This window comes from Armigeres subalbatus, chromosome 2 (genome assembly GCF_024139115.2).
Source record: "Armigeres subalbatus isolate Guangzhou_Male chromosome 2, GZ_Asu_2, whole genome shotgun sequence".
Taxonomy (NCBI): domain Eukaryota; kingdom Metazoa; phylum Arthropoda; class Insecta; order Diptera; family Culicidae; genus Armigeres; species Armigeres subalbatus.
Genome location: NC_085140.1, coordinates 409,586,308 through 409,658,396, shown reverse-complemented (window position 1 = coordinate 409,658,396; position 72,089 = coordinate 409,586,308). Strand labels below are relative to the sequence as shown.

The 72,089-nt window shown below is 40.2% G+C and overlaps 6 protein-coding genes across 6 annotated transcripts; 3 read left to right on the top strand and 3 right to left on the bottom strand.

The window, feature by feature from the left end:
- Nucleotides 1-6,626: 6,626 nt before the first annotated feature.
- Nucleotides 6,627-8,177, bottom strand: LOC134217630 (trypsin 3A1-like). The gene has a single exon (XM_062696432.1). It carries the CDS (start codon nt 8,117-8,119, stop codon nt 7,268-7,270), a length of 852 nt encoding a protein of 283 aa, XP_062552416.1. The 5' UTR covers nt 8,120-8,177; the 3' UTR covers nt 6,627-7,267.
- A 6,765-nt stretch (nt 8,178-14,942) lies between these two features.
- On the top strand, nt 14,943-16,120 carry LOC134217627 (vitellin-degrading protease-like). Its single transcript, XM_062696428.1, has one exon. It carries the CDS (start codon nt 14,949-14,951, stop codon nt 15,699-15,701), a length of 753 nt encoding a protein of 250 aa, XP_062552412.1. The 5' UTR covers nt 14,943-14,948; the 3' UTR covers nt 15,702-16,120.
- A 14,236-nt stretch (nt 16,121-30,356) lies between these two features.
- On the bottom strand, nt 30,357-31,182 carry LOC134217626 (trypsin-7-like). The gene has a single exon (XM_062696427.1). The coding sequence runs from the start codon at nt 31,173-31,175 to the stop codon at nt 30,426-30,428; it is 750 nt and encodes a 249-aa protein (XP_062552411.1). The 5' UTR covers nt 31,176-31,182; the 3' UTR covers nt 30,357-30,425.
- Nucleotides 31,183-38,610: 7,428 nt separating this feature from the next.
- LOC134213365 (trypsin 3A1-like) lies at nt 38,611-39,459 on the top strand. Its single transcript, XM_062692371.1, has one exon. It carries the CDS (start codon nt 38,644-38,646, stop codon nt 39,424-39,426), a length of 783 nt encoding a protein of 260 aa, XP_062548355.1. The 5' UTR covers nt 38,611-38,643; the 3' UTR covers nt 39,427-39,459.
- LOC134213366 (leucine--tRNA ligase, cytoplasmic) lies at nt 39,442-56,847 on the bottom strand. Its single transcript, XM_062692372.1, has 4 exons — nt 56,689-56,847; nt 54,610-56,596; nt 53,028-54,377; nt 39,442-39,745 (listed from the first exon to the last, which is right to left on the bottom strand). Exons 1-4 carry the CDS (start codon nt 56,689-56,691, stop codon nt 39,537-39,539), a joined length of 3,549 nt encoding a protein of 1,182 aa, XP_062548356.1. The 5' UTR covers nt 56,692-56,847; the 3' UTR covers nt 39,442-39,536.
- Nucleotides 56,848-58,406: 1,559 nt separating this feature from the next.
- LOC134217624 (thioredoxin-like protein 4A) lies at nt 58,407-59,279 on the top strand. Its single transcript, XM_062696425.1, has 2 exons — nt 58,407-58,626; nt 58,683-59,279. Exons 1-2 carry the CDS (start codon nt 58,549-58,551, stop codon nt 59,031-59,033), a joined length of 429 nt encoding a protein of 142 aa, XP_062552409.1. The 5' UTR covers nt 58,407-58,548; the 3' UTR covers nt 59,034-59,279.
- The last annotated feature ends 12,810 nt before the right edge of the window (nt 59,280-72,089 follow it).

The window sequence follows — 72,089 nt, the reverse complement described above, 5'->3', positions numbered from 1 at the left end:
GCTTTAAGGTCTATACGCGTTAAAAATCGATTTTGCTCCACAGTGCTCATCTGATTCTATACCATGTTTTGAGTGTCCTCTGAAAATTTGAGCTCATTTTGGATTAAAACTGATTTAGCACAAGCCATTTCAAGTTTGCATGCAAATTAGTATGGGTAATTTTTTTTTTCATTATACTGTTAATGACACTTTCCCATCAAGCACATGTTAAAAGAAAACCTACATAGCTAAAAGGAATACTCAACAGCTTTCACTCAGTGAAAACCGCATCTCAATTAATCGTTCCAATAATTAGTAATCGAATTTAATCTATACCGTGGTTTTCTGGAGCTAATTGCATAACTCATCAACAGGCAACATTGCTGCTTGTGGCGCGAAAGATAGCACACACAAATTCAGGCTACTATGATGCACTGCACATTTCAGTGATGCCTTCAAAGAAGTTTAACGATCATGACTAAAGATTCACAAACTGTCTTAAAATCGATTACTAATTATTGGGGCGATTAATCAACATGCGATTTTCGTTGGGTGAAAGCTGTTGAGTATTCCTTTTAGCTATGTAGGTTTTTATTTAACCTGCACTTAATGGGGGAACGTTATTAACAGTATAATGAAAAAATAAACTTTCCCATACTAATTTGCATGCAAACTTGAAAAGGCTTGTGCTAAATCAGTTTTAATCCAAATGAGCTCAAATTTTCAGATGACACTCAGAACATGGTAAAGAATCAGATGAGCACTGTGGAGCAAAATCGATTTTTTGAACCACCCTATTGGATACGCCTTTAATAACTTTTCCGTTTCAGATCACTCAAAAATTCCGTGGAGTATAGGCCTTAAGGCAAATCGATCTTTCGTTATGCGTATTGACCTTAAGGCGTAAACTTCAATTCTTAGAATTCTTGGATCGCCTGGAATGGAACATGCCTTCAATTCATATCCAATTTGGTTCAAATGACCACTCGCCCACCTCTAATAGATGGATATTTGAGCTTTCGAAATATTCCTGCAATCTGTCAAAATTCATTCATTTTCATTTCATTTATTTAGTTAACATCTAAACAGATAACACTGAATCAACAATTTGACGCCACAATGCACGGTTCGAGGCCGCATCTCTCCATCCTCGGATACACCCCACGCTCGCCAAGTCGTTTTGCACCTGGTCTGCCCATCTCGCTCGCTGCGCTCCACGCCGTCTCGTACCTGCCGGATCGGAAGCGAACACCATCTTTGCAGGGTTGCTGTCCGACATTCTTGCAACATGTCCTGCCCATCGTACCCTTCCGGCTTTAGCTACCTTCTGGATACTGGGTTCGCCGTAGAGTTGGGCGAGCTCATGGTTCATTCTTCGCCGCCACACACCGTCTTCTTGCACACTGCCAAAGATGGTCCTAAGCACCCGTCTCTCGAATACTCCGAGTGCTTGCAAGTCCTCCTCGAGCATTGTCCATGTTTCATGTCCGTAGAGGACAACCGGTCTTACAAGCGTCTTGTACATGACACATTTGGTGCGGTGGCGAATCTTTTTCGACCGCAGTTTCTGCTGGAGCCCGTAGTAGGCCCGACTTCCACAGATGATGCGCCTTCGTATTTCACGACTAACGTTGTTGTCAGCCGTTAGCAAGGATCCGAGGTAGACGAATTCCTCGACCACCTCGAAGGTATCCCCGTCTATCGTAACACTGCTTCCCAGGCGGGTCCTGTCGCGCTCGGTTCCGCCCACAAGCATGTACTTTGTCTTTGATGCATTCACCACCAGTCCAACTTTTGTTGCTTCACGTTTCAGGCGGATGTACAGTTCTGCCACCTTTGCAAATGTTCGGCCGACAATGTCCATCTCATCCGCGAAGCAAATAAATTGACTGGATCTGTTGAAAATCGTACCCCGGCTGTTACACCCGGCTCTCCGCATGACACCTTCTAGCGCAATGTTGAACAACAGGCACGAAAGTGCATCACCTTGTCTTAGTCCCCGGCGCGATTCGAACGAACTGGAGTGTTCGCCCGAAATCTTCACACAGTTTTGCACACCATCCACCGTTGCTTTGATCAGTCTGGTAAGCTTCCCAGGGAAGCTGTTCTCGCCCATAACTTTCCATAGCTCTACGCGGTCTGTACTGCCGTATGCCGCCTTGAAATCAACGAACAGATGGTGCGTTGGGACCTGGTATTCACGGCATTTTTGAAGGATTTGCCGTACAGTAAAGATCTGGTCCGTTGTCGAGCGGCCGTCAACGAAGCCGGCTTGATAACTTCCCACGAACTCATTCACTAATGGTGATAGACGACGGAAGATGATCTGGGATATCACTTTGTAGGCGGCATTAAGGATGGTGATCGCTCGAAAGTTCTCACACTCCAGTTTGTCGCCTTTCTTGTAGATGGGGCATATAACCCCTTCCTTCCACTCCTCCGGTAGCTGTTCGGTTTCCCAGATTCTGACTATCAGTTTGTGCAGGCAAGTGGCCAGCTTTTCCGGGCCCATCTTGATGAGCTAAGCTCCGATACCATCCATACCAGCTGCTTTATTGGTCTTTAGCTGTTGAATGGCATCCTTAACTTCCCTCAAGGTGGGGGCTGGTTGGCTTCCATCGTCCGCTGAACTGACGTAGTCATCTCCTCCGCTGCCTTGACTTTCACTGCCTGTACTCTCCGCGCCATTCAGATGTTCCTCGTAGTGCTGCTTCCACCTTTCGATCAGCACACGTTCGTCCGTCAAGATGCTCCCATCCCGGCACATTTCGGCTCGCGGCACGATGCCTTTGCGGGATGCGTTGAGCTTCTGGTAGAACTTGCGTGTTTCTTGAGAACGGCACAGCTGTTCCATCTCCTCGCACTCCGCTTCTTCCAGGCGGCGTTTCTTCTCCTGAAAAAGGCGGGTCTGCTGTCTCCGCTTCCGTCTATAACGTTCCACGTTCTGCCGGGTACCTTGCTGCAGCGCGACCGCCTGCGCTGCGTCCTTCTCCTCCAGAATCTGTCTGCACTCTTCGTCGAACCAATCGTTCCGTCGACTTCGACCCATATACCCGACGTTGTTCTCCGCTGCGTCGTTAATGGCTGCTTTGACTGTATTCCAGTAGTCCTCAAGAGGGGCCCCATCGAGCTCACCCTCTTCCGGCAACGCTGCCTCGAGATGCTGCGCGTATGCAGTGGCGACATCAGGTTGCTTCAGTCGCTCTAGGTCGTACCGCGGCGGTCGTCGGTACCGAACATTGTTGATGACGGATAGTTTTGAGCGCAGTTTAACCATCACCAGATAGTGGTCAGAGTCGATGTTAGCGCCACGATATGTCCTGTCCTGTCGATAATGTCGGAGAAGTGCCGTCCATCAATCTGAACGTGGTCGATTTGTGATTCTGTCTGCAGTGGTGATCTCCAGGTGTACCGATACGGAAGGCTGTGTTGGAAGTAGGTGTAGGTTTCGTTCGTCAGCCGGTGAGCGCTGAACTTCACAATAGTCGGTCTAAACTCCTCCTCTTGGCTAACCTGAGCGTTCAAATCTCCTATGATGATTTTGACGTCGTGGCTTGGGCAGCAGTCGTACTCACGTTCCGGAGTGTGGGCTATGGACGTTGATTATGCTGAAGTTGAAGAACCGGCCTTTGATCCTCAACCTGTACACTCTCTCATTGATCAGCCACCAACCGATCACGCGCCTTTGCATATCGCCCATCACTATGAAAGCTGTTCCCATCTCGTGTGTGTTGCCGCAGCTCTGGTAGATGGTATGATTACCTCTAAACGTTCGCACCATTGATCCCTTCCAACAAACCTCCTGCAGCGCTACGATGCCGAATCCACGGTCCTTGAGCACACCGGCGAGTATGCGTGTGCTCCCGATGAAGTTGAGAGATTTGCAGTTCCACGAACCGAGTTTCCAATCGCTAGTCCCTTTTCGTCGCAGTGGTCTTCGCCGATGGTTCCGGTCCGTACTCTCTTTGTTGATTGTTCGTTGCTTATGATTTTTTAAAGGCTGGCAGGGCCTGACACCAAACCCCCTAAATTTCCGGAGGACCATTCCTCCTTATTTCCGGTGGACCATGGTGCACAGTTTCACTTAGAGTCCCTCGCTGGCACTCGGACGATGATCAGCCGCCCCTAACATGGAGAACAGGCGCTGTTGTGAGCCGATCCTGACATAGAGAACAGACGCTCAATAATATTTGCACCTCTGGAGAGGAGCAAACCCCCCCTTCCCTGTCAGCATACGACCATAGTTCCCACCGGGGTTGGTTACCCGATCTTCCCTAAGGTTGCTCGTATCCCGGCCAGCACCGCGGGGAGGTAGGGATAGGAGTTGCTGGGTAAAAGGCTAAGGACCGCGAGATGGGGTCTATTTTATTCTTTCAGGTACGCGAAGTACCAATGGTACGCTTTACCCAGCATTTGCCGTGCCAATCTGTCAAAATGGTGCACGCTAAATACAGGCGGGCCTATGCATAGCATAGAATATTTAGGTGGGTGTGGTCCTCGATTTCAATCTAGGATGAAAATCACAAAAGCATGAGGATTACTACTCCTGGCCACGCCCATCTTCACCGTAACTTGGGAGGGGAAGGATGTGTTCATGTAGTACTTACTTAACGAGAGGCCCCCGACTCAGCGACACCCTCATAAGTACCACGGAGTTGGATATTGGGGATGGTATTCGTTGGGTCAGGATTTGCCTGTAGCTGACAATGTGACCGTGGTAGATCTTAAACCGTAACACACCACGCAAAGGTGTCTACTCAGCGTTACGGGGCGCTAAATACAGGCGGGCCTACGCACAGCAAATACACCGGTGTATTACACGCCGGTGTATTTGCTGTGCGCGCGCCCGCGTGGCTCCGGCGTGTATTATTTTGACAAATCGAAGTGTCATTTAGAAAATCCAAATATCCATCTATTAGTTTCAATCACTGAATGACTTTTTATTGATTGTTAAAAATTGTGAGAAATAAATTAGCAGATTTTTTGCCAACTGTGTAGGACATCTCTGGTGGGCAGATCAGGTGCAAAACGACTTGGAGAGCGTGGGGCTCATTCGAGGATGGAAAGATGCGGCCTCGAGCCGTGTATTGTGGTGTCAAATTGTTGATTCAGTGTTATCTGTTTAGATGTAAACTAAATAAATTGCTGTGTGTGTACAAGCGGCAACCATATGGCGGTAGTGCGCAAGCGTCAAATACAAGCAAATCCGATTGAAGCGCCATCGGTGGCCGATTGATCAACTACAAACAAATTGAATCCACCGTTAAAAATGTGAACGATGGAACAAGTGCTGAGTAAGACGTCTGTTTCTCTGTGGTTCCCTAATAACAAATAGCTTTTACACTTCATTCACATTTAGAGCATGAGCATGATTGACCACCCATCGTTGCTGCTCCGATAGTGCAAGGTCAGCTGTAATTAATAAAATAGACAGAGCTATACGTTAACACGTCATTATTGGACGAAAGATTAGGTAGAAGTAACAGAAATGAAAATTTTAATTATCATGGCATATTGCGTTTCTAACAATCAAGTTGCTATTAGAGCATGTTGATCGGTTGCCAACTCAACACCTCCCCCAATAGTCCCAGTTTGTTCCGCAGATGTTCGAACGGTCCTTCCGCTAAGCCCTTTGTGAAAAGATCAGCCACTTGCTCTGATATTGAATTGTAGAGTATTCTGAAGAAACCATCATGAATTTTCTCTCGAATAAAGTTGTATCGAATGTCGATATGCTTCATTCATTTGTGATCCCTTGGCTCTTCAGCAATCCGGATGCAAGCTTTATTGTCCTCGAGCAGTGGTATTGGATGATTGAATGAGACTTCAAGCTTCTCGAGCAGATTCTTGAGCCAAATGGCATCGCATGCAGCTTGATTCAAAGAAATGTATTCAGCCTCCGTCGATGAAAGCGACACAGTTGCTTGTTTTCTGGTCATCCTATGCTACGGTTCCGGTCTACCTTAATTTAAACTTAAACTCACCCATATCGGACATTTCGAACTGCTTTGAAAGTTTTCGTTTGAATCTATCCACTAGGTCTATTTCGTCGGAGACAAGGATGATATCGTCGATATACAACTAAAGGTAAACAACAGAACCACCTGTCCTCAAGTAGTACAAACAGGTGTCCACTCCGGAGCGCTTGAAACCGAGCTTTGTTACAAAGTGCAGTGCAGTGCTTTTTTCTTTAGACGACAAACGAGGCTTGGACCTTCTGGCTACCGCATATATATGTCTTCCTTCAGCATGCCGTTGAGGAAAGCAGTTCGAACATCCATTTGGTGGACATGGTTTTCTTTTCTTTTGTTCTAGCAATCGCTAGAACAGGATTTAAGGTTGGAGAACAAATGCCATGATTCCATCCATTGGTTCCCTGAAATATTATATAATTCCCTGCAATAATATTTAAAACAAAATTGCACCCGAATATCATTCAAATATTGCAATAGATAAGAACAAACTAATAGCATATGATATTGATCACTTCTTACAAATAGCGCAACATGATCTGCTCCTGAAATTTTAGTGCAAAATATTGATATTGTCGTCTGATATTTCATCTCTTATATCAATCATGTCCATTTCTCATTTTGCTATCTAATTATGATTTTATATTATTGAGCTCTTTTCATCTACTCGGGTAATCGTTCCAATTTAGCGTAATGTCGCCCTATCGATGCCTTGACGAACTCCGTCTCTGCTTTCTTATTAATACATTTTGGGATGTAACATCCCATATTAATCTTATGACTGATGGGCGTCAGTTTTTTCTTTAAGTTCTCCTTTAGGAAGGCCACTTCCTTATTAATACCTGCGATTGCTCTCAACAAATTGAGGGTAAGTAAGGGAAAGTTTTTATGAAATTTGGCCACAATATTCTTTGATATGCAAAGAATGTTTAGGCCAAATTTGAGCTTAATCAGTCATAAAAAAAACCCTGACAATAATAGAACAAAACCTGCCAAAGCCGTCATTCCCCCTATATTTTAACTACCAATGATCTGATATTATTTTTATGAAAAAGGGTGGGAATTCTATGGAAAATGTTTGAGTGAGCCACCTTTGGAGAAATTGTTTTAGAACATCGTAAATCCGCCAATATATAAGCCTTAAATATTTCGCTAGCCTATAGAGTTTAGAATAAAATTCAGTTTCAGATTTTTTTTCTAATTTATATATTTGCAACCAATCAATATTTATGTCTTCCTCTTCTGTCCCGTGTCTACAAGTAACTTCAACGATTACTTCACTGGTTTATGGCAAATAAAACTTATCTATTCGGGTCTCATAAATATCTGCTGCATTGTAATGCACCCGCCCTCGTTTTACTTTTCAAAGTATTATAAATCCAATCTACATATGTTCCTACATTGGTAAATACTCCCGGCTGTCTGGGTTTTGCACAGGATAGACCCCACGACACTACTCCCACCTGGTAATTATTCATAGCCATTGGGCCTCCAGAGTCACCGGTGCAGGCGTCCTTACCACCCGTAACAAAACCTGCGCAGAATTGTAAATCTCCGTCCATAGTGAATTTTTTATAGAACATCCTGCACTGAACGAATGGCATTATCGGCAGTATAACGAAGTTCAAATTGACTGGGTAAGAGTCGGGGTTTTTCTTGTCTGCTTTAGGGTCCGTTTTACCCCATCCTGAAACGAGTGCATTTTCACCCTCCGTCGGAAAATGCCCCTGTGGGGGTAATCTGATACAGACTACATCTTGATTCAACTGAAACGGACCATCCAGGTTAAGCAAAGCGATATCGTTGATCAAGTGTTTTGGATGAAACTGTGCGTGAATTCGCTGCCAACGAATTTTACGCAGTTCTCCACCAATATGTCGGCGGTCCGATCCAGCACGCACTTTCATTTCTTTGTATATTGGTTCATAACCCTGAAGGCAGTGTGCGGCAGTCAAAATCCAAGTGGGAGCTATAATTGAGCCACCACAAACCAGATAACTACGCCAAATTATCGCCACCTGGTAAGGCACCTTTGCGATTTGTATTCTTTGTCCGTTAACGATTCTCCTGTGCCTAAGGTGAGTTTCATTACTCAATGGTTTACTAATCAAAGAATTCGATATTGCGGCAGAAACTATAAGAATTATGAAAAAGTAAAGCAAAGACATTTTTGTACAATGCAATGATATCTACAAACTGAGACTCAATGTAAAATAAAATGGTTTGGTAATACTGTTCGTACAAGTCAGTCAGAATCAATTTTCTTCGTTTATGATTACTTATCCACACAACCGAATAAAATCATGCCAGGCAGTTGTTTCTAATGTGAATTGAATTTGTTTACATGGCATAAATTCGCAAATCCACTGGAAATTGTAAAGCTCTCATATCCCCTCTTCGTCTTCTTTCTCTGACGCCTTGCAGCACAAGGTGATTATACATCAAATCCCGGGATGATTTTAACTCACCACATGTTTGCCAATTCTATTTCCAAAATCCAAAATCTTACATATGATTATATTTGAACAAAAAATAAGCTTAAGCTGATATTCAGCATTAATGATCAAACGTTCTGTTATTTTTTTATGACTAGATGCATATAGTGATTCTCTCCATCCATGATCTTGAAAAAAAATGTAGGTAAGAGCACGTGATTCTAAATAGCCGATTTCTGACTTTGTTGTACAATCGACTTTCTACATCTCGATATTGATTGGACCATAGAGATAGGGAGAAACAAAGAATGAAAGAAGCATTGAAATGGGAACTAAATCGAATATGTTTTAGATGTTATGAGCTTAGGCAGTGGCGCCGGGAGTGGGTGGGACAAGTAGGACATGTTCTACCCATGAAAATACCTGGGTAGGACAGTCGAGGCATTGTCCTACCCATGATTATGGTAAGAACATAGAATATGGATAACTACAACATCTAATATTGTTTCTATTTCTAGATGGAAAAAAGATATCATTTAAAAGTTTCAATGTTTGGTTTGAAAGTTTATCATATGTTAAACTGACAATCGTGGAGGTTTTCGGGATTGTAAAAGAGAAATCTATTGTGAAAGGCTCTTCAGAGTCTGTGAGGATTTTTTTTATTCCAAAAAGTGGTCAATGATGTATTGAGATTTTCCAAGAAGTCTTGAAGTTTCTAATAGTTTTTGCTCTTCCATAAAATTGTAGAAAATTTGCTGGAAGTACGTAATTATTTCTGCTAGTTCAGGGATGCTCAGAGAATTTCTGAGATTTTATTAGAATAGACAAAACAAAGATGAATATCTAAACAAGGATATAGCTTAGCTTAGTTTAGCCTAACTGTGCTAGTCAATGGTTGACTGATCAGAAATGGTGTAAATTGCGCTACGATCCAACAGAATAAAGTTTGGGATTTACGTTAGTCGGTTGCGTTTGAATCACAAACATGTGCTTCTATTTGTCGTATTGAGGCGGGTTTGCATCTGCAACGACAATAGAGGTTCGCATGCCCCCGAGCGTCCGACCAGCTGCGGTGTGTGATACTTTCTCTTTTTTCTTTTTTCTCTCTTACTTTTTCTTTTTTCTCTCTTACTTTCTCCCTTTCTTGAAAGGGTCGATTGACTGAAAGGGTCATTTGGCCAAAGGGTTATTTATCCGAAAAGGTCGTTTGGCCGAAAGGGTCATTTGGCCGAAAGGTTTATTTGGCTGAAAAGGTCATTTGGCAGAAAGGGTCATTTGGCCGAAAGGGTCATTTGGCCGAAAGGGTCATTTGACCGTAAGGGTTATTTGGCCGAATAAGACATTTGGCCGAATAGGTCATTTGAAAAGTGAGAATTTAGGAGTGAGAAGAAATGAGATGTGAGAAATGAGGCGTCTCGCTTCCCACTCCTCATTTCTCACTTTTCACAGTTAGAAGTGAAAAATGAGAATTGAGACTTATCACTCCTAATTTTTCACTTTTCAAATGACCTATTCGGCCAAATGACCCTTTCAGCCAAACGACCCTTTCGGCCAAATGACCCTTTCGGCCAAACGACCCTTTCGGCCAAACGACTCTTTTGACATAATGACCCTTTTGGCCAAACGACCCTTTCGGCCAAACAACCCTTTAGGCCAAATGACTCTTTCGGCCTAATGACCCTTCCGGTCAAATGACCCTTTCGTCCAGACGACCCTTTCGATCAAATGACCCTTTCGGCTAAATGACCCTTTCGGCCTAATGGCCCTTTCGACCAAACGACCCTTTCGGCCAAATGACCCTGGCATGATACCGATGTGCTTTTCTGCATCGGCACCATCGGCACCAAACCGTGCACTACCAACGATGAACGCTTTGGCTACCTATACATCGCCGATCGCGGTTAAAGCGGGTGACCTACACATATAAAATAATGCGTGTATGATGCATGGCAAACCGTTCTCTGCTGAAAGTGCACGTGTTGGACAACGTGTGGCGGTGCGTCGTTTCGGTATCGTGGAGTAAAATATAACGCGCCCCCATCGCAGCATTTCAGTTGCCTCATATCACATGTCGCCTGTAAAAAATCCGTGCATATTTTACGATTATGTATTTATCGTACTAAACATATGACAAATGCACATAATACAAGTATATATTTGTATAAGAATGACAAGAAATCTATTGAGAGTTTAAAAACACACAAAAATGCTGCTGGTGCAGTGCACAGGTTGCACATGCGGACGCGACGCCTCTGCATTATATGACAACAAAAATAGGATATTGGCCCGTATGAATAAAAAGTAGTAAAATCTACAATATGTAGTTACTACTTTGTAGTAAGGTCCACATGTAGTAAAGTTGCTTTGGTATGCATAATAAACTTTTTCGAACATAGTAGTAAATACTAATTTCGAAAATAAAAAAGTAGTATTTACTACAAAATACATCTGTCAAAATTTGATTTGTTTATGTTTTGTTGCTGTAGTTGTTCCCTATATGTACCATTTTTATTGAAAGTTCAAATTCAAATGAAGTAAAAAAGCCTAGCATGATGGATATTTTGATTCTGGGGCCAAGAATCTTGATATTTTTCATCGCATTGCTTGAGTTCGGGAATTGAATCCAACGGTCAGTTTTTCGGCAATTTTCCGACACGCTGACGCTTGCTCTGGTATATGTATTACATTTACGCGTTTTTTAACGTAATTCATTTTTACGCAACTATTTTAAATTTGGGATCTTTGTGGGTTTTCACGCGGTTTTTTTTTAAGTTATTTTACGTGGTTTTTTATTATAGTCAGGGCAAGTAAAAAACGCAAATAATCGATTATAGTTGAAGTCATTTCAACTGTGGTTTTTGGAATCTGCTGTTTTGTGTTACACGGATGTAGAGATCGCATTTGCCGTTCGCCACTTCTCCTCGTGATTCGATTCAGTTTACAAATGTTTCGTCGAACATTTTACGTCCACTTTCAAAAATCGATACACTTAAATCGGTTTTTACGTGGGGGACATTTTAAACAACCGCGTAAAAAAAAACTTCAAGAAAATCCGTATAAAAACCCGCGTATGTCCCAAAATTTCGAAAATAATTCGTCGCATAAAAACGACCGGCGTAAAAAAACTAGTAAAAACCGACCCCATCGTATAAACTTTGATAAATAGCACTAATCGTATCGTTAATTTAATTTGCGGTGGTTATTTCAATTTGTAAACACCTTTTACTATGTAGGTAAATTTAAATCCAGGCGATGGAATAACTTTGTAGCAAGCTTCTGAGCAGACTACAAATAATTTGTAGTATTTACTGCTTTTATTCATACCAACTGTCAGCCAAGTTCCACAAAAGTAGTATGTTCGAAAATTGTAGTAAAGTAAATGTGCTTTTATTCATACCGTTTTGCTACAAAAGTAGTAAATACTACATAATTTGTAGTAAAGTGTGGATTACTACTTTTTATTCATACGGGCCATTGTATTTTCAGGACATTGAATGTCACCATATGTCATATTCACCCATGGAGCCCTCTATAGCCGTGCGGTACGATGCGCGAAATTTTCTCGTCTTCCATGGGCATAAAAGTATCATCGTGTTAGCCTCTCCATATACAAATGGTAACTTGGCTCAGAAACCTCGCGGTTGATAACTGTGGAAGAGCTTAATGAACACTAAGCTGCGAGGCGTCACTATCGCATTGGGGGATGTAATGCCAATGAAGAAGAAGAATGTCACCAAAAAATAAATGGAATAGTAAGGGTATGCGATAACACACTTTTTCCTAACGAAACGAAACGAAACGAAATTTAAAATGTCTATGTTGATTCGGATCGAATCGAAACGAAATATAGATTTATTTTCGAGACTTCGAAACGATACGAAATCAAGGTTCATTTAATTCGAAATTTTACGAAACGAAACGAAATTTTAATTGTTTTCCTCGGAATTTTTAGTTAATTGGTTTAACATTATGTACGCAATTCTGATTTCACTTTTTCGGAGTAGCCATCGGGAAAGTAAGTGCAGTCCCGAGCAATGTCTGAAAACTTAATGATAGCATATAGAAACCATATTTTGATGTTGACATGAAATTGAATTCATAATTTAATTTCAAATATAAATTATCATGATTGATTACATATTTTGATCTCATTTTGCTGTAGATTCCTTAATTGTATGAATCCGACATCAAACTGTGTACTTATTCCCGAGCAAAGCTTGAGAGCAAAACGATAACTCGTTTTGATGTTGTGAAATCGACGAATATGATTACTTAATTTGATATCTTTTTGGTCGCAGAAAAATCTTACTGTGACATCAAATCGAAAACTAATCCTGCTATCGATGCGAGCAAATCGAAAACTAATTTTGATTTTGGTTTCGATAACAAAATAAATACACAGTTTGATGTCAGATCATACAATTTAGAAATCTACAGCAAAATGAGATCAAAATATGTAATCAGTCATGATGATTCATATTTGAAAACAAATTATGATTTCAATTTGATATCAAAATCAAAATATGTTTTCTATATGGTCTCATTATGTTTTCAGACTATGCTCGGGTTTTGTCATCGGAATCAATATCTAAATTAGTTTCGATTTGCTCTCATCGATAGCAGGAATAGTTTTCTATTTGATTTCACAGTAAGATTTTTCTGCTATACGTTTTGTTATTTTAACCGTTAAAATGACCAAAAAGATATCAAATTAAGTAATCATAATCGGCGATTTCACAACATCAAAACCAGTTATCGAGTTGCTATATCACTAGAAGAATCCTGTGCACCTTTCTAAAATGCATACAGATATGTATTTCAAACTAAATTTCACAGACCCATAGTCTTATATACAATTAGCTCGACGAACTGAACTATTGTCTGTGTGTCCTTGGCATATGAGAACAGCTGTTATGGTCAGTATGAGCTGAAAACAACCATATGTAAGAAATGAACTTTCAGCAGTTTTAATGATCTTTCAACCCGTTCTGTTTTTTTTTTTTTTTTTGCTGATTACATGCAAAAATCTAGAAATGCCCACAACACTACAACGTTCCTTACATATTGTGCAACTAGTCAAAGAAAAGCTTAGCTTGATTAACTGTACACATCGTAGTTGCTAATCATGATTGGCCGAGAAGCAGCAAATACGCACACTTATTGTATACTTGCTTCGGAGTATCCAATTCATGACCAATAACAATGATGGTCACGTCCTTACAGTCAATTTAGGATTAGGAGAGGAAAATTAGTTTAACACTCATTGTTACAAGAGGCTGAGAAATGCTCTGTATCTCCGTGAGCGCTACGGGAAAGGAATCGTTGGTTAGTTGAGAAGTTAATTCATGTGAAGCTCCTTGGTAAATATTCATTGAACACGAAGTTATTTAAAAAAAGGACGAAAACTGTGTTTCAAATCAATCCAACGCAAAATCAATGTGCTCCGTTCAATAAGCTTCTACAACACTACAAATAATTTTATGCTCTTCGATGGGGACATTAGTTTTATCACTTTGAGTTTTCCCACACTAGTTGGCGTGATCATCATCAACACGATCGATTGCACACTGGTTTAACAAATTTCTGCTACGCGAGGTAGATTTTTTCACTTCACGTTCTCCTGGACTAGCTGCCGTCCAATGACCAGCAGCAACACGGTCGATTCCGCATTCATATCGTGCAAATAGTAAAAAAAATATCACAAAATTTAAATTTGAATCTTGGAAACACTGAAGACGTTTCATGGAAGAAAACTACATACGTATTTGTCGACTTAGAATGGGGTCATGTAATAAGCGTTAATAGAAAAATTTGGATACCCTAAAGTTTTGAAAACAGTTTTTTGATTTTCTTCAGCGGAGCAGCCACAATTTTTGATAATATAAAGTATGGCTTAGGTTTAAATTTGTTTCGAAATTCCGCGGAATTCCGTTAAATTTCGTCAAAGCAAGTTATTTCTAGCGAATTTTTTGTAATTTTTCGAAACGAAACGAAATCAAGAAATCAGATTTTGCCATGCTCAAATTCCGCGGAATTTCGTTTCGAACCACCTGAAACGAAATTTTTCGAAATACCGCATATGCTTATGGAATAGTTGCTACTATTAGAAAGATTGAGGCGTAACAGTATATGTATCCTCGAATCATGTTCAATAGAAAAAGTTTTTGGGTCTAGTGTATGTCGGACAATTTATTCTAGATTAATACAATCACGGAAGTACTTCTACACTTAAGTAATTCATAAAGAAAACATGCGTATATGCATAAAACACAAGTAACCAAGCAAATAAGAATAAAAAGAAGCATTAAAATAAAAATGAAATTTTAGATTCAATCAATCAAGGTTGTAGTAGATTATAATCAAATATTTTCAATTTCATAATAAATCCTAATTCAAAAATACGATAAAAAAAACTTTCTGGTGTTTTTGGCCTTACTGATTATGCCCAATCTGCGTAATAAAAGCATATCGAAATTAATTCGTTGCGGCTTAGTCATAATCACAATGTATTTCTAACTTATATACGAATCACCTTCCACAAAAACTTCTAGTGAGCTTCAAAATGTTGTCCACCGTTTCATTTCTATTACTAATAGTCATCTTGCTGCTGGAAATCATATCCCCTACTTCAGCAATCGTTGGAGGATATCTAGAGGAAATCGAAACTACGCCATGGATGGTGTCAATTTCAGTGAAGAACGTTGGTCTCGTTTGTGGTGGTGTGATTGTTTCACCTCGTTTGATCCTCACAGCAGCATATTGCGTTTTCCGCCAAAGCCCAATGGATCTCTCCATCAGGGTGGGTTCGAAATTTGCGGACAGAGACGGTTACACATTGTATCCAGAAAGCATTATCATTCATAACTACTTCGATGCATCTAGCAAGGATAATAACTTGGCGTTGTTGTGGATGTCGACAGCGTTTCGGGAAACCAATTCCGTGTCTCCCATTAAGGTAAAAACGAACGCGGATTATGTGCCCGTTGGGACACAGTGTATGATATCCGGCTATGGTCGTACAGATACATCGAATGCAGTATCTTATAGTGGTCTCAGAAGTGCGGTAATTAAAACAATGAACCGTGAAACATGCACTCAGAGATTGTACCCATGGGTTATCACAGACACGATGATTTGTGCCAGCGCAAATGGAGAAGACGGGTGCGATGGAGATGCCGGGGGTCCATTGATTTGTGCTGGTAAACTTAGTGGAATAATGTCCTGGGGCAAAGGATGCGGTCGTGAAGGAGGAATTGGAATTTACGCCGATGTGGGTAGCGCAAGAAGGTGGCTGACTGATCATGGAGTACCATAAGCATGAGCCTGCGGACGCCTATCGACGCCGAAACACGCAGAATAATATCATATGGTTGTATCGGTACATATATTGAAGATAGGGGTTATGAATGAGATTTTGAGAAAGTCTACTTTTCAAGATGTTACTAGAGAATGATTCGTAGTCAACGATATTAAGAAAATTATTTTGAGCTTTTTAGTGGAATGTCTTGAATGTTTGTTTGATAAAAAATTAAGAAAAAGAATCAATTCTGATCATAGAGCTATTTTCCATAAGACAATCTTCTCTATATAAGGTACACTGGGGGAAGTGGAAAAGGAAAAATCGATAGTGCATGTTTGAATTAGTGTAAAACCAGTTTAAATGATCTAAATGGATTCAATCAAAATGACCTATCAAAAACAGTCAATTTTGCACCAACTGTGCGGTAATTCATACCATTTTGGTCGCTTGAAATTTGTGGAAAGAGATTTAAAAATAAGGAGTTGTTTTTCCACTTAACCCAGTGGGATGGGGTAAGTGGAAACCCATTTTACCTTGATCTTCAATCGTGATGAGTAGTTACATATAACTAAAATCAATACAATAATTGCTCTGAGTATCTTTTGTGGAATGATTTCATTACCTTAACGGAATAGATACTCAAGGAATTCTCGTAATAGCTAGGGAGGGCTGGTTTTGCCTTCTCGAACACTAAGTGAACGTAAACTCTATATGTTCGCCCCAAAGATGAACTTTTTATAGGAAAAATGGGACTTACAGGGTTATAAACTAATCAACTTAGTTAAACGAATTGAGATGATGTCTGTATGTGCGTATTTGTATGTATGTGTGTGTGCAAAGCACGTTTAAAATTATCAGCTATTCTTAAGCACTTGTCCTTAACCAATTTGTTCGCATAAAATTGCATTCAACGGCGATAATTGTTATGAATAAAAAATAATGTGAATTATAGAATATATTTACCTATCAGTGCTATTTTTAACTATTTTATACATTTTTTTCATATGTAAAACATGTGAAAGGCATCAATACCGATAGGTGGATTAATCAGGCATTTTCTCATTTATATTAGTCCAATCACCACTGGAATCACAATGATAACAAAGAAGGAACATATTAAGATTCACTGCTATCGAAATAAACCCTGGAGGGAAGAAAAAATTTGAGTTATTAGAGCATTATCCACTTCCCCCGCAGTGTTTGATACCAGGGGTAAGTGTAAAATCTTTGAATTATTTGCTTTCATGATACGAACCACTACAAATTGAATGGGATTAGTTTAATTGTATTGTAATAGTAACCTGTGATATAAATTCACTTGAAAAAGGGACAATTGGTGCAAATAAGAATTGATTTTATGAATGCTAAAATCAACTTTTCGCGAAACCTTAAATTACAGTACAAGCGTTAACCGTGTTAGTGTATGTATTATACAAATTTCAACATAGTATTAGTGTGAGCATCAAAGTATATTCTTGCATAATGTTATGATGTGGTAAAAACTGTAAAGTATGTACAATTCCAATTTTTCGAGTCGATTTTTACACTTACCCCCTTTTTCCACTTCCCCCAGTGTACCTTAATAAAAATGAAATGGTCTGTGTTCGTATCCGCATAACTCGAAAACGACTGAATGGATTTTCTTCATTTCTTCAGCAAATATGTTTCCGACGGGTTTATATGATATTTTCTCATGCGAAAACCACGAGTAAGCTTGAGTAAATCGCGAAAAACTAAAATTAAGAATAGTATGGAAATTTCGCATAGGCAGTCCAAAACGTCCATTTTCGCCTACCTTGCGGGACAACGTCTGCCAGGTCGACTAGTAATCGATAATAATCATTTTATTGTCAGTGGTTTACTACAGAAAAATATTGACTAAAACCTCAAAATGTAATCTCCATAGTTTGTATTCTTATAGTAACTGCATGTACATGGAAAGGGCGGGTAAACGTTCCAATTAATGTGTATTTATTATCAAACCTTATTAGGCCTTAAGTCTCCTTATTAAGTCGTGTCTCCAGTTTGCATTGCGAGCAAAAGTGTAGGATTGCCAATCCGGAGATGGCGAGTTCGATTCTCAGTCCGGTCTAGGATGTTTTCGGGTGGAAAACATTTTCGACCCCATTGTACTTGCCACACAAGATACATACTCATGCAATGGCGGGCAAAGAAAAGCTTTCAATCAATAACTGAGGAAATGAAAATATAATACTAAGTTGAAAAGCTGGCCATGTTCCAGTTGGAATGCAGAGCCACAGAAGAAGAAGAAGAAGAAGAAGAAGAAGAAGAAGAAGAAGAAGAAGAAGAAGAAGAAGAAGCCTATATATATATAGTCTACAGAGGGACCGCAAGTCGTCATACATTCAATAAAATCGATCGACCTTCCCAAGTAACCACAAGTTCCTTTAAGAGTACGTTTTTCGCTTAAGCAGCTCAGTGAAGCTGATTAAGCGAAAAACGTACTCTTAAAAGAACTTTTGGTTACTTGGGTTGCTCATTGCGCTCCTCAACTTCTTTCTCTCGTCTCGAAGCATCCGATCACTATCAAGAACCATTTTTATCGGGCTATTGTCTGACATTCTGGCTACATGCCCGGCTTACCGGTGCACGGTGTGAACAATGGATCGTGCTTTCAACAGCTGATGCAATAAGTTTTCCATTTTTACCCCGCCAAAGATAGTACACAACACATTCTTCCGGAGTCCTTTACGAGCATTGTATAGGTCTCATGCCGGAGAGAAAAAACGGTCCAAAAAAAACGGATCGTATACTTATTACGTAAGCAATTTTTCTTCGTTTTTTCAGCCACCCTCTCCCCATGTAAGTTTTTTTTCATACAAATGATTTTTTACTTATATGGTGCATAAGAAAATGATAGACTCCCCCCTCAGCTTACGTAGCATGTGTACGACCCCCAATGGGTGTTTTGTACATATCCAGTTTGTTACTATATTGTATTCCATTCGATCGAAGTGTCTTGGGAAGTCCACGCAAGATTTTCTGGCACGACGTGTCTCCGAATTTATCTGCTGTTATCGTTTTTGATGGATACCATACGTACACGAACTCTTAAACCATTTCGATTTTGTGACTATCGATATAAACTCGTGGCGAACATTGTCTTCTCTTGAGCTCCTGGCCTCTGGAACTTGCCCTTGCACATCGCATTGCCACCTTGATCAATTGGGTTAATACCCGGAATATAGGCAATTAACTTTGAATGTACTGAACACGAGTGGCGATCTTTCTTCGCTTATGTGGTCGGGTTAGGATCTGACGACCAACTGGTACAACCTCACACAACCCCACTTCAACGACTTCAACAAGCGCCGATGCTGATTAACCTTCTGTCTGTGCTCAAAAAAACTTACGTTGTCTGTGCTCTGGGGTCAAATTGACCCCAAATTGAAATTGCTATAACTTTTTTAATGCTTGGCCAATTTTGGATTTTTGGGGCTGTTTCGAAAGGTAATTTAATCATCTTTCAGGTAGTTACAAAATTTTAACTATTGGTGGGCGGGTACATCGCGGGGAGGGGTTTTAGTGAACAAGGGTATAAAACCAGTGATTTTTCATGATTATTTAACTTATATCCGAAAATCCTACCCATTTTGAACTGCACCTTTTTTAAAAAGGTTATGCAGGAAGGCATGTGCTCTGGCATGAGGCGTTGATAAGTTTAGAACTCGGCCGCCAGGTGGTGGTATATTTGAATTCATTATTTTGGACTACTTAAGATATTCCGATATATAGAATTCTCCTCAGTGTTAATATTCTTATCGCACAAATTCAAAAATTGGAAGACGTACTCATTATATTGAGCACCGCTTTGTAGTGCTAGACATCCTGAACAATGTTGCCGAATACAACTTGAGTGTAGGTATGAGGGATCTCAAGCTAAAGCAATATTTCATATATGCAAGAATATTGCAAGTCCGCTAGCGCCGCCTATTTGTAAATTTCCTAATTATTCATTTCGTCACATGACAGTCCATTCCCACCAGACGAACTTTATTAAAGATGTCATCTTTACAAATTTCAAATTTGTGCGATAAGAATATTTACAATGAGGAAAATTCCATAGATCGGAATTACTTGAGTAGTCCAAAGTAATGAATTCAAATATACCGCCACCTGGCGACCAAGCTCTAAACTAATCAATGCCTCATATCAAAGCACACGCCTTCCTGCATAACCTTTTTGAAAAGGTGCAGTTCAAAATGGGTAGGATTCTCAGATATAAGTAAAATAAGCATGAAAAATCACTATTTTTGTACCCTTTTTACGAAAACCCCTCCCCGCGATGTACCCGTCCACCTATAGTCAATCTTTGGTAACGATGATGATTAAATTATCTTTCGAAACAGCTCCAAAAATCCAAAATTGGCCAAGCATTAAAAAAGTTATAGCAATTTCAATTTGGGGTCAATTTGACCCCAGAGCACAGACAAAGTAAGTTTTTTGAAAAAAGTATACTGTAGCGCATATTTTCAAGATTTTTGAACTGAATTTGCACCTAGGAGACAGATCTCGGCGGCTTTTACCAAACTACCAAAAATTAGGAGAATCGGTTGAAAATTTAAAAAATGGCAGCCACTCAAAGTGGCCTGGGGTCATATTGACCCCAGAGCACAGACAAAAGGTTAAGCAAGTGTGTAGGAGCCAGACGATACTAAATACTCATTCTACTTGGTTGGCATTGTACAAAAATACATATGAGAGAATTAGTTCTGAAAATGTATTGCGAGAGTTCGGGTACGTGCCCGGTTCTTTTATCAGTACCCGCTAAGTTGCGGAGGACGACGGAGATCTTTCGTAGCTTAGTAGGGAAAGTACCTGTCTAGCGTACTGGTTTCGTGGGATAAACCCCATCGAAGGGAGCGATTATCCTCCAATACCTTTTCCTAACTAAATCTATCACATGTTGTGCATCACGGTGTAGAAAAATGGATTATTATCGAAGTTTCATGTACCTCTGATTTTTTTTTCACAGAAAGTTAGGCAAGGTCATTAGAAATGAGGTACGGGGTGTTTTAAAATATTTCAACAGCAAATTTTTGAAAAAAAGTGATTTTTATTGTTTTCTTCTTTAATATAGCGTACAAAAAGACAATTGATAACCCAACAATGGATCAATCATTGTAATTTACCCCTCAAAATTGATCATATACACATTTGAAGCCTTTTTGCCTTTCTCGTATCTATATAATAGAATTTTGAAAAACATTTTAAAAGTATTTTTAGTGTTATTTTTGTGTTTTGAAATCTTTGCTGAAACAATCATCTATCTATCTATCATCTAAACATCTATCTTTGGCATCTATATTGTTCTCTGATGAATATTGTTTTTACAATTCTATCTTCTGACATTTTTTTTAAGATGACCTGCCCACTGGAGTGCGCCGTATTTTATGAGATTCAGAATGTTTTCTCTTTGATGATGAATTTTGCTTGTAATTCATGCGTATGAGCCACATTTTTGTTTGCCTCTCATCGAGTATTGTACGCAGCATCTTCTGCTAGAAAATCTTAAAGTACATAGGCTGCTTTTAACGTTTCATGTCCGTAATTGCCCACTCGAAGAATTGAGAGCGAATATAAAAAACTCAAAGGTGCAGCCCAATCGGGTTGTACGCAAAAGTGACGTAGGACTACGTAGCTATACGAAATGGATGGTATTTGTCATCATAGTTTGTGTTATTTGATATTTCACTCTCGTACAAGCTCTTTCTTCCTCATCAATTATTGGTGGCCCTGATAAGAGCCGTTTGTTTATGGTTTCGATGGGTATCTGTGAATTCCGGTTATTTCTAGTGGATGCTGAAGTCCATTTCTCTTGCTTCATTTGATAGATCCTGTAAACATTTGATAGATGAGCTTCTGTAAATAAATAAAGAAACAAGGTAAAATTATTCTCTATTAATTTCCATTTATGAGATTATCGTACGAATGCCATTAAAATTGGGTAATAAGAAGTTTTCTGCCTTCGATGAATGCTCTGTAAATGAAAATAAGAAAAATAGATAAGTTATCCATTTTTGGATTTGTCAACGAGTATCATTAATATGAGGTATCCGGGTCAATAAATGATGACAAACAAGCGGGATAATGCTAATTGGTGGGTTCTGTAATGAGAGAAGTTGAAATGAAACAATTATAGGTTTAGTGAGTTTTCACATTCAGCTATAATCACCTGAAGATCGAGAACTTCCAGTAGATCCCGACGAGTGAAACCGGAAAAAAACCAAAGTCGTTAAATTCGGTCGGTGATGTCAGAACGAGACAAAGCTGAACCGGAGCAGAGCCGAAGCGCTCAACCGGCGAAGATGAGCGGTAGGTAGGTAGCAACCAAGCTACCACGCCAAACCAAATGCCACCGAAACAGTCCATTTTCGCAATTACCTCTTCCTTTTCGTAAAATATTGGTGCTGAGAAGAACCGATTTTCTTTTCCCAATTCCCATTCCAATCACTAACTGCATCCAATCGCTTGTGTAAATTTGCAGCATTGCCACACTGCCACCCACTTCGTGCTGCTGTGTCCGCTTCGCTGCATCCGATGTCGAACCGCCTTCTGTGGAATCTCGATCAAAATGGCTCGCGCGCGCCGAACAGCAGCTTTCTTGTATTTAATAAATTAAACCCGTAAGCCCCGCCCCTTTGTGAGCTGATATAGTGTAAATATAATGTGCACTCATAACGATTAATGAAGGGGCGGGGCTAATGGGATTACTTCATTAGATATAAGAAAGCTGCTTTTCCGCGCGCGCGAGCCAGTTCGATCGGGTTTCCACAGACAACAGACCGTTCGGAGAATTATTATGAATTCTAAGAATCCAATGAAACTTTCTCGAAAGATTCTGAATTTGGTTATGAGATCAATCGTAAATAGCGAATTTGATAGCGCGTCGGAGGGAGATGATGTAGTGAATTTTAATGGATGGGATCACTAACAGCAGCCAAACTACCACGCCAAACCCGATGCCACCGAAACAGTCCATTTTCGCAATTACCTCTTCCTTTTCGTAAAATGTTGGTCCTGAGAAGAACTGATTTTCTTTTCCCAATTCCCATTCCAATCACTAACTGCATCCAATCGCTTGTGTAAATTTGCAGCATTGCCACACTGCCACCCACTTCGTGCTGCTGTGTCCGCTTCGCTGCATCGGATGTCGAACCGCCTTCTGTGGAATCTCGATCAAAATGGCTCGCGCGCGCCGAACAGCAGCTTTCTTGTATTTAATAAATTAAACCCGTAAGCCCCGCCCCTTTGTGAGCTGATATAGTGTAAATATAATGTGCACTCATAACGATTAATTAAGGGGCGGGGCTAATGGGATTACTTCATTAGATATAAGAAAGCTGCTTTTCCGCGCGCGCGAGCCAGTTCGATCGGGTTTCCACAGACAACGGACCGTTCGAAGAATTATGAATTCTAAGAATCCAATGAAACTTTCTCGAAAGATTCTGAATTTGGGTATGAGATCAATCGTAAATAGCGAATATGATAGCGCGTCGGAGGGAGATGATGTCTGTCCAAGCGACGTTCACTAATGGGTAGTTGCTGTAGGTAGAAAGTTTTCATGGATTTTATACAAAAGAAAGTTGATCTGAAATAAACTTTCTTCAAAGTTCAAAACTCAATCGTAAATAGCGAATTTGATAGCGCGTCGGAGGGAGATGATGTAGTGAATTTTAATGGATGGGATCACTAACAGCAACCAAACTACCACGCCAAACCCGATGCCACCGAAACAGTCCATTTTCGCAATTAACTCTTTCTTTTTATAAAATGTTGGTCCTGAGAAGAACCAATTTTCTATTCCCAATGTTCCTTTCCAACTAGCTGACACCACAATTTGTAATAAATTTTGATAATTTGGTGCGGGATCGCCACAGTGCTATTTTTATGGTCAATCTTTTCTTCATATGAAATTCTGGTTCGTTGAGGTTGAATGATCTGCAGCAACACTTCGAGCACCACCACCAATGCGATGGATTTTCTTTGAAAATGTTATTAGCGCCTCCATGATGCTGTGTCCGCTCCGCTACAATCGCTTTGATGCGTCTGCTATGCGTGAAATCTTGTTCAAACTGAGGATTAGATCCAAACCCGCAAGTGATTGATTTTGATGTCTGTGCTAGTGATGCATGTACGTGATTGGTTAGTTTACCTATTTCTAAACTTTTTATCAATTATCGATAATAAATAGTTGAAAATCAGTATTTTCAAATAAATACAAAGAAGCGTTGACTCATCCTTGATCGAATGGTCCAAAAAAATTGAAAATCCATCGAAAAACGGCTTAGATATTAAAGTTTAAAGTCTATCATATTTTCGTGACGGTCCCCGATTTTCGCAATCGTAAAGTGTACCCCAATATAGAAAACACAGACGTAGTCCTACGTCAAAAGAAGAATAAAAAAGCGAATTTCGTTTCCATCTGAATTCTTTTTCTTCATCTGTATGAGACCTAACTTAGACTTAAAACTGGTTATGTACGCCAGAGATAACCCAATTTAAAGCAGACATCCTTCATAGGAAACGACATTGCCAGTATTTACAACATTGTTAATGTTTGTCAGCATTTCAAAGGTAAATTTTGTTTATACATCTTCAAACATATCCCCTTTACTTTTTTAGCACAAACAACACTAAGCTTATCTCTGTCTCTGCATGTAACCATGTACTTCATCTTGGCAGAGCTTATGCATATGCTCCTAGGTTTTGCAGATGAAATTAAGCTCCTTATAAAACGATCGCAGAGTAGAGGTGGAGATTTTTGTCTCACTGAAGATTGCGATGGTGAGAAAGAACATATCCATTTACACTACCAGTATGAAGTACATTGTTACGGGTAGAAATAAAAATTACGGGTAGAAATAAATTGGAGGCGTTGAAAAAACAGTTCACATTGGAATGTTTGTGAAATGGGATAATGATTCCTAGTAACATTGTTTAGCTACTTAAGCCCAGTATCCACTTAAAAAGTAGAGAGGTTACGGAATTTTGTTCAATATTACCAAGCAGAATTTTGACAACTGATCTGCATGGAGCAAAATGTCACTTTTACTTGCGGAATAATCGAGCAGACTATTTTTCCAAAAGTAAATTGACAGCTCCCGTTAGTTTTTGTGGGAACCTTACAAATTCCCTTTTTGATTTTTGTTCTTTTCAGGTGGATAGTGTTGAAGAAATTTCATTTCAATTTTTTACTTTTCCGATTCAGTAAACGGAATTTAACATGGGATTGGGATAGAAAAAGGAATTTCTTTTGAACACGATACCAACCTTTATGTATAATGGTTTCATAGCACACCTGAAGAGTAAATCGCTATCTTCAAAAACATTATAAAATCATAATTATTGCTTGGGTGCAAAAGCGGTTTTTCACAGCTTACCAGATTACTGCTAGATTACTGTTCATAAAAGTATGAATGACCCACACAAATATGGAATCAATCAAATGTGAGACACTTGTGCTTGTAACAACAATATAGCTTCCGTAACATGCAACCAGAAATGGAGTTTGCTCTCTATATCTCCATCCAATAGCCTGTTGCGGACATGAAGCGTGTTAATCATAAGAAGCAGGCCAGTAAGGTTTTGGAGTTTTCAAGCAAAATGTGCTGCGAACAATATTCGGTAAGGTAATTGTACATGGTATGTATCCCACAAATGATGAGACACTGTATCTAGAGGAAAATATAAACCCTTTAAAATATGGCAGACTGGCAATGGGCTGGTCTCATAGTGCGAATGTCGGATGAAAGAAATGTGATTAGAACATTCAATAGAGAACCATATTTGGGCTGGAAAAAGATGATAATTGCTAAAAAAAATTGAAAATAACGCAAAAATAAAAAAAAATAATAATAAACTATGTTTAGGAAAACTTGAATTACAGAAATTGATATTTTTCAAATATTTAGATCTATTTCAAGATAGGTTTTCCATTCAAAAAAGTCTACAAATGTGTACATTTTCAATTTTGAGGATTAATTACAATGATTGATCATTTATTGGGTTATCAATTGACTTTTTGTACAGTATATCAGAGAAGAAAACAATAAAAATCACTTTTTTCAAAAAAAGCCTATGAAATATTTTAAAATACCCCGACCTCATTTCTAATGACCTTGCCTAACTTTCTGTGAAAAAAAATCAGAGGTACATGAAACTTCGATAATACCCCATTTTTTACACCGTGTGCATATGCATAATCGAGTTTCAGACATAGTAGGCACTTTGTGTATCCCGTATATCCAAGATGAAAGACGGAGACAGAAAAGTTTGCGATACTGCTCTGTTTTATGCGCGCTAGCGTTTCAAAATCATGCAAGGACCACATTCCACGGCAAAGATGCCTATATGTTATGTAATAAATGTTTACTTTTACAGTTTCTCTCCTTTGGTGGTCTATACCCACTCGACAAATAAGATGGACGATCGGTGTAAACAATGCCGGCTTAGGCCGAAAACGGAACCCTAGAACGATGGCGGTCTCAATGGGGCTTCAAGCCCTAAAACGGCGGAATTCTAAGAGAAGGAAATTTCTGGAGTGGAGTCCACCTTGGTCTTCAAAAGCGTAGCTTTCAATTACCTGACGTCCTCTATGCATTCTTCCCTTCCACAAAGTAATTTTTCCTCAACGCTCAATAATTTGGTAACTTTATTAATTAGTAATTTTACATCCATTCACTTCGAAATAATTTGTAATTGTGACCGATTCTAGATTTATCCTCCGCTGCCAAGGTCATGTCCTCCTTTTTCAGGTCAGTCACCACACATCAGAACATCAACCAAACTTCGCCACCCCTTCATGACCGCAACGGAGTCTAAAAAAAAATTGCTGCCAAAATAACCGCCCTAGCCCTCATCTTGCGTTTTTAGAATAACATCCCAACCAGTTAGTCATAGCGGACTTGGTAGTCATATGGCTACTGCTTCTGCCTCATACGCAGGAGGTCGTGGGTTCAATCCCAGGTCCGTTCCATTCTCCTACTTTGTATCTTTCTCTTTATTTCTCATGTTCTAGCATAAGCTAGAACTGGAAATGGACTTCCATACCGCTTCCATTACTATTCCTATACCTTCAACTTGAGTATTCTAGCAGTAATCTGCTAGAATTGGAAATGATCTATAGAGCTCGTTTCCTACATCCAAATAGAAATTCCATCAGTAACCTTCTCCTATCTATCACATTGGCAGCTCGTTAACCAAGACGGACCTCTGTCTCTCCAACCTAACCCAGAAACTCCAACAAATTCCGCATGAACTCGTGGCAAGTGCAGAGGTATATTCGGCTTGCAGTGGGCGAGTGATTGCATCATCATTTCCTCCCCCTTCCCAACATTGACTTGCATTCTGACGTGGCAGGCGCCAGTATGACCTAACAAATGAGATCACCAGTACTTGTACATTGAAGATGTGTGCTAGTCCCAAGCAAACATCTGTTGGTTCCCTGTGCAAGAACAGCTGATCTGGTCATAATGGAGTAGCAATCAAGCTCAAGCTCAAGCTAACATCCCGACCAGTTAGTCATAACAAAATTTTATCACAATCATATCAATATGTGTTACAAATAACAAAACTTGCAATAATTTTGTTATAAATTCTCTGTCAAAAATGGAGGAAAGAAAATGTTTATGATCGTCATAACATGATTATAACATAATGTGTTATGCTTATTTATACCGAAAAAAAATTGCCTACATTTTTGGTAGATAGGAATTGGAAAGAAAACGAAGGTACCACCTTCAGTATAACTTGAACCTGCATTCAAAGTTGAACCAGCTGGACAAAGTTAATTGCCTACATTATGGATCATCACAATCTTTTCAAGAACATAATTTGTTATAGTATAAGCTATTTTCACCACTTTTTATGTAACACAACGAGTTATATTTTTGTTCAATAAATAACATATTTAGTAATATTTTTGTTAAAACTAGAAAAGATTTTGTTACAATTTTTGTTATTTTAATTACTAATGGTACATGTTTTATAACAACCGCTGTTATAAAAAACTTCTGTAACAGAATAACAAGGTCTGATATAAATCTGTTACTATCTACTGGTCGGGATATCTCAAACAAGTCCGGAGACGAGCCAGCCTCAAGACCATAAGCCAGCCATAAAGACAAAAAAAAATATCTCAAACAATACATAATCAACAAATCTAAACACAATTTTCAATGCATGCTGCAACACATGCATCTGGTTCCTGCAATTTGCTTTTTCTAGATATGTGCCTCTGAAAGCGTGCGTGGTGTAGTTTGAGACTAGAGTCTAACGGGCTTCACCGTTTAAATGTGGTGCTTTCTGTTGTTGGATTGAAGAATATGGTGGGTGTTCGGCTACGGTTTTTTATAGGCCGGAGGAGACTCATCACGCCCTGATGCTCAACTGCAGTCGCTAGCCTACTGGGAAAACCTATATACTAGATTAGAACATCCGAAGGGCATCCTCAAGAATCGACTGAGACAATAAAACGAGATAAATCCGGAGACATCCCTATAGGATTTTCCTCAAAAATTTCTGAAAGAAATGTACCTATCTCGTTTTATTGTCTCAGTCGATTATTTGACTTATTTAAGGTCGATTTTCCCAAAAACTCATAATAGTTCGAGGGATCAAAAACATGGGTTCTTTGGGAAATTTGACTTTAAAATTTAAATAAAATAAACAGTCGAATAGTCGAAAAGGCGAATTAAACTTTTCGACAGGAATAGTAAAATTAAAGAAGAAATTCCCAAAGACATTTTTGAAAGAAACCCTCAAGGAATTTTCTACAATTTTCCTATAGGAAAGAAATTCTGGAGGAATTCCTGAAGCAAATTTTGGAGGTTTTCTGAGAATTAGGAATTCATACGGATATATATTCAAACAAAATGAAACATCGGCCTATTTCCTCCCGAAGACAACCTCCGACGCGAGAAAGACGACTGCACCTGGACTCTACTTATCGTAGCTGTGTGGGACTAAATGGCCGGAACGAAATAATGATGACAGCGGCTCTCCGTGGATGCGTGTGAACGCTACCGAGATCTGACGAGAAGAGGCCGAGTCATGGCTTGATGCTCGCCGGTTGACACGTTTAAGTAGACATATTTCATCTTAAAAAATACCATCGGCGCCGACTGGGTCTCAGGCCCGCTGGGATGAGTGGCAGTCACGCTTACTAATCACCGGGATGATAATGGTGAAAATAATAAAGAAAATTTCGAGGGAGTTTCTGACGGTAATTCTAATGAAAAAAACCGAAGGATATCCTAAAGAAATTTCCGAAGGTATAAAGAAATTTCCAAAATAATTCTTGGAGAAATTTTCTAAAGTTTTCCTGAAGGAATTTCCGTAGAAATTACTGGAGGAAGTTCTTAAGGATTTCCTGCGCTAAATTCTTTTTTTGGAACTCCTTTTTTTTGAGGAATTTCTTATGGAATATTTAGAAATTCATTCGAAAATTACTAATCATAAATCATACATTTTTAGAAGAAAATTTCTAGAGGAGACGTCGAAGAAATTATTAGTGAAATTATCGAGGGAGTAGAATTTCTGAAAGTTTTGGCAAGTAGTACGAAGAAATTCCTAAAGCAATTTTCGCAGGAACTTCTAAAAGAATTCTTGAAAGATTTCTTCAAGGAATTCCCAGAAGAATTTAATAAGGAATTTCGTTGGGTTTTCCTAAAAAAAATGATTGAACTCACACAGGAACTCTTGGAGAAGTTTCTGAAAAAATCCCCCAAAAACTCGTAGAGAAATTTCCGAAGAAATTTTTAAATAAATTTCTGAAAAAGTTGCCGAAAACATCCTCAGAGAAATTTCCGAAAGAATACATTAAAGAATTTTCTAAGATTTTCCTGAAGGATTTTCCGAAGAACTTCCTGGAGCAAGTTCCTGTTTTGAATTTTCGAAGGAATTTCTTCGAGAAATTAAAGAATGTCTTCATTAAAGTGTTTTTTGTGGAGTTTGTAAGTACGCGTTCATTACTAACATTGGCAGAGGATTTTATGGAGGAATTTTAGAATGAGTTACTGTAGGATGTTTCGCAAGAATACCTGGAGAAATTTCTGGATAGATTTTCGAATTCGTTCCTTGAAATAATTCCTAGCATATTATTTGAGAATTTACGATGAAAAGTCTGGAGAATATTCTGGATAAACGCATGAAATAACACCTGGATGATAATTCCAAGAAATTTCTGAAGGATTTTCCGAATGAACTCTTGAAGTAAATTCCCATGGAATTTTTGTGAACATCCGAAGAATTATGGTGATAGAACGATTAACCCTCAAACGATTAACCCTTCCAATTCTAGTTCTTGCTGCAGACGCTGCGCTGAATTATAAATGAACCGATTACGTCAACATTGCTAGTGCCCCATCATTACAAGAACTCTAGCGCAGCAAGTGCTTTCAAATCTTTGGACACTTGGGTAATATTGAAAGATAATTTTGTAATCTGTGAAATTCAACTGAAAAACTTAATAGCTGCGGAAATACCCCAAAGATTTGTCTATACCGTGAATGAAACTTATTTGGTTACACTAATGGTTGCAAATTCAAGACCAACATTTGAAAATGCATGCAATATATATGTGGACAAAGAATCAGAAAGAATAAATTTTGGCTGTTACGCCCTTTTCAAATGTTGATCTAGAATTATAAGGATACATAGACAAGCATCTCCATCTGTTTTATTATTGACCAACTTGTTCAAATTTCATAAACTTAATCATACACCTGTTTTTTCATAAATCCAATTTCTCACTTCTGGAACGTATGTGTACACCCCAGGACTTTTTAAATTACCACAACCTTTACCCCAGGATACGATTCCCACAAGCAGCCCGGCGCAAACCAGTGGTCCTCCTGAATCTCCCTGGCAGGCATCGTCTCGCTGACCACCAGCACATATCATTCTTTCAGTAATTACACTCGGTTGCAGCAATCGTCTGCAGGTATTCGTTTCGATATACTCAACCATCGCACTTTTGATCTGGTTGTTCGACTGGTTTGGGTCCTTGGTTTTACCCCAACCGGAAACGAGACATAACATGCCGGCATAATACTTGCTATTGGAATCGGCCATGCGTACCCAATTGATAGAATCAAATATATTGGATACGCGTTGCTTCAGCTTCAGAACAGCCACGTCGTAGTCCATTGACAATGTGGGGTAGTACCGCTCACTAACAATAACTTGTTGCACTTCTCGAATCACGCCACCCTTGCTCCGAAAGCTGGAACCAATGCGAACGTCCAGATCATCCGGGCTTACTTTATAAACACAATGTGCTGCCGTTACGACCCATTCACTCGAAATTAAAGTTCCGCCACAAAAATGACCCGAATTTGGTTTAATCAAAGAAACTGTATAGGGAACATTTTGGATGAAGTCTACATATCCTCCAACAATTTTTCCTGATGTGACCCATTGTGGAAAACTGAATGCAATAAGTAAGAAAGTGATGGTTGTGGCCATTGCTACTCGATTGCTGTTATTACGATTGAACGCTGAGCATAATGTCGATTAGTCTTAATCACAGATTAAGTTATAGGGGCAATGGGGGCAACATGAGCCAACCTCAATTCAAACCTATTGACAAGTTTTATCATGTTAAAGTTATATTTAGGTATGATTTTCAAGAGAATGTACCGCATATGTCTTCACATGAAAACAGCATCAAAATTCAATTCAATCATTATTCATGCTTTTATTTGAAAACTAAATCACTATTCATGCTTTTATTTGAAAACTAATATTCATTTCAATACAATCTGCTACCACCACAGATAGATTCCGCCATTGCGATACGAACCGAACCCGAAATCAATCCGGGAACCATCGCCAACGCCACAAGCTAACTCGTACCGCCAGAAATTCATGCCGGGAATCGTCGCCGAATGCCGAATGCCATCCAAAATCGAGTATAAACCGTCGTCGATCATTGGAATCCCGACCAAAGTCAAGCCCGAGCGCCTCTGCCAAACTGGAGTCCGCTTGGACCGTCCAAAATCGAGTCTGAGACGTCGCCGATCATCGGAATTCCGACCACCGTCAAAACCGAGCGCTTCTACCAAGCTGAATGCATCTCGCGCTGTCCAAAATTGAGCCTGAACCATCGCCATCCTGTTTATCAGAAGCCGAGAAGTGCATCTGTCATCTCACCTGCGCTGCGGCCAATTCTGTCGACCACGGCGGGATAAAGTGTCGTAATCTTGTGAGTCATGCGATATTATCAAGCCTCGCCAGTTGTAGTCTGAGCGAATTCTATCCCGTGGGCAGCTTTTGAGCGTTGCTTGTCGACTTATCCACTTTGTTCCATCGATTGGCAAAACCGCAAACACATGCTGACGTGTGTACCGTGCAAACTCAAACTTCGGACGCTTAAGCACTTTCTGATGTACAATCATCCTGTTAACTCACATTTTGAATCACACCGTTTAAATCACCATTGCAATCACTAAGTACAGTATTCATCTTTAAACTACGTATTTAATATGTGCAAGATATTGCGAGGAATGTTTGCAATTTATGAAAATGTCCGGCTTCTGTTTGATTCAAACCTCGGACACCGGCGGGGTTGTATTCATATTTCGGACACAAAGATTCAAACTTCGGACACCTGATTACATCGTACCGGAAAGAATAATTGAAAACAGTTTTCACTGCACAGTTCTGACTGTCTTTTAATCATTTCATCGCATTGTTTTAACATGTCTTATTAAAATGTAACTATACTAAAACAAGCGAAAACTATTAGTCTTTCCGATCCAGCTTCACGAAACATTTCGATGAAATATTTCAGAAAATTTCCCATACGAATTGAAGCGTCCGAAGTTTGAGTGTGTCCGAATTTTGATTATCCATGTTCCCTGCTGAAGGTGAGTTTCTTCAGTGAGAGGTAGGTATTACGGTCAGAATAGTAATAGACCCTGTAATTGTCTCGTTTCATAGCTTCGGTAGCTAGCGGGTAACATATTATAACATTTAAAGTTTATAAATAAGGTTTTGACACAAAACTGCATCACAATTAACATATTTATTATAATTGAAGATTGTGCAAACATAAATATTTTTTGCATCTGGTTTACAGTTCGTCTTTGAGTGATAAAACGGCCTACTTTTCCATACCAATGAAATGGGTGCTTTAATGAACATTATGCAACTCAAATGGGTTGCATAATATTCATTATAACACTCATTTGGGTGCTATAATGAAACACCAACATAAGAACAGTCTACATTTTGCTGAATTAGCTTCGGTATGTGCTCAGATGGTGAATTATATGCGCCCCGTAATAAATTAAATAGTTTGGTGGACACAACATAAAAAAATTTCAAAGTCAAGTGCATCTATCGCTTCACGGCTTATCGAATTATGCAATGTAGCACGGTAACATGGAATCTGATTGTTCTCCGCAGCAACATAATTTATTGGCAAGAATGATCATGTGGAGTAAATTAGACTGTACCATTTTGGTACAGATTTATAAAAATTAAAGTCCATTTTTCGTCATTGCAAAAAATAGCGTGTGCAACTTGTTGCAAAACTCGATTTTTTCAGCACTCGTAGTATTTATCCAACTCGGCAAGCCTCGTTAGATAAACGTACAACTCGTGCTGAAAAAATCATCTTTTTGCAACTTGTTGCACAAACTACTATTTTAACATTCATTGGCGTAACATAAAAGGTAACACTCCATACTATAAAGCCTGTCCACGTTAAATTTCGGACACTGTGACAATGTCCAATTGATTTGTAGCCATTTTATCACTTTGGACAAGAATGAAAACACGCTGTACGAATCACATAAAGCGGAGAGATTGAGTTATCATATAAATTAATCTTCTTAGTAGTTTGTGAAAATTTTAAAAAATCGCCTTGCATGATGGATGTCCGAAATTTAACGTGGACAGGCTTTAGATCAACTATATTTGAATAACGATTTTTTGAGCTTTTCAGAACGCTTTTCTTATGCGGCTTATATTGACCCGATCACTCCTACATAGCGCGAAACACCTTCAATAATCTATAGTGAGATATACTTTGCTGAAAGTACTCCCAACCACGAACAAATTATTCTTTGTGTGATTTTGTTTCAAGGTTTAGGCGATGCTCCAAGAACTCACACTTTGAGCTCAAGTCAATTTTGTCTTTACGCAAATTTGGTTGTGTTATCATCTCAATCCCCCATTAAATATTAAGAACATTCATGATACAGATCCCATTCGATTTTGGCTACACGTTCGAAACTTTTATGTTGCCAAAATCGAATGGTTTTTGTTTCCTCATGATACTTCACTTCTTCACTTATTGTGACACTAGTGTTTACTGTGATGATTTTTTACGCGGATTTTGAAATCTAAGCGTTTTTTCCTGGAAATTCTGTTACGCAATTTTTTTCTACGATTTTTTACGTCGGTTTCGGACTCTAATCGGTTTTTATACGCGGATTTTGAAATCAAAGCATTTTTCCTTAAAATCCTTTTACGCAATTTGTTAACAGTTTTTTAAGTCAGTTTAAAGGGTCTGCCAGTTTTTTTTACGCGTAATATGACAAGCATTTACATGGTTTGTAAGCAATTTCAAAAATGACATTTTTTGTTGCCGATGTCGAATGGTTTTGTTGCCTAAATCGAATGTTGCCGAAATTGAATGCCTTTGTGGCCAAAATCGAATGTTGCCATTAAATAGGGTCTGTACTCCTCTTCGCTTCTTATATTGTGCCTTGCAACACAATTACAGCTATCCTGATCATTTCCAAAGGCTCTAAAAGATGTGTAAAATTTATGCGCAAAACAAATAGCACGTGATATCAAAGCATTCACTGCCAAAATCCATCACTTGACGGCCAAATTTTCAAAAATATCAAAGTAGCTTTTTTTCTGGAGGTGTGTTCTTCTATTTGGCGACTATTTGGCGCTTATTTTTCATTGCGACTAAAATAAGCGATGGAGTAGTTCGTCTAAGACGAATTAAGTACTGTCCATTTAATTCCACCAGTTAATTTTCGTTATCTTTGCAGATACGTATTTCAACCACAACTGTGTGGTCGAAATACGTATCTGCAAAGATAACGAAAATTAACTGGTGGAATTAAATGGACAGTACTTAATTCGTCTTAGACGGTTTAATACATTCCACTAAAAGAGCTTAATATATTTTTATGTACGGGCAGCAGGGACTATGTCCAAGGGCTTGACGATCCCTCCCCAGGCCATCTGCGAGTTGTGGGGCTTGCCTAGGATGTGGTGGGGTTTGACAGTGGGCCCTGTTAAACCTCTATAAAAAGCTGCATGTATCCGCAAGTAGGCCCCACCAAAGCGACCGTGTGCCGCTCAAAGCGCACAAGCCCAAGTCCTGGTGTTAGGTGGGACGCTAAACAGCCCTGACACGACGGCCCTCCGACGAGACAGGAGGTTTGCGCAGGCCCAATAAGCCGCCTAGAAAACCAATCATTACGAACAATATAAGAGATAATGCGACTCGATATAATCGGCAAAGACCTAGGCGACGAATACAGGATCACGATTGGAAGCTCGGAACATGGAATTGCAAGTCGCCAGGTTTCGCAGGTTGCGACAGGATGATCTACGATGAATTACATCCCCGCAACTTCGACGTCGTGGCGCTGCAGGAGATTTGCTGAACAGGACAGAAAGTGTGGAAAAGCGGGCATCGAGCGGCTACCTTCTACCAAAGCTGTGGCACCACCAACGAGCTGGGAACCGGCTTCATAGTGCTGGGTAAGATGCGCCAACGCGTGATTGGGTGGCAGCCAATCAACGCAAGGATGTGCAAGCTGAGGATTAAAGGCCGTTTCTTCAACTATAGCATCATCAACGTGCACTGCCCACACGAAGGGAGACCCGACGACGAGAAAGAAGCGTTCTACGCACAGCTGGAGCAGACATACGATGGATGCCCACTGCGGGACGTTAAAATCGTCATCGGTGACATGAACGTACAGGTAGGAAGGGAGGAAATGTATAGACCGGTCATCGGACCGGATAGTCTGCACACCGTATAGAATGACAACGGCCAGCGATGCATAAACTTCGCAGCCTCCCGCGGAATGGTAGTCCGAAGCACCTTCTTTCCCCGCAAAAATATCCACAAGGCCACATGGAGATCACCTAACCAAGAAACGGAAAACCAAATCGATCACGTTCTAATCGACGGTAAATTCTTCTCCGACATCACGAATGTCCGCACTTACCGCAGTGCGAATATTGAATCCGACCACTACCTCGTTGCAGTATGCCTGCGCTCAAAACTCTCGACGGTGTACAACACGCGTCGAAGTCGGACGCCGCGGCTTAACATTGGGCGGCTACAAGACGGTAGACTAGCCCAAGAATACGCGCAGCAGCTGGAAGTGGCACTTCCAACGGAAGAGCAGCTAGGCGCAGCGTCTCTTGAAGATGGCTGGAGAGATATTCGATCCGCCATTGGAAGCACCGCAACCGCTGCACTAGAGACGGTGCCCCGGATCAGAGAAACGACTGGTATGACGGCGAATGTGAGCAGTTAGTGCAAAAGAAGAATGCAGCATGGGCGAGATTGCTGCAACACCGCACGAGGGCGAACGAGGCACGATATAAACAGGCGCGGAACAGACAAAACTCGATTTTCCGGAGGAAAAAGCGCCAGTAGGAAGATCGAGACCGTGAAGAAACGGAGCAACTGTACCGCGCTAATAACACACGAAAGTTCTATGAGAAGTTAAACCGTTCACGTAAGGGCCACGTGCCACAGCCTGATATGTGTAAGGACATAAACGGGAACCTTCTTACGAACGAGCGTGAGGTGATCCAAAGGTGGCGGCAGCACTACGAAGAGCACCTGAATGGCGATGTGGCAGACGAAGATGGCGGTATGGTGATAGACCTGGGAGAACGCGCGCAGGACATAATTCTACCGGCTCCGGATCTCCAGGAAATCCAGGAGGAGATTGGCCGGCTGAAGAACAACAAAGCCCCTGGGGTTGACCAACTACCAGGAGAGCTATTTAAACACGGTGGTGAGGCACTGGCTAGAGCGCTGCACTGGGTCATTACCAAGATTTGGGAGGAGGAAGTTTTGCCGCAGGAGTGGATGTAAGGTGTCGTGTGTCCCATCTACAAAAAGGGCGATAAGCTGGATTGTAGCAACTACCGCGCAATCACATTGCTGAACGCCGCCTACAAGGTACTCTCCCAAATTTTATGCCGTCGACTAGCACCAACTGCAAGGGAGTTCGTGTGGCAGTACCAGGCGGGTTTTATGGGCGAACGCTCCACCACGGACCAGGTGTTCGCCATTCGCCAAGTACTGCAGAAATGCCGCGAATACAACGTGCCCACATCATCTATTCATCGACTTCAAAGCCGCATATGATACAATCGATCGGGACCAGCTATGGCAGCTAATGCACGAACACGGTTTTCCGGATAAACTGACACGGTTGATCAAAGCGACGATGGATCGGGTGATGTGCGTAGTTCGAGTTTCAGGGGCATTCTCGAGTCCCTTCGAAACCCGCAGAGGGTTACGGCAAGGTGATGGTCTTTCGTGTTTGCTATTCAACATCGCTTTGGAAGGGGTAATACGAAGAGCAGGGATTAACACGAGTGGTACAATTTTCAATAAGTCCGTCCAGCTATTTGGTTTCGCCGACGACATAGATATTATGGCACGTAACTTTGAGAAGATGGAGGAAGCCTACATCAGACTGAATAGGGAAGCTAAGCGGATCGGACTTGTCATCAACACGTCGAAGACGAAGTACATGATAGGCAGAGGTTCAAGAGAAGACAATGTGAGCCACCCACCGCGAGTTTGCATTGGTGGTGACGAAATCGAGGTGGTAGAAGAATTTGTGTACTTGGGCTCACTGGTGACTGCCGAAAATGACACCAGCAGAGAAATTCGGAGACGCATAGTGGCTGGAAATCGTACGTACTTTGGACTCCGCAAGACGCTCCGATCGAATAGAGTTCGCCGCCGTACCAAACTGACAATCTACAAAACGCTAATTAGACCGGTAGTCCTCTACGGACACGAGACCTGGACGATGCTCGTGGAGGACCAACGCGCACTTGGAGTTTTCGAAAGGAAAGTGCTGCGTACCATCTATGGTGGGGTGCAGATGGCGGACGGTACGTGGAGGAGGCGAATGAACCACGAATTGCATCAGCTGTTGGGAGAACCATCCATCGCTCACACCGCGAAAATCGGACGACTGCGATGGGCCGGGCACGTAGCCAGAATGTCGGACAGTAACCCGGTGAAAATGGTTCTCGACAACGATCCGACGGGCACAAGAAGGCGAGGTGCGCAGCGGGCAAGGTGGATCGATCAGGTGGAAGATGACTTGCGGACCCTCCGTAGACTGCGTGGTTGGCGACGTGTAGCCATGGACCGAGCCGAATGGAGAAGACTCTTATATACCGCACAGGCCACTTCGGCCTTAGTCTGAATAAATAATAATAATAATATTTTTATGTAACAGAGGTAAATTTAATAGTTTTAAGCAGGTTTTAGTACCTCAAACTCAGCAAAATATCTTCAGCTTTTTGGGCACTCACCGTTAACTAATTTACTTGCAACAAGCTGCATTTGACGGGAAATCCTACACCATTGTTTCATTTGGCTCAATTGGACTAGGGTCTTTAAAGTTAATGTCAAAAACAAATGATAATGTACAAAAAGGCACCATTATCGCTAGGTTGATTATTCTGGGTATTCCTATTTAATATTCTATTAGCATTTCTACAGCTATTATTTGAAAGCTTTACAATGCCTGAATCTGTCGTAACGACTTGTGTTGACCTAATGCGAATCAAATACCATTTAATCCAATTTCCACGAACTGGTGATTTCCGATAAAATACATTCCGATTATAATTTAAATTACAACTTACTTTCACAGAACTTTGATAGTCACACACTCGCAGTATTGAAATGACGATACTTACTGTAGTTAGTTTTATCCTTTTGTTGAACTGTATCAAATGGACGATAGCCAGTACCGATTCACGAATTATTGGTGGTTATGAAACTAAAATTGAGGATGTTCCCTATACAGTTTCGCTTATTATGAAAAACTATGGTCATTTTTGTGGCGGTACTATAGTCTCGCGCATATACATTGTTACGGCGGCGCACTGTGTGTATGATAAGATACCTGCTGATATTACCGTTCGTGCCGGGTCCACTTTCAAGAACAAGGGTGGTAAGATCCGAGAAGTCAAGAAAATTATCATACATCCAAAGTATGGTAAAGATGTATCACTGGACTTTGACATTGCGTTATTGGAACTGAAAAAATATTTGGGGAAAACTGACTTCATCGACTCGATACCCATAGCCCACCATTTGGAAATGTTGTTCAAAAGACAATCTAAATGCATTGTTTCGGGTTGGGGGAAAACCAGGAAAAACGATAGTCGGTTCCAGCCTTTGAAGAGTGCCAAAGTACGAATTGTTGACGAAATACAGTGCCAGAAAGCACTGACTCGGAAGACGATTACCTTCAATATGGTCTGCGCTGGAGGCGACAAGGACGACGCCTGTCAGGGAGATTCGGGTGGCCCAATGGTATGCAACGGGAAGCTTGTAGGGGTGGTCTCCTTCGGTGAAGGTTGTGGCACATTGGGTAAACCTGGAGTATATGCGTACGTTCCTCAAATGTGGGAGTGGCTCACTGGTTATATTGGGGACGGGAATTGGGTTGATATTGAATAAATTGCTAAGACAGTCTTAGAATATAATTTTAAATTATTTAGTTTTATTTGATTAGTTATGAAAGTTCAAAGAACGCGCCCGCATATTCTTCCTTCATACATTAGATTACCTTAGTTGATAACATAGATAAAATTAGTGCCAACATTTAAATTCTTTACCGATCCATTGGTGAGGAATAACTGCTTTTTATCCACGTCAATGCTGAATGTGCCATTTTCAATGGTCAACTTGCCGTTACGGTAGTCCTGGAAAGTTGGTGGCTTTCTTGGGCCAAGAATTGGATCTTCAAAACGCAGAATTTCCAATGCCGATAGGTCAGCTGTAATGAAAATTTTAATAAAATTATGTTAATTTCATTTAGAACAAGGTTACGCTGGAACAATTATGTTTTGCCTTGAGAAAACATGCGTGTATTAATTTATTTGATGTTATTCATGCTGATGTCAAAGCATCAAATTTATAGGCTCAAGCATACGAATCGCGATATCGCGTGATTTGTAGACTACTTATTATAACAAGAAAAGAAACAGAAGCGATTCTAAACTAGACTGTGATAGAGTTATGCAGGTAGACGAAAATTAAACACATCTTGTTTCAGTGAGTTGAGAATAAGAGAATGAAAATTTTATTCATTCATCACAACAAGGTAAATATGTTACACCTAGAATGGTTACACCGCTCTTCGGCAATATTGCTATGTTGCTTTGATATACTGCCCCTATTCGCATAAGCGTCCCATGTCAGTTTTCTTCAACTTGAGTAATACGCCGTTGAATTTTTCAAACTTGTTTTACATGGAGAAATACAAAAAAATCTAATAAATTGATAAAACCTGCAATCTTCCTGAAAATTTGGCATAATATTCGTTTTTTGTATACATTGCTATGGAGCTATGAAATGGACAATAATTATATTTATTTTTTGTGCAGAAGTGTTTCAAAGTCTGGAATGTGACTGTTATGCGAATAAATAGCAAGATGGGACAACACAAGTGGGTTTTAATTTTCAAATTTCTAGAACAAAGTCTATTATTTTATCAGTTTTTCTTAAAGCTGAGGTCATTTTAAGCTTATTTCTGGAAGAAAATCAAAATCGTCAAAAATCGACATGGGACTCTTATGCGAATCGCGGCAGTATAGATTATGTTGCTTCTCAACATTGACTAACCGTACACCAAGGATCTGTCCATATACCACATATACCAGGTTTTGGTCAGTTTTGGATAACCTCCTCCCCCCGCCATGGATACCCTACTATATGAACCATGGGCATTCGCCAACCCCCCCCCCCCCCTCAACATTATCCACGTGGTGTATGGATCGCCACGAAATTACTTCTTTTAGTTGTTTTCAGGGACTACCAGCAATATCACTTGATAGAGAAACTTGATGTAATGGTTCTCGTTTTTACATCTCATTTTCAAGGTTTCACTGGAAATGATGCATATGACATCTAATGTTAACATTCGGTATATCAAGTATTATATGTGGCTCATAGTCTGATGGCAAATAGAACACTGTGAAAGACCTCGACAGCTGAACGTAAAAAATACGAACGAGGTAGCATTTGCAACTCAGCCAAAAAAATCCCAATTAAATTTTCGGCAAAATGTGTCATTCCGCGATATGGTCAGTTTCCGCGCAATGTACATTCCGCGAAATGATTTTCCGGAATATGTCGCATTCCGCGGAATGGGACTCCGCGAAATAGCATTCCACAGTGTGTCACTTATTTATTTATTTATTTTGCTTATTTCATCTGACTGTGTCGTCTACATGAAAACTTAAAACTTAAGATAAAATATCGATTGTATAACATTTCACCGAAAACTACTTCGCGGAATTCATTTTCGCGGTTGAACATTTCGCGGAATAACATTTGGCGGTTTGTAACTTTTCGCGGTACGACATTTGGCGGATTGTACCTTTTCGCCGAATGACTTTTGGCGGAATGTACCATTTCGCGGAATGCACCATTTCGCGGAATATTAGTAATAATAGCTTAGTGTTCATTCAGCACTTCCACAATTATTACTGTAAGGGGATTCTAAGCCTAGTTACCTTTTTTTTGCATTCGTAACACGATATTAAGACGTTGAGACTTTTATGCATAAAAAAGTTTTTTTTACCGATAAATTTCCTAGACCGTTGAACCCAGAAGTTGAACCCAGCCTCCTAGTCTATGCTGAGTCTTGCTTGGCAGCCACGCATCTTCCCGCACAGCTAAAGAAGGCCTCTCAGAACATGTACAAGTAATTTTTGAAATTTCAATTGCCCCTTACAAAGCCTTCATTATATCTGGCAGACGGACTCCTCTTTTTACTTTGTTACGAATAGGAATTTTTCTGAATAATCCTTTATTTGTTCCTTTCGCCTTATACCGAGAAAACGTATTCAGTTTAACATGGAATCATATCCTCGTTTCGCTTTGTACCGGGCAGAGCAATCATTGAAAGAACGCATTACCCCTTCCTTCGCGTTATACCAGGCAGACGCATCCTTTTATAGAAGCATTACCCCTCCCTTCGCCTACCTGGCAGATGCGTCCTTTCGTCTTATACCGGGCAGATGCATTCATTCTAAGAAGGCATTAACCCTTTCTTTGCCTTATGTAGAGCAGACGCGTTTTTTTAAAGAACGCTTTATCTCCTCCTTTCACCTTCTACTGGGCAGACGCTTCCATTTAACGAAGGCATTTCCCCTTTCTTCGCGGGCAGACGCAACAATTTAAATAAGGCGGGCATTGCATTGTTACACTTCTCTTCACCTTTTACAGGGCGCACGCGTTCTTTTAAAGAAGGCATTATCAACTTTTTTCCCCTTAAACCGGGCAGATGCATCCATTTAAAGAAGGCGTTACCCCTCCCTTCGCCTTAAACCGGGCAGACGCGTGCTTTTAAAGAAGGCATTATCAACTCCCTTTGCCTTATACCGGGCAGACGCATCTATTTAAATAAGGTATTATCATCTCCTTTCGCCCTATACCGGACAGATGCATTCATTTTAAGAAGGCGTTACCCATCCCTTCGCCTTAAACCGGGCAGACGCGTTCTTTTTGGCATTATCAACTTCTTTCGCCTTATACCGGGCAGATGCATCCATTTAAAGAAGGCGTTACTCCTCCCTTCGCCTTATACCGGGCAGACGCGTGCTTTTAAAGAAGACATTATCAACTCCTTTCGCCTTATACCGGTCAGACGCATCCATTCAAAGTAGACATTATCTTTTCCCTTTGCTTCTTACCGGGCAGACGCGTTAATTCATAGAAGGGACTACCTTCTTTCTTTTCTTTATACCGAGCCAACGTGTCCATTTCAAGAAGGCATTGTTCCCTGGTATAACGATCGTATGCGGTCATTCAAAGAAATTATTACCTTCTTTCATTGCTATAAATCACAATCCGGATTGCATGTAATTAAGCAGAAATCGGTAAATATTTCAATAATAATTATTCTAACTGAATTCCGCCAAATGGCATTCCGCGGAATGACTTTCGGTGAAAAGGTACATTCCGCGAAATGTCTTTCGGAAAAAAGGTGCATTCCGCAAAATGTGTTTCGGAGATTTGGTACATTCCGCGGAATGTCGTACCGCGAAATAAAATTCCGCGATATGTTTTTCGGCGAAATAGTATACAACCTAAAATATCTGTTTAGCCGAAACGCGGATGAACTGATGTTGAAGTCGAATTGTTCCGACACCTCGTTGAAATGGCGGATCATAGCGACAAAGCAGCTATTCGCAGCATAATTGGTGTTATGCCTTTCTTCGAAGAGCAAATCTCGAGGTCGAAGGGATCGTGAGGGTGGATACAATGGAATTTTTGCCAACAAATCTGGCACGTCGTACTCGGATAACAGAAGTTTGGCGATGAAAACGGCTTGCGCCTCGTTTCTCCGCTTATCAAGAGTATCTAGCCAGCGATCTAGACAGCGATCAGCATATGGTGGTAAATTCAGCGGGTCCGTCCATGGGAGATGGCGCAGGGCATATCGTACGAACTTGCGTTGCACAGCTTCAAACAGCTTGATATGGATTCCAGACAGCAGAAGCAAATTCGAGTTGAGAGCGTACCAATGAGTAGTAGAAGGCTTTGTAGCATAAATGATCGCGGAATTCATTTGAGATTTCAAAAATAAAACCAAGCTGACGATTCGCTTTGTCGATCGTAGTTGAAAAATGACGTCTGAAAGTTAGCCTGTCATCCAACACGACGCCTAGATCTTTAACATGATTCATACGTTGTAAAGTTGTACCTGCGATACTGTAATCGAAAACCACGGTTTCGGCAGTGCGATGAAAGCTTATTACGCAGCACTTTGAAACAGCCAGGACCATCATATTACGCTCACACCAGCATTTGAATAAATCCAAGAGCTTCGCAATTCTTGGCAGTCCGCCAGATTTCGAATAACGAGGTATAATTTGAGATCGTCTGCAAACATCAATAGCAGGCCTCCACGCTGCAGGATAAAAGTTACGTCATACAACCATTATGCTAATCTTAAGTCAAGGATAAAACTATAGCAGCTTTTTCGATAATATATGCGATGATTTTCCTCTGGCTCGAATGAAACCTCCTTGACAGCATTGTCCATTATGCAAAGCTTCAAAGCTAGATTTTATTTCATATTATTAATTGATAAGGGGCCCTCCTTAGCCGTGCGGTAAGACGCGCGGCTACAAAGCAAGACTGTGCTGAGGATGGCTGGGTTCGATTCCCGGTGCCGGTCTAGGAAATTTTCGGATTGGAAATTATCTCGACTTCCCTGGGCATAAAAGTATCATCGTGTTAGCCTCATGATATACGAATGCAAAAATGGTAACCTGGCTTAGAAACCTCGCAGTTAACCGCCATTTTACAACATGCATGTTTTCCATTTTTCTGTTAAAGAGCTCGATGAGTAGTACTCGTTAACACCATTTTTGGAAAATGGCGTTTAAGTCACTTTTTTAGATTACGGCAGTGTGAAAGTGCTTAATGAACACTAAGCTGCGAGGCGGCTCTGCCCCAGTGTGGGGATGTAATGCCAATAAGAAGAAGAAGATTATTAATTGATATTTTCGTATATATAATTCAACTTACAAACTAGTTTCTAAGCCAAGACCCAGAGCAACATCTCAACTCTTAAACTACTGCAATATAAATCAATATTCTAGTATGGGGCTGTCCATATACCACTTGGAAAGTTTAGTGGAGAGGGGGTGTATGGAGAATGTCCACGGTTCATATACATTTTTGAAAATTTATATGAGTTGTCCACGCTGGGGGAGGGGGGTATCAAAACCTGTCCACGTGGTATATGGACAGCCTATATGCATGTATGTGCCTGTATTTCCAGTTATAAATCCAGTGTTGTCAGTTTCACTGATAACTTCAACTCTTCTTAACAACATATATACCTATATATAATAATAAAGATGTCTTATGTAAAACACATATTTGAAGATGTCCTATGTGAAAGATAGCGGAATTTAAGACTTTCATACATGATGTTTCGAAAGTTAAAACTTTTTTCTAATACACCATCCAAACATTGCCCTTTTTCCTAAAATGTGGTTCATATTACAGATGGAAACGATATATTAGGAAATTATGATTTGTGTGAACTAAAAATCATAAAGCAAAATCTAAGCAAAGTTCCAGGGTCGAAATGTAGGGGCATCCATCCGACTAAATAATGAGTACTGACGGGTGTCTGATACCGTTATCTGCATATTTTTAACAATGGATGCATGCTTCTATTGATCAATTGATTATATTTCATCAAACCAATAACGATATTCAATCATGACAACCAACCAACCAAACATGAGCAAAATTATAACCACTTTTGCGCGAAATTAGGAATAATCCTATTTTCATGCGCGAAATAAGGAACATACAATGATCTCAGACTCACACCGTATTTTTTTATATAGCAGCAAATTTGGCAAGTAACATTTTTTTGAGAACACAGAGTCATTATGTGATGCAGTTTGTTACTGTTACTGTTAGTGTTCCCAAATTGGCAGTAACAAATGTCGCAACCTGCGAAGCCTAGCGACTTGCAGTTCCATGTTCCAAGCTTCCAATCGTGATCCTTTATTCGTCGCCTAGGTCGTTGCCGATTGTATCGAGTCGTATTATCTTCTATGTTGTTCGTAATAGTTGTTTTGGGCCTGCGCAAACCTCCTGTCTCGTCGGAGGGCCGTCGTGTCAGGGCTGTTTAGCGTCCCACCTAACACCAGGACGGGAACCTTCTTACAAACGAGCGTGAGGTGATCCAAAGGTGGCGGCAGCACTACGAAGAGCACCTGAATGACGATATGGCAGACAACGGTGGCGGTATGGTAATGAACCTAGGAGCACGCGCGCAGGACATGCGACTTCCGGTTCCAAATCTCCAGGAAATCCAGGAGGAGATCGGCCGGCTGAAAAACAACAAAGCCCCTGGAGTTGACCAACTACCAGGAGAGCTGTTTAAACACGGTGGTGAGGCACTAGCTAGAGCGCTGCACTGGGTGATTACCAAGGTTTGGGAGGATGAGGTTCTGCCGCAGGAGTGGATGGAAGGTGTCGTGTGTCCCATCTACAAAAAGGGCGATAAGCTGGATTGTAGCAACTACCGCGCAATCACATTGCTGAACGCCGCCTACAAGGTACTCTCCCAAATTTTATGCCGCCGACTAACACCAATTGCAAGAGAGTTCGTGGGGCAGTACCAGGCGGGACGTGGACGCTCTACCACAGACCAGGTGTTCGCCATACGTCAGATATTGCAGAAATGCTGCGAATACAACGTGCCCACACATCTATTTATCGACTTCAAAGCCGCATATGATACAATCGATCGGGACCAGCTAATGCACGAAAACGGATTTTCGGATAAACTGATATGGTTGATCAAGGCGACGATGGATCGGGTGATGTGCGTAGTTCGAGTTTCAGGGGCATTCTCGAGTCCCTTCGAAACGCGTAGAGGGTTACGGCAAGGTGATGGTCTTTCTTGTCTGCTATTCAACATCGCTTTGGAGGGAGTAATACGAAGGGCAGGGATTGACACGAGTGGTACGATTTTCACGAAGTCCGTCCAGTTATTTGGTTTCGCCGACGACATTGATATCATGGCACGTAACTTTGAGAGGATGGAGGAAGCTTACATCAGACTGAAAAGCGAAGCTAAACGGATTGGACTAGTCATCAATACGTCGAAGACGAAGTACATGATAGGAAGAGGCTCAAGAGAGGTCAATGTAAGCCACCCACCACGAGTTTCTATCGGTGGTGACGAAATCGAGGTGGTAGAAGAATTTGTGTACTTGGGCTCACTGGTGACCGCAGATTATGATACCAGCAGAGAAATTCGGAGGCGCATAGTGGCTGGAAATCGTACGTACTTTGGACTCCGTAAGACGCTCCGATCGAATAGAGTTCGCCGCCGTACCAAACTGACTATCTACAAAACGCTTATAAGACCGGTAGTTCTCTACGGACACGAGACCTGGACGATGCTCGTGGAGGACCAACGCGCACTGGGAGTTTTTGAAAGGAAAGTGTTGCGTACCATCTATGGTGGGGTGCAGATGGCGGACGGTACGTGGAGGAGGCGAATTAACCACGAGTTGCATCAGCTGTTGGGAGAACCATCCATCGTTCACACCGCGAAAATCGGAAGACTGCGGTGGGCCGGGCACGTAGCCAGAATGTCGGACAGTAATCCGGTGAAAATGGTTCTCGACAACGATCCGACGGGAACAAGAAGGCGAGCAGCACAGCGGGCAAGGTGGATCGATCAGGTGGAGGACGATTTGCGGACCCTCCGCAGACTGCGTGGTTGGCGAAGTGCAGCCATGGACCGAGCTAAATGGAGAAGACTTTTATGTGCAGCACAGGCCACTCCGGCCTTAGTCTGATAATAAATAAATAAAAATGTTCCCAAATTGACACTACATGTTTTTGCCTTTCTCGTACAACAAAGTTGTACCATTTCACTCCGAAAACGAACTTTTGATAGACGCCTCTGAGACCCATAGTGTTATATACCAATCGACTCAGCTCGTCAAACTGAGCACATGTCTGTCTGTCCGTGTGTATGTGTGTGCACAAAAGCAATAAAAAATATTAGGCAACTTTTCGTATAGTAATCCTTCACCGATTTTCTCGCAACAAGTTTTATTCGACAGGGGACAAAGCCTTGTTGATCACTATTGAATTTGATAGCAATCGGTCATTGCGTTTAAAAGTTATGAAGAAAATGGCTCATCGGACCATATAAACCCCATATAAGGTTGGTGTCTTGACTAAATGCGAGAAAGGCACCACCAATGCCAATGCACCAATTTTTTCCCAGAAGAATTTGCACATGATGAACTTGTGCTCTGGGAACACTGGTCGGCGCACATTCTCCTTTTGTTTTGATCGTAGTCGTTTGTTCGTCACTTCGATATAGTCAGATATAGTCTTGGATGTATTGTCTTCAATGTCTGTCCAGTCTTCGTCGTTTCGATGAATTCGTTCTTCACTTGTGATCGATTTTGTACATTTTCTGCTCGGTTGAGCTGGTTCCTCGCATTCGCGGCAGAGCTTAGTCTGGTTGTATGTATGAGTATGAGTATGAGACTATTGACATTTCATTTTCTATGCTAATGAATGCCGGTATATGACGGAGCAAATTAATCCGTACTACACGCACGCCGTTTGAGATTCCGGGAAAATAATGTTTCCAAGTTTCACTTCTTATAGTAACTACTTCACCAAATTTCAACAAATATGCTTCAATTGTTGAATCATTCATTGAGGGAGGCAGATCGTGTATCCTCACAGTCACTGCTTCAGAATCTACGTATACTGGTATACGAAATTCTTTACCCGAACAAACCATTGTTCTTTTCAAGTTGTGCTCCAACTGGTAGCGCGATGCAATATCCTTATCACCCATTTCGATCAGCACACAGTTGCGGGAATTATGCAGCTGTATGCTTCTGACATCGGAGTATTGAATTTTAATTTCATTATTCAAAAACTGCTGTACACTTTTAACATCCGGACGAGATGGAAGGACACTAAAATCAACTATTAAAGTGTTTTTTCGTGCACTGTACATTTTTTCCACAAACTGAATAGCGAGAGAGTTGATGTGAACACGTCCGGAGAAAGCAAATATAGGCAAACGACTGTTGAAACTAACTTTTTTTTTTTTTCGAGAGTTGACCAGTTGTAGTCTTAGGCTGTGAACCATTCCACCGATTCGTTTAACTTTTGGTTAAAATTTGACAGTTCGATGGTTATTTCGCCGTGGTTAAAAATAACCCTGCTCCGGAGCATGGTTAGATTTGACAGATCGATAGTTAAACTTTGTTCGCGAGAAAATTGGCGCCAAATTCATTTCGTTCCGAATAACTATCAATCTGTCAAAACTCAAATGGGTCGGCTTCGGAGTAAAATTTTAACCACGATGGGAAAATAACCATCGGAGTGTCAAATTTTAACCAAAAGTTAAACGAATCGGTGGAATGGTTCACAGCCTTAATAGACTGGTATCTCGACTGGGCTCTACATGTGATACACAATACTAGCAGACGACTCAAGCTATGTTGCTCACTAGGTCACTGCGGTCTGGGTTCGTATTGTGATCATACCGATACATTTCCCTTCCCGCAGTCTGTCAGTTTAAAAACAAATAATAATAATAATGAAAGCTCATCACGCGCATGAATGTTTTCCGAATAATTAACATGTAAAGTTGATTTAATGTTTTCTTGGAGCCGACATTCAATACCGAATAGTAGTCTATGTTGACAACGGGTTGACAGCGATTAACGCAACGGCGCATCATGACAGTAATTCTGTATTCTCTGTCAAAACGCGTCACCGCGCCCACCACCGCAGCCGAGCCATAACACTTTGATTTAATGTGATGGGATCATACTAGTGGACTTCGTTTCAACATGGAATAATTTAAATGGTATCGTAAATATACAATAAATTAATTTAAGTACTATTGCAATAAATCGACATAATAATCTGAGAGCTTCCATTATTTTGGCGGTTGATCAAGATTATGTCGTCATATCCTTTACAGTACTGTCTGATATCATAAATTTCAGTAGTCAAATGGTCATATTCTATTCCGCTCTTCAAAATTTAAGTCTTTAAAGTCTGGTCCAAGATTCAGTTATCAATGGTATGGTAATGCTTCATTGCGTCTATTTCCTAGCTAAATGAATGAATTTTACGATTATGAAGCATTGATTTATATGAATAACATCATTAAAAATATGTACTACTCGTTGGATAGTCATTTCTATTATTGTGAGTTGTATAATTAATGTAAAACACTACTTGTCTTCTATATTTTAGATCTGTTATTGTCATTGTGTTGTTGTCGGTTGTCTGTCTGTTATGTTTCAACATAAAGGTCTTTTATAACTTTGTCTTATTAGTGTTTTAGTCATTGTTAGATACAGAATGTATAAAACTACAAAAGAATAGTTGAGTATTGCCTTACAAATCCTATGTCCTTCTTCTATCTACCAATATCTGATTTCTCCTTTTATCAATCTCTTTTTCTCTTTTATAATCTCAACCTCCACTTTTTCTTCTGTCTCTCTTCTATCTCAGATTTTCAATTGAATATTTTTCTATCCAATAGTACAGTAAACTTCTACCTTGGCTGCTCTAAACCATTTCTGAAACAAAAATAAAAAAATAAAATTCTGTTTAATTACTGAATCTAAAATGTTCAATATTATTATTTCATTTTGTGATCAATCTATTTTTTTAATCCTACGTTTTTTCTTGGCTGATTTCTGGTTTGCTATGACATTACTATTTTGAATTTTTCAACCTGATGTAAATCCTGATAAGTCTAAATAGTTCTCCACTCCCAATTGAAAACATTCTGAAAATTGAATGTCTCTAAAATACAAAGTAGACTTCTCAATTTCAATCTATATTACAACCTATCCTATCCTACCTATGGCCACGCGTTGGCTCCGCTACTTCCAGTTGACGAGAAATGAATCGCCTGCTTTGAGCGTGCTTACAGCGGCACACTAGGAGTTAACTTTCTGAAATCAGTATGGCGAAAGGCATCTAAGGTTCGATTTCTCAAAATTAAGCATTTTAATCGAAAAAATATTTGGTAGGCGTAGTAGCAGACACCATCCCTCATAACCGGTACCAAATAGTTTTTCATAAAAAGTTCCTAATTTTGAGAAAACCAGCGTTAGATGTCTTTCGCCATACAAATTTCTGGAGGTTAACTCTTGCTGGCTATTTTGTGCATATACTATAGCGCCTGGATGTGGCTGCGGCGAGTAGAAAATCAGCCACTGCCAATAATTCATTGATTAATTTCCCGACCCCTTGGAGAGTGCTAATGAGCCCTAGCGGATCCTCCATGTAAAGAGCTATACCTGATAAGAATGCCGGGACATACGATCAGGGGCTCAGTCTGCAAAGCAGCCGATCCACTGTGAATCGTTAGAGGCGCACTGAAGTGCTCCAAATGTGATATGATACACAGATGAATATTATCTTCAGTACCGTCAACCCCCGTGACCTTGGCTAGGGACAAGAATGAATCGCCTGCTTTGAGCGTGCTTACAGCGGCACACTAGGAGTTAACTTTTTGAAATCAGTATGGCGAAAGGCATCTAAGGTTCGATTTCTCAAAATTAAGCAACTTCATCGAAAAAATATTTGGTAGGCGTAGTAGCGGACACCTTTCTACATAACCGGTACCAAATAGTTTTTCATGAAAAGTTCCTAACTTTGAGAAAACCCGCATTAGATGTTATTCGCCATACAAATTTCTGGCGGATAACTCCTGCTGGCTATTTTACGCATATACTATAGCGCCTGGATATGGTAGCGGCGAGTAGAAAATCAGCCACTGCCAATAATTCATTGTAAAATGAATTGTATAAAAAAACATATATCCGGCTCAGTAACGCCAAATGGCAAATGAGCCTTCTAAATAAACGCAAGATAGAAAAACCCAGATTATTCCACCTAGCTGTGATGGTGCCTTTCTCGCGCTAAAAGGTAAATGTAGCCTTTACGCTTACACCTCCATGATGTACAAGAAAGGCAAAACAGGTACACCGTCTAATGTTGATAGAAAATTTACACTAGTAGACGACAGATGGCGCTGCCAAAAGTTTCTCGAATTTCCTATGTTCGAATTTTGACTTTCGGACAATTTCATAGTACTATGAAACTGCATGAAGAGCAAACTTACGCCTCGTGCGTGCAACTCGAGCATCTTCATAGAACGATGAAATTCTTGTTGGGAGCAAGCCACGGATATACTTTAAAAATATTCATAGATGCAAGGCATTTTTGCCTTTCTCGTACAACTAAGTTGTTCTACTCGGGCGAAAACGAACTTTTTATAGAAGCCTCTGAGACCCATAGTATTATATACCGATCGACTCAGCTTGATGAGTTGAGCACATGTCTGTCTGTCCGTGTGTATGTATGTGTGTGTGTATGTGTGTGCACAAAAGCAATAAAAAACATTAGACAACTTTTCGTATAGTAATCCTTAATCGATTTTCTCGCAACAAGTTTCATTAGACAGGGGAACCAGCCTTGTTGATCACTATCGAATTTTATAACGATCGGTCATTGCGTTTAAAAGTTATGAAGAAAATTGTACTTCGGACCATATAAACCCCATATAAGGTTGGTGTCTCAACTAAATGCGAGAAAGGCACCACCACGCTAGGTGGATTAATCTGGGTTTTTATAACACAATATTGTTCTATGTGACTATGTCTCATCACTATTTTAATCAGAGTGTAAAATAATCGAAAATTTTTTGTGACGTGCACCTCTCTTCACTTGTCAGCTCACTTCCAGACACATTCATAGTCGGCTCTGGACTGTCAATATTCGATTGAATATTAGTCATTGAATATTTATGTACGTTCTACAAATTGATAAATTATCTGAAATCTGAACAACTTTTAAATAAGTAAAGTAGTTTATCACATAGAACTGACTCCGATTTTCATCCACGAGGCACTTTCAATGGTAAACATCAATATAAACAATGCTAATTATGTTTTTTTCCTGCACACAGTAAGCACATTCAGTGACAGCCGAATGAATGAGTTGGTGGAGTAGTCGTCTGACTATGTCATTCTATGTTTTGAATAATCATGCGATGTTTGTCAAAATTCGGAAATTGCTTCATGAAGATGAATATTTTATGCTCTGATTTTAATATTATCTATTTTTTGCAATTCGCAATTATTATGAAATTCAATAGTGATCAACAGCGGCTTAGTCTCTGTCGGATGCAACTTGTTGCAAGAAAATCGGTTATGAGTTACTATGTGAAAAATTGGCTAATGTTTTTAATGGTATTTTGTGCACACACAACACACATACGCACACACGGACAGACAGACATTTGTTCAGCTCGTCAAGCTGTATCGATTGGTATATAACACTATGGGTCTCCGGAACTCTTATCAAAAGTTCGTTTTCGGAGTGATATGATAGCCTTTCGGTACAACTTTGTTGTTCGAGAAAGGCAAAAAGGTCACAATAGCAACATTTAAAGAAAACAAGCAACTCCATAAATTCGATTAGAATTAGGTACCTACCTTTAAATTCAATCTGCTTTGCCAATTTCTCTCGGAAGATCGAGCTCGTGTCACCCTCACACAGATTCAAGTTGACCGTAAACAAACCAGATCGTTCGATTGGATTTTCAAGAGTGACAGAGACGAATGGTTTAACGGTGAACACAATGTACGGAGCTCCCGGTCGTACCTCTTCCTTCATCTTTTCAGGGGCATCTGCTTCTTCGGTGAAACGAATGTTCAATGTTTCCAGTTCCAAAGTGTTCTTCAAGTAACTCATATTCTTCTCCAAAACTTCCCGTTCATCAAAGTCCAATGTAACATCCATGGCGCTCTTTCCCGGTCCGCCAGCAGATTCTACACGTTCTCTAACCATCTGAGCGAATGGCATTACACGTTTCATATACTTCTTCAGGATCTCTTGTTTACCCAGCTCCATAGAAATTACTTTGTTATCAGGAAGAGCGTTGGTCTTTTCGTAAAGTTCCCGCATCGTGTCCAGCACGCAACTTTGCCATGGTGGGAACGACTTGGCCACCCAAATTGTACCCTCACTGGGCTTCACTACCGTCGGAGCGGCGACAGTTTTCCCAGCTTTGACCTTAGTTTGGGAAATTGTTTTGAGGCTCACACGGAACGAATGGGCGGCATCCATTAAATAGGCAGAGCATTTAATTTTCCGCTCGTCGATTGCACCAGCTTGTGGCCACGTCGCTTTCAGGATGCTAGTTTTGTTGCCTAATTGCTGCCAGACATGTTCGGCAACATGCGGACAGATTGGAGCAATCAGCAATGCCTGACGACGGACGAATTCTAAAACCAATTCCACATGCATTCCATTAGATCCGCAGAGTTCTCTGTACTTGTCACGTGCCGATTGGAATTCGAAGAATCCGGTTCGCAAAGCTTCTTTGTACAACATCTTCTGATAGTAGTCCTCTGTTTCCTTTACCTTCAGATTCATCTCACTCATGAACACGGCATCATTCAAATCATCCAGCGGTCCTTTCCGCAACATGGTCTTTGCAGCAAGTGTCTCCTTTACCCACTCGATAAATGTGTACAGCCGAAGGATTCCGGCATCGGCGCTACTTTCAACAAAGTTAGCATCTTCAATGCTATCGCCTGCATCGGCCAGACAAAGTCGCGTTCCATCGGCACTGAACTTGGCAATCGCCTCGTACAGTGTCAGGAAGTTACCATCCGATTTGGACATCTTGGCCGAATTTAGCAGCAAATGACCGTTGCATCGGATGCCACGTGGCCATTTAGACGGGTCGTTGGGCCACATGGCCTCATGATTGTACAGGAAAAAGGTCAGATGGTTCTGGATCAGATCCTTACCAGAGACTCGTAGGTCAACTGGGTACCTGCAATGGTAAGTTGAAAAATATTATAATGTTGTGTTTTGAAAGTTGGGAAAATAAATAGGTAAGACACAGCTCTAGTCCTCGAGTCCAATAGTTGAAAAATATGTACGTAATAGAGAAATTGAAAACAATTTTCCCATAACTAAGTACGCTGCAATTGTTTTTAGGATTTCAGATGCAAACTAAACACAAATTGATTAAAACAAATAAAGAAATAATTAAAGATACTTTCCAATAGTTGAACTCCTTCTTCAGTTTATCCAAATTTGCCTTTGTGATCTTCGACGAACCAGGCAGCTTAGCATCTTTGAAAAAGATATAGTCCCAAACTTCGGCAGTCATATCAGCTGCCGTTATTCCCAATGGGCTTGGTTTTTCTCCTCGGAAGGAACCATTTTGGAGCAGATGTACCACCGTGTAGAACGCCATGTAAATGGTCGAATCGGACAGCGATTCAATCAGCCATTGATCGTCCCACGGAAGTCTCGTGCCCAGTCCGTACGTTCTTGAACATGCATATTCATGCAGCCAATCGAGACAATGTTCAAAATTCCTGGCAACCTCGTCGTGATAAAGCTGCATCGTGCGCATATGGTCGGTGGTAGTCTTCTGCCACTTTTCCTCGCCGTAGTTTAAATACCACTGATTGCACAGAGCCACCACGCAAACGTCACCCGATCGGGAAATGATCGTCTTCTCCGGCTCGTAGTACGTATCGGCTTCATTGCGGTCTACCAGATATTGTTTGAGATCTTTCTTTACATCTTGCACCTTCTTTCCGGCATGTTCACCAACAAGCAGCACTCCATCGTAGAAACCTTTGAGATAAACAAGTTCTTTGGCCTCCTGTAGTTTATCTCGATCATTTTGGCTTTGGACTTTAAATTTATCATACGCATAAACAGCACTAAGCTTACCCAGACCTGGTACCTCAATAATAGGAATTGGTTCAAAAGGTAGAACCATCTCATCCGTAATGGAGTACTTTTCGCGGAAGGCAGGCTTCTTCTGCAAATCTAACAGTGCAGCATAATCATCAGGAGAATCAGATGGTACGGACGTAACAATACCAGTTCCTTTATCTTCTTTAATCGACAACATCGGCAGCGTGTAAATTACTTTGTGAGCAGTCAGAGGAGCCGATAGTGCCAGTCCCATAATTTCTTGTCCAGTCAACTCGGCAATTTCCTTGACTTGGCCTTCTCTGGCAGTGAAGTCTTGATAGGCCATATTCCGAGCAGCACGTCTAGTGCAAATCCAAACTTCCCCATTACGAGTGGTTTCAAATGCGATGTATTTGATATCCGGATGCACCCAACAGTTAGTTTGACCGTACATAGTTTCTGGCCTCAATGTACCACAGACCAAATAAACCGCCGTTTTAACAGATGCCAACTTGACAGGGAGCTTTCCTGTAACTTTCATCTTAATCAAAGTATACTCTTGGGGCCCAACACCTTCTCCTGATGATCTATCATGATCCATACAAGGTTGCCCGTCCTTGGGCGAATAAATTGTATGCCTCTTGCCGTACATAATCTTTCCTCGCGCTTTCAGATGGTTAAACTGCCACCTAACGAACGAATCAAAGAATGGGTTAGCATCTGTCGTAATAAACGTCCTCCTCCAATCGATATGACACCCGATAGCCTTCAGATCCTGAATGGCCAACGGTGGAAAATATTCCAGCCAGTGGTCCGTGTTGGCAAATTTTTGAATTTCCTCATCCTTCAAACCAAGACTTTGCATAATTTGCCACTGGTATTTGGCTGCCCCAGTTTTGGCCACCGCCTTGCTTTTCTTTCCCTTGCTCTTGTCCTTTGGAATCACATCTTTCTCCTCGACAATCTCTACTTCTTTTTCAACTGGAAAAACCGGAGGACATCCGAACGTTTCCATCTCACGTTTCAGTTTATCCGCGCAGGCCTTGATGGGCATACCGGTGCAGTGGAACCCGAAAGGAAACAGCACCTGCTTCCCTTTCAAACGATTGAATCGGATGGCGAATTCCGCCTTGGATAACGAAAAAGTATGCCCCAAGTGTAGCCTTCCGTTCATGTACGGAAACGGGAAAGTAACCAGAAATTTCTCCTCCGGACTTTTCCTTGGCGTGTCAGCGGCATCGTTTTCGTGCAACTTTTCTCGATCCCATCGCTCCTGCATTTCCCGTTCGATCTTTTGCAGGTATTCCACCTTAAAAGTTCCCTTCCGTTCAGTCGCCTGAAAATCAATAAACATTTCGTGGAATTCAATATGCAACGCTTTTGCGAATTGCATCACTTTATTTGCCAATGTTTAGTCACTACACTTACCATTTCACAGCTATGCAACTATTGAGGTGCACTTCACAATAAAACTAAATTTATTCTGAGAAGAAAGCGAACAAACTACTCCACATGGAGCAGGAACGAAAAATGAACAACCAACACACGTCGCACAATCCACAATCGGTGTTTCACACGGTTTCTGACAGCTGATGCGGCGGCGGAGCGGGTAACTTTCAATGACATATTCTGTTTCGGTTTGTATAGACCGGTACAGCCCGCATCAAGTCCCGCATGAATCGAGGGGCCGTAAAAAGCTCGCAAAGCCTGCATAAAATACCCGAAAAAATATTATCAATTTCTCGGTATTTAAAATTTAAAGTTGGGGCCTTTCACAAATTACGTCACGCTGAAGGGGGAGGGAGGGGGTCAAGCCGAGCGTTACGATCCATACAAAAGAATTAAACCTTCCATACAAAAAGTATTACGAGGGGGAGGGTGGTGGTTCAAAATCACCAAATTTAGCGTTACGTAATTTTAGAAAGAACCCGTTGGATAATTTATTCATTATTTATTACAGTCAAACCTCCATGAGTCGATATTGAAGGGACCATCGACTCATGGAAATATCGATATGTGGAATAGGAAATCTATAGTAAGCTATTAGACGAATCCAAGTAAATATAAGAAGAAGACACACGGCGGTGTTAACTTTGACAGATCCTACAGCACAGCATAAGGAGATCATTTTAAAATGCTTATAATAAATTCTAGACAAATTGTAATTAAAATCTGATTGATGTACGGTACGGAAAAAGTTCTGAATTACGTATCTGGAAGCTTATCTCAATTTTTTGAATATTTTCCAAAAATGTATCTATCATACAGTTCGGAACTTTTTCCGTTCCATACTTCAATCAGATTTTAATTACATTTTGTCTAGAATTTATTATAAGCATTTTAAAATGATCTCCCTATGCTGTGCTGTAGGATCTGTCAAAGTTAACACCGTCGTGTGTCTTCTTCTTATTTTTACTTGGATTCGTCTATTTGAAGGGACCATCACAGTAACCCAGAAAACATTTTTTAATATGGCACACGGTTAGAAAAAAGTACCTAATTTTAGGTACACGTAAAAAAATAACCTTATATGTTATGGCAAAAAACCATTCAAAAATACTTATACTCTTCATTATGCCACCTAATAAATGCTCCCACATCAAAAAGCTAATAACATTCATAAGTTAATGAAAAGTATAAGTTTCGGAATGTATGTGACTAATGCGAGGTATAAGTTTTTTCTTATACATAACATTAAGCGTCTGCTTTGGCAAAAAAGTATTAGAAATATTAATAATATATAACATTAAATTTTTTTACGTGTACTTTTTTTCTCTTGCATCTCCCTCACTCTTCCTTTTGTTGTCATAAAATGAAGAGCAAAACCACTCAACAAGGGCATTAAAGTGTGGGAACCAAGGGGTGGGTCGCTGAGCAGAATATATTCGGGTTTTGACAAATTTTGGTCCTTATCAAACCATTCACGAGAATTATCACAATTCTCGCTTAACTTTTCAAAAGGTCCTAAGTAACATTTTTTCATGAATTAATTTGAGTAGCGCAATCAACAGACCAATATGAAAGCTTTTGATTGCACTACTCAAATTAATTCATGAATAAAATGATACTTAGGTCCTTTTGAAAAGTTAAGCAAGAATTTTTGTTTTCATTGCTTTCTGTTTGTTTTTGTCTTTGTTTTGACATTTCCCACAATATCCGCAATTTCTTTCTCTCCACAGCTCCGACATTTCCCACAATAATATATATTTTTTGAAATTAAAAATTATTGCAAAATCGGCTACATATTTTCAATTTCTGCAGTGATAAGACTATTAAACAACTACTAAAATGTCGTATATGTTAGCACATTTACACAACGGCTGGCAAGTTGATCAGGCCATCCTTTCAGAAGAAGATAGAGTGGTGGTAAGATTTCAATCATCCAGTCGAGTCCTGGTTAGTAATTCCAAACGCTGTTTCAGGTCATCCGGTTCGGCCACGATTGGGACCCAACGTGCATGAAAATGGACGAGGTGCTGTATAGTATTGCGGAAAAGGTGAAAAACTTCGCCGTTATCTATCTGGTGGACATCACGGAGGTTCCGGATTTCAACAAAATGTACGAACTGTACGATCCCTGCACGGTGATGTTTTTCTTCCGGAACAAGCACATCATGATCGATTTGGGAACGGGTAATAACAACAAAATCAACTGGCCCCTGGAGGACAAACAGGAGATGATTGACATCATCGAGACGGTTTACCGAGGGGCACGCAAAGGTCGGGGTCTGGTGGTGTCTCCGAAGGACTACTCGACAAAATATAGATATTAAGGAATTAGTTACATACCTTTATGTATAAAGATGCGTAGCTAAGTTTGTCCGTAAGTAGGTCTAAAATAAATTAAAACTTATGTAATTATGAAAGATTGACATGTATTTCCGGCAAGAAAACGCGCTGCATCCCCTTTCAATAGTCTATTTCGTTATTCAGAATCAACAATGTAGCGTAAATCTACAACAAGTTTGGTTGAGTTTTATAAAATCAAACTATTTGGTGAAAAGATGAATGTAACAAGACATAGTTCTCGTTGCTATCTTTCCTTTGAGAATGTCCATAAATTTGTAAGAAGGGGGGAGATGGTTGTGTGAAATGTGAGTCATATGTGACTACACAGGATTTTGTTTTTACACGATTTTTTTTCGCTCGTATTTTTGATCGTGTGATTTCAATTTGCCACCAAACTCTTCGCAACATGTTTCAAAAAATCCAGAATAAATCAAAGAAAAATCACATGATAATTAATATACGTTAAACATTTAGGATGAGTGGAAAATTGAGAAAATGTAAATCGTGTAAAAACAAAATCCAGTGTATTTATAAAATATTTTTAAATGCTTTATTCATACAAACTGAGTCATAAGAAGGAAGAGGGTTTCAAAATTGCATTTTTTTACATACTTAATTTATGAATCTTTCTTTTGGAATAAAAGTGCAGAGGATTTTGTTTGTACATACATCAGAACGGTAGAAATCAGTGTAAATTTGCGTTTCGAGGTGATATACCACAACACAAGTCCTGTGCTTGCAACTTTTATTATAAGATGGTAAGTTGGCGGTGAAAACTCTCTATTGACACATTCCAGCGTAACGCGACACCATAAGGAGTCGACTTTCAGTGAGAAATTAGGTCCGCATTCGAAAATTAACTTCGGGGACATATGATTAAACAGGTTTAAAATTATCCTCACTAAATTTCCTTTCTGATGGTATATTAATTTTAAGATTTTTCACTTTGAATATGATTAATATAACGCGCTGCATTTCGTAACGCGACACCATCGCTGAAATGCACTTTTTTGCAATTGGCAATGCAAGTGCGTTTTTTAGCTCTGGTATAAGGTTTGGAATCTCGGTTTATTCCAAGCATTTCTCGTATACATTAATAGAAATGAGGATGTGAATTCAAATTACGGATAAAAACGGATATTATATGAAAAATTGCTGGATTGATTTAAAACCCGCCGCGTTACGCTGATCAACAAACAGTGTTCTGCAAATGGTGTCGCGTTACGCGAGCGTGTTTATCGTTAATGGAGTACATCATTTCAGTCGATCTCGATGCGGCATGTTGCATTCGACGTGAAATATTATCATATTATCTATCGTTGAATTTAGTTCGAGTTAGTGGTCGCGATCTGGAGTTTCGGCTATTAAGGTTTTAGGGACTAATCGGCCCGAATTCGGTACTGAACCAAAACCATTCACGTCACAAGTTTTCAAAACGAAATCAATGCTAATGGGTTCACTGATTTTCAAATAAGTCACACCCAGGTATGATCAGGATCGGTTTTTCAATACGCGGTCAGATGATCGATACCCCTAGAAGTGAGTTGTATTTTTACATTGAAAACTTCTATGTTGCTTTTTTCTGCGTTAACTATTTTGAAAGGTGATGATGACCTAAGCAAATCAGAAATGTTGAAGATGCACCTTTCTGTCGTTTTTACTCTACGTTTCTACTGGAACGTGGTCTGTTTTCAACTTTTTATTTATACCCTTTCAAAGACATTGGTGTATGTTTGCCTCAACAAATGTTCATTACAAGAGAGTGCACTACTTGCGTGCATTTTAAATCTTTACGCTCTCTAGAGTCAATACTTTAAGTAAAATGAGAATTGCCGATACCTCCCATTTAAATTACACGGTCTGTCACGTGAGACGTGTCAGATTCGACAATTCTCGAGTCATTCAAGACGCATAATTGGCACAATTGTTGTATATTCAAGTTCAAAATGAAATTTATTCGAATGTCTAATATAATATGTCTTTATTAAGGACATTCCTCAAGGAATCCAAAATTAAATGCACTCGCGTTTACAAGGGCACCCCACTCAACAATAAAGTAACGCACAACTGCCATGTCCGTGAAATGGTATGTAGAAGGAAACCGTGTTCAGGAGCAAATTGTTCGTTACGTATACTCTTATGAGTACCTGATGATGTTGAGTGCGAAGATGTGCGAGAGATGTTTAAAAAAGCCTCACAATCTATTCAAACAAAACATAATTGAGCCCTAGTTTTACTGGGGTTATTTATGGACGACCCCTATGAGTTCTACGAAACAACCAAATTTGAAATTTTAATTTTTCGTAGCATTTCTTATATGGGAACTCATTTTTTTAATATGAACAGTTACCAAATGACAAACCCCATTCCACCCCTTATTTTGTTACGCTATTCATGTACAAACCCTAACATACAAAATAGAAACTTTTTTTCATTTTATGATCCATTGTGATACTGTATACATAAACCGAAAGCCGTATATCCCTTATTCCAGAAGCACACTGAATTCGCGTAACGCGACACCATATTTTTGAACCTAGTGTAACTACATAAATAATGATCCGATTTTGGATCTTAATATATATATGATCATATATGAAAAGAAAGCTTTTGACGAGTACTAAGAGAATCCAAAATATTACTTTTCCAATGTGTGTACTTTTTCTATAGTATCAATAATACGACTATTTTCGTAACGCGACACCATTTCAATGTCACTGTTTTAAAAATATAAATATTTCATGAAAACAAAAATGTTCGAAACAATACAATTGGTACAAAAAAATGTCATTATCAGCTCTACTTTATCATGTATTTATTAACACATTTGAACCCAAATAGGTGCGATGGAGCACATTTGTAAAAAAATGATTACGAAGTCTTTTTCTCATGCTAAAAGTCTACTACTTTGATTTGCTGTTAAACTGTGTTCCTAAACCAATTTTCGGTGGAAAAATGTTTTTTCTTATAATTCAATATATATGTTTTCGTGTCCTATTGATACTGGACCCTAATTTTCAGTTTGAAATGTTGGTCCCTTGGCGTAGAAGTGCGTGGAATGTGTCTATTGTAACATTTGCTCTTATTCCCAATATGGCTTGAAATAAAGTTGCTATCAATAGGTTTCGCGTTTATGCCCGGCTTTCAGAATCACTGGTGGGAATACCTGACGTTACCTTATATTCAATACAATATCACAATAATATAAGTTCTTGCAATCTAGCCCACAGACAAACATACAAATCACTTGTTATTAACAGCATAAGTCACAGTTATTAACAGCATAAGGTTTTTGAGCCACGCCACCTCTTTTTACATTCGTATACCATAAGGCCAACACGATGATATTTTTATGTCCAGGAAAGTTGAAAAAATTTCTAAACCGAAACTTCTTAGACCGGATCGGGCATCGAACCCAGCCACCTTCAACATGGTCTTCACCCTTATTCTTGTTTACGTACGAATGCGCTTTCGAACGAAAGCTGATGCGCATTCACATTTACGCCAGCAAAATCAAATGGGAAAACGATTCGAACGAATATCATTCGTTGGAAAGTTTCATTCGTCCGTAAACAAGAATAGGAATAGGGGTGCTTGTTTCAAAGCCGCGCATCTTACCGTATATACGGCTAAGAAAAGCCCCTGACTATGACTACGTGCTATTATAAATTCAGTAGAAAACCGAATTATATCCGCTATTAAAATTGGATTTTTCTCATGATCCATACGTTAAACCAATAGAGGTAATAAACTATAGAGGACGCTTGTCGCTGTCGTCACTGGCGAAACATCTTTTGCTGGCGAGGATAGGGCACTAATTGTCAACAAAGGAAAAATCAGAACGTTTTGACAGATAGGTACCCAACATGTTTGGGGACGATAACAAAGGGAACCGCAGCGACAATCGTCCTCTATAGTTTATTACCTCTATTGTTAAACCTAATTTCAGAAGTGGTGCGCTATATAGCACATCACCAAAGGAAAACAGCGCACCACTTCCGAAGTTAGGTTTAACGTATGGATTGTGAGAAAAATCCAACTTCGATAGCTGCTATAATTCGGTTTTGCACTGAATTGATAATAATACCATTGTTCGATAGCTACGGGATTGGTACAGGGAATTTGTCCTGATTGGTCGATCGCAGATCTTCCTGGGATCCGTTGGGCTGGGAGAGTTTGGATCCAATTCACAGCAGTGAACCAATTTCGGTGCGGCACGAATAACACTCAATATTTACATCACAAAAAACACCATAGTCAAAATTAACTTTATTTAAGAAAACGGTTCACTACATTTTTATTTAAACAGCAAGTTTTAATTATAATTTATTGCAAAATACGATTGCTCACATGGCTCTTAACGTTACTAGACTAAGTATAGAAAAATTGATGGCTTCTAATTATATAACAGAAAACTAAAAGAAAACCAAAAGGAAAGGCTGATAAAAACGCGGGAATCTGTTTGGTAGCGCAGATGGTGAGCACCAGATATTATGGGTGGAATTATAGGGTGGTCTTCGACAACCATATTGTATGTATGGTACCCAGAGTTACTAGGCACGTTCTTCAGTTGATGGTGCATGAGACGCATTCTAAGCTTTTTCGTACGAACGAAGTAGGTGATGCGCTTGAAAACCGTGCACCTCCGTCTAGTTACCTCATGTGTGACTCGGCGATTGGAAAAAAAAAACATTTGCAAGAAAAATGCACTGATACTGTTTCAAAAGCACTTCAAAACCGGATGGTAGGTATCTGCGCTTACCGGATAGTTAATAGATATGAACCTGGCGATTCTTCTGAACACTGTTGTGTTTCCTTTTTTGAGAGTATGTGCACATTTGTATAACGTAGAATCACATATCATACCATCGTTATGGAATCTATTTTATACCTACATCTTCTTCTTCTTCTTACTGGTATTACATGGCCCACTGAGACATTGTCGCCTTGCCGCTTAATATTCATTCAGCACTTCCACAGTTTTTAACCGCGAGGTTTCTAAACCAAGTTACCATTTTTTGTATTTGTATATCATGAGACTAGCGCGATGATACTTTTATGCCCAGAGAAGACATGACAATGTTAAGAAAATTATTTTGAGCTTTTTAGTGGAATGTCTTCAATTGTCATAAGACGAGTTTGTACAATCCCATTTACTTCCACCACTTATAATCACCTTAAGATGATTCGAGACTCCTCCCCGCCCTAGACAAGAAATGTTTCTGTGATTCTGCGAGGTGAACCGGCCCAGGGCCGAAAACCTCATTAATAAAGATAATAATAATAATGTTTCTATGATGGATCGAGACCCGTGCCTGCTCTATAAGGGAAGGTGGGGGTGGGGACTCCTATACAAATAAAACGCTAATTTCTGCATAACTCGAGAATAGGACTGTGTACATTAAAGGTTTATCTATTTCGGCGATATTCATTTGGTGTTATATCGGTATCGGCGATATATCGGGTTTGGAAATACATATCGGATATCGGATCGATATCCGATAAATTTAAAAAAATAATACAGTTTTGACCCGATTTTATCACGTTTGGGACCCTATTTTGTCACCCAGAAAAAATGAAAATTTTAGTCGTTCTTCATACCAGTAACAATATCGCACACAACATTGATTTTCCCAAGGCATAAACTGATTCATGGTTTAATCAAAGTTAATTGATTATTTTTCGGGTATTTACCCCCGGACTGGAAATCAATTACTAGTTTGAAAACTAGCTTGTGAAGTTGCACAACATGTGAATGATTTAGTTCAAAAATGTATTGGAGGGTAACCACTTCCTTCGGTGGGGTTTGAACCCAGGACCACGTGCTTTCCCTACCAAGCTACGAAGGACCTCCGTCGTCCTGATGAGTCCATATTCTCTGGCAGTTTTTGCCAGTGCATGTTCATCCCGAGCGCGCGCTCTCCTTCAAGCTCGTGTTCACCGTCAACATTGAACATGGGTGCGAAAAATGAGCGCGGTGCTGTTCAGCTCAGGGTCGAGCTCAAGCTCAAAAATTGGGCTGCTGTAAACTGAGGCAGTGAGCGTAGGTTTTGGGCCGAGCGTGAAGCATCACGATTATGCGGCAGTGTGGCACGTTTCATATGCGGCATATATACCGCCATCGGGGGAGACAATGGGTCTTGGGGGTGAAAATGGGTCATCGCTCTCACCGGCAATTTGGAGATCCTAGAGCAAAATCGTTCAAAAAGGTCTCTTGTATTTTAGTCTTCTTGCCCTCAGATTCATTCATTCTATTCTACAAGCATTCTAAGTAGTTCAAACAGTGACCTATTCTCACCTCCATTTGATCCATTGTCACCCCCGACGACGGTAGTTGAGGTTGAGGGCAAAAAACGATTCGGAGCAGATTATTGGAGCCTTGATTCGGAGTTTGTAGATGACAAGTTTCTGCATTTTTAGATAAACATAGCAGAATCGATTATTTTAAGATATAAGTAAAATAAACAATATTTTATTGCTCTCTAGTAGTAATAGCCAGAAAGTGAATAAAAAAAAGCATCAAAAAGAAACAAATTAACTTTCAAATAAAAAAAAAATAATATGACATAGTCTATAAATGCATAAAGCTTTGGAAAGCTATCATGTAGGTAATTTATTACGACGCCACGCTAATAACCAGTGTATTCGAAAATGTGGCAACAGAGCGCTGAAAAGTTGTATGAGCTTACCTATCCATCACTAGCGTGACATGTCTCATATGTCTATAGATATGTATATATATGACCAGAAAATTTTGAGTTTATTCGGCAGATGTGATAGAGGCACATCGAAGGTTGACCGGCAAACAGGCATCCAGGACCAAGATGCGACCTACAGGAGTAGTTTCCAGCGGAGCAGTTCCCGGTGACATTACAAGACCAGTGAGCAAGCGGGTGGCACCGCCCTCTGCTGGTCAAAATGTCACCGGAGGAAGCAGAGTTTCCCGATGGTAGCCATTGGAGAGTAAGCGGGTAGCACCCCTTTCTACTCTGCCTTTGGATTGCCATCGGAGGTAGCAGAATCAGTTCCGATAGAGGCGGATAACTGATATCCCTCCCTCATTCGGAACTTAGATTGTTCGGTCGCGACATGGCGCAGCAGGTAGGGGAATAGAGAGAAAAGATAGGAAATGAAAGGAATAATTCTACTTCGACGGAGATGGGCGAAGTAGAAATGTAAATGGCCAGTAAGAAGCTTCGGTGGAGATAGACGGAGCTTCGGAAAAAAAAGGAAACCATGAAAACAAGAAATGTACTTTGACGGAGATGGGCAAAGTATGTGAAATAAGAAAACAAAGGCAAAAGAAGGAAGAAAAAAAATTAGAGACTTTTATACTTCGAGAGAGAGATAGGCGAAGTATAAACTAACAAACTAGAACAAGACCTAAAGAAAAGATGGATTGTTTTCATTTGAATTAGACTGGATGCATAAAGCTAAATTTGAAGTTTAAATTGCAAATTTGAATTAAATTTGGTAATATTATTAGGAAATGGTGTGATAATTTAAGATTTAGATATATAATATTTGTATTGCAATCGAAAGTATTTAAAATAAGAATTGGTGTTTTGCTTAGAATTTCGGTTAGTTCAGAGAATTAATATTTAAAGCCTCAATATGAAAATGCGGTTTGATAGTATTTGGATTGACGATTTAGAAGAAATGAGTGGCGATATAGGTGGAAGATTTTTAATGACGATTTTAAATGCTCTAAATTTAGGCTGAGTTTTTGGTAGTTTGGATTCTTAAATTCAATTAGAGATTTACGTAGTATATTTTATTTTGGGATGAGGAATGACAGCAAAAATAAAATAAAAAGTATGGCTTGGATTGAATAATTGAATTAAATTATCCGATCGATTGCTAATGATACGGTGGCATGACCGAAGAGGAGTTGAATAAGAGATTTGGCTTACGCTTTTCATTCGATGTTGAATATTTTGATTTGTTAATCATATTATTAAAGACTCGAATAGTTAAATTGGAATGATTATTCTGATTCAGCATTTGAATTTGGATGATCAATTTGATTTGCTTATCGATGTTATTTGCAAATATTAGGATTGCATATTGACTGATATCTTGGATAGAGAACCGAATAAGAAAAAATAAGATTTCATAATTAGTATAATACAAGTTCAGATTGGATGGATATGTTGCAATACTACAATTTTCATTGAATGTGTGTTTGAATTGTATATGCATTGAAATCTGATTGGATTTTCATTCGATTACATTTAGATTCGATTTGAAAAGACTTGAATTGCATTTGGATTGGATTTAGATTGAATTTAGATTGGAGTTGAATTGGATTTAGATTGCACTTAGATTGGATTGAATTTGGAATAGATTTGAATTTTATTTGTATCTGGATTGGATTTGGATTGTATTAGCATTGAAATTGGATTGGAATTAGATTGGATTCGAATTGCATTTGGATTGGAGTTGGATTGGATTTGAATTGGATTCAGATTGGATTGAATTTGAATTGGATTTGTATTTGAATTGTATGTGCATTGAAATCGGATTGGATTTTCATTCGATTTAATTTGGATTCGATTTGAATGGATTGGATTGGACTGGATTTAATTTGGATCTGGATTGAATTTAGATTGGATTGAATTTGGAACTGATTTGGAGTTGTATTGAATTTAGATTAGAGTTGAATTGGATATTAATTTGGATTTGAATTGTATATTTAGATTGATAATTTTGGATAGTTGGTAAAATTTGGAGAATAAATTATTTTGAATTTGAATAAATTGCAGATTTCAGATTGAATGTGAAACTTGAACGTTACTAGATATTATATATTCAAGGATGAGGTTGATATTTGAATTAAGATTTGTATAAAAAAAGGTAATTTAAAATGATAATTTGGAACCAAATGAGAATAAATTTGGAAGTGGATTTAACTGAATTGTAATATGAACTGAATTAGGATTATAGCTATATGTTGCTATAGCCCCTTTTACCCTTATAGTCATTGAGACAACAGATGTCAGATGACAATTGTTATGAAATAAATAATAAAATAATAGACTAAAAATTTAAAATAATTTAGAGGTAATATTGTGTTTATATTGGCTATAGGCTCGAACCAGATGCTGTTAAGATTAGTGTAGAATTTGGAGTGTCGTGCAATCGGAATGAGTAAGGTTTGAAGTATACATGATTTATATTTTGGATTTGAATGAAATTTGCAAAGCATAATTGTTAGGGTATGGAAATATTCGTTGTAAATTTGCCAATGGTGATGGATTTGTATGGAATCAGATTAACGATCGATTGGGAATGACCTTGACCTGTAGTGAACTGAATATAAAACATAAAAAAATGTTCATGTTGAATATGCAATCAGAGAGTAGAGGAGAGGGGGATTGTAGTAATAGCCAGAAAGTGAATAAAAAAAAAGCATCAAAAAGAAACAAATTAACTTTCAAATAAAAAAAATAATATGACATAGTCTATAAATGCATAAAGCTTTGGAAAGCTATCATGTAGGTAATTTATTACGACGCCACGCTAATAACCAGTGTATTCGAAAATGTGGCAACAGAGCGCTGAAAAGTTGTATGAGCTTACCTATCCATCACTAGCGTGACATGTCTCATATGTCTATAGATATGGGAAAATTGACCAGAAAATTTTGAGTTTATTCGGCAGATGTGATAGAGGCACATCGAAGGTTGACCGGCAAGGAGGCATCCAGGACCAAGATGCGACCTACAGGAGTAGTTTCCAGCGGAGCAGTTCCCGGTGACATTACAAGACCAGTGAGCAAGCGGGTGGCACCGCCCTCTGCTGGTCAAAATGTCACCGGAGGAAGCAGAGTTTCCCGATGGTAGCCATTGGAGAGTAAGCGGGTAGCACCGCTTTCTACTCTGCCTTTGGATTGCCATCGGGGGTAGCAGAATCAGTTCCGATAGAGGCGGATAACTGATATCCCTCCCTCATTCGGAACTTAGATTGTTCGGTCGCGACAATACATATGTAAGATTTTATTGCTTGAATATTTTTCAAATGTGTGCAACTGACCTTGATAGAAATGAGTAGAAGTATGGGCAAACCTATGGCACGTAACTTTGAGAGGATGGAGGAAGCCTACATCAGACTGAAAAGCGAAACTAAACAGATTGGACTAGTCATCAACACGTCGAAGACGAAGTACATGGTAGGAAGAGGCTCAAGAGAGGACAATGTAAGCCACCCACCACGAGTTTGTATTGTATTGGTTGGTGACTGTTTTGTACTTAAAACTATTTTTATGTAAATTATTTGAACTGTACTTAGTATTAGGTAGAATGGTAATTTAAGAATTTCGGGATAACTTTAAAAACACGTTTTGTCTGCTTCATGCACTAGACTCAACTGAGCTCTAGAAATATATATTCATAGTCTCTTTGAAGGCATACATGCACAAACTCTCAGAAGGAGAGTGTAAATGATCATATAAACTTCAACTGTTATACTAGGTTCATATACAACAGTGACGAATACGAGGTGCTTGAAGAATTTGTGTACTTGGGCTCCCTGGTGACCTCCGTTAACGATACCAGCAGAGAATTCCGGAGACGCATCATGGCAGGAAATCGTACGTACTTTGGATTCCGCAAAACGCTCCGATCGAATAGAGTTCGCCGCCGTACCAAACTGACTATCCACAAAACCCTTATTAGGCCGGAAGTCCTCTACGAACACGAGACCTGGACGATGCTCGTGGAGGACCAACGTGCACTGAGAGTTTTCGAAAGGAAAGTGTCGCGTATCATCTATGGTGGGGTGCAGATGGCGGACGGTACGTGGAGGAGGCGAATGAACCACGAGTTGCATCAGCTGTTGGGGAACCATCCATCGTTCACACCGCGAAAATCGGAAGACTGCGGAGGGCCGTAGCCAGAATGTTGGACAGTAATCCGGTGAAAATGGTTCTCGACAACGATCCGACGGGAACAAAAAGGCGAGGTGAGAAGGCGAGAAGGCACAGCGGGCAAGGTGGATCGATCAGGTGTAGGACGTTTTGCGGACCCTCCGCAGACTGCATGGTTGGCGACGTGCAGCCATGGACCGAGCTGAATGGAGACATGGAGAATACTTCTATGTATTGCACAGGCCACTGCGGCCTTAGTCCGGTACTTACTTGATACTTGATGGGCTACAGCTCTTCGATGAACCTACGCCGAATGGAGTATCCTTCTCCACTGGACTCGATCCTGGGCCAATCGCTTCCAGTCGCCCTGAACATTGAGCGCCCTCACGTCCTCTTCAACTGCAAAAAGCCATCGTGTACGCGGCCTTCCACGCAAGGATGTTATCGATCATTTAGTAATCTGCCTTCGATCATTTAGTAGTTTGTCAATAACTCATTCCAGAGGCTAAATTTCAAAATGTGTTGTATGGTGGACATCTAGTGCAAAGGTTTTTCTACAACTCTGCCTAACAGTTCGTTGTTTGAATTTCACTAATAACGGAGCTATAGCGCTAGTAGCAGTAACTTAGACTAAATGATTGCATATTTTGTTATTACTTAGTATAAGTATAGAAACTAGCACCGTAACTCCTTTAATAGTGGAGTTCGAATATCGACCTGTTAAGGAGAGTTGTAGAAAAACCTTCGCACTAAAAGTCCACCATACAACACATTTTGAAATTAGGCCGGTGGAATGAGTTATTGACAAACTACTAAATGATCGAACGCAGATTACTAAATGATTGATAACATCCTTGCTTCCACGAAGCCTGCGGCCTTTTCCGGGTTCTCTACTAAATATTATCTTCGCTTGACGTTCTTCCGGCATACGAACAACGTGACCAGCCCAGCGTAGTCCGCCGTGTTGTATAAGCTTAATAATATCCAGCAGTTTATATACCTGGTACATTGGTACAATTCATGATTCATGCGACGCCGCCAGATACCGTTCTCTTCTTTACCGCCGAGTATTGTCCGCAGCACCTTACGCTCAAACATTCCGAAAGCTCTCCGATCAGCCTCCTTTAACGTCCATGTTTCATGGCCGTATAAATTATTTGATTTATTTATTCACACTAAGGCCGAAGTGGCCTGTGCGGTATATAAGAGTCTTCTCCATTCGGCTCGGTCCATGGCTACACGTCGCCAACCACGCAGTCTACGGACGGTCCGCAAGTCATCTTCCACCTGATCGATCCACCTTGCCCGCTGCGCACCTCGCCTTCTTGTACCCGTCGGATCGTTGTCGAGAACCATTTTCACCGGGTTATTGTCCGACATTCTGGCTACGTGCCCGGCCCACCGCAGTCGTCCGATTTTCGCGGTGTGAACGATGGATGGTTCTCCCAACAGCTGATGCAACTCGTGGTTCATTCGCCTCCTCCACGTACAGTCCGCCATCTGCACCCCACCATAGATAGTACGCAGCACTTTCCTTTCGAAAACTCCGAGTGCGCGTTGGTCCTCCACGAGCATCGTCCAGGTCTCGTGTCCGTAGAGGACTACCGGTCTAATGAGCGTTTTGTAGATTGTCAGTTTGGTACGGCGGCGAACTCTATTCGATCGGAGCGTCTTGCGGAGTCCAAAGTATGTACGATTTCCAGCCACTATACGTCTCCGAATTTCTCTGCTGGTATCATTTTCGGCAGTCATCAGTGAACCCAAGTACACAAATTCTTCTACCACCTCGATTTCGTCACCACCGATGCCAACTCGCGGTGGGTGGCTCACATTGTCTTCTCTTGTCACATTGTCTCCTATCATGTACTTCGTCTTCGACGTGTTGATGACTAGTCCGATCCGCTTGGCTTCCCTCTTCAGTCTGATGTAGGCTTCCTCCACCTTCTCAAAGTTACGTGCCATAATATCTATGTCGTCGGCGAAGCCAAATAGCTTGACGGACTTATTGAAAATTGTACCACTCGTGTTAATCCTTGCTCTTCGTATTACCCCTTCCAAAGCGATGTTGAATAGCAGACACGAAAGACCATCACCTTGCCGTAACCCTCTGCGGGTTTCGAAGGGACTCGAGAATGCCCCTGAAACTCGAACTACGCACATCACCCGATCCATC

Bases quoted from the DNA above. Each gene is read 5' to 3' on its own strand.
- LOC134213366 (XM_062692372.1), bottom strand. The intron at 54,378-54,609 runs GGAAAGTATCTT...CTTACCATTGCA, and splicing joins GAAGAAGGAGTTCAACTATT to GGTACCCAGTTGACCTACGA. The intron at 39,746-53,027 runs GTAGGTACCTAA...TTTTCATTACAG, and splicing joins AAAGCAGATTGAATTTAAAG to CTGACCTATCGGCATTGGAA.
- LOC134217627 (XM_062696428.1), top strand. From the start codon at position 14,949: ATGTTGTCCACCGTTTCATTTCTATTACTAATAGTCATCTTGCTGCTG.
- LOC134217624 (XM_062696425.1), top strand. From the start codon at position 58,549: ATGTCGTATATGTTAGCACATTTACACAACGGCTGGCAAGTTGATCAG. The intron at 58,627-58,682 runs GTAAGATTTCAA...ACGCTGTTTCAG, and splicing joins CAGAAGAAGATAGAGTGGTG to GTCATCCGGTTCGGCCACGA.
- LOC134217630 (XM_062696432.1), bottom strand. From the start codon at position 8,119: ATGTCTTTGCTTTACTTTTTCATAATTCTTATAGTTTCTGCCGCAATA.
- LOC134217626 (XM_062696427.1), bottom strand. From the start codon at position 31,175: ATGGCCACAACCATCACTTTCTTACTTATTGCATTCAGTTTTCCACAA.
- LOC134213365 (XM_062692371.1), top strand. From the start codon at position 38,644: ATGACGATACTTACTGTAGTTAGTTTTATCCTTTTGTTGAACTGTATC.